At 43.3% G+C, this 72,089-nt stretch overlaps 1 protein-coding gene and 1 long non-coding RNA gene across 2 annotated transcripts; both read left to right on the top strand.

Moving 5' to 3' along the window:
• The first annotated feature begins 34,535 nt into the window (after window positions 1-34,535).
• Window positions 34,536-43,136, top strand: LOC144799569 (uncharacterized). Its single transcript, XR_013603840.1, has 3 exons — window positions 34,536-34,593; window positions 41,163-41,255; window positions 42,774-43,136. It is a non-coding gene; the product is annotated as an uncharacterized LOC144799569 (long non-coding RNA).
• A 5,199-nt stretch (window positions 43,137-48,335) lies between these two features.
• LOC144798104 (maestro heat-like repeat-containing protein family member 2A) lies at window positions 48,336-65,762 on the top strand. Its single transcript, XM_078668866.1, has 7 exons — window positions 48,336-48,845; window positions 51,184-51,291; window positions 53,128-53,248; window positions 55,353-55,393; window positions 55,708-55,872; window positions 59,958-60,065; window positions 65,664-65,762. The coding sequence occupies exons 1-7, from the start codon at window positions 48,750-48,752 to the stop codon at window positions 65,760-65,762; spliced, it is 738 nt and encodes a 245-aa protein (XP_078524992.1). The 5' UTR covers window positions 48,336-48,749.
• Window positions 65,763-72,089: the final 6,327 nt, after the last annotated feature.

The raw sequence follows: 72,089 nt of genomic DNA, 5'->3' as shown, positions 1-72,089 counted from the left end.
AATAACATACAATTAAAAGGTTTTCAGAACATATTATATAACTGTGCAAAACATGTAGAAGGACTCTTGGAGCATAAAAATAAAAATCATGCAAGATAGAAGGACGTATCAATAAATTTAGGAGCGATTTCAGTTGAGCGGTGCTATTAAAAACGAGTTCAAGTCCATAATTCAAGTCCAAAGATAATTCAGGTCCATAGAAGTGGGAAACTTGGTTACAACTTGTGACCCATTTTTTTCCTGCGGTGGCAAACAGAAAGTAAAAATCTACTAACGCTAAATGTTATCTGCTGTGAAGTGTTTGTGGTCAAAATTCTCAGAGCCTGACGGTAGGATCTCAAGCCTAATAATAGGCATATTGGTTTAATCCATCTTGTTCTTTCTTGGCCATACAGGGGACAAAAAAAAAGAATATGTTGCTCATTCTCTATTTGATTGTTATCGCAGAGTGAGCAAACTTCGTCCAATGCCTCAGAAGATGGATCACGGCTCCTTGCCCAATGAGCCAAGGTTGATTTAAATACTAGATTACCGTATCTAAACTTTAAAAACAACGTTTTGGCAAGTGGAGGCTCTATTTCGTCCATAAAGGTCTCATAGAACGGTTCATCCTTAAAGTTCAAGAATTTTGAAACCAGTGGACCGCTAGTTATGGAGTTCACAGTCATATTTGTTACATAGGACCAAAAGGCCCTTTTCAGGACTAATTTTGGGTTGGAAGGTAATAATTCAGGGTTCTCCCAAAAATGTTTCAGGCCTATGTTGTTAAACCAGGTGCTGACATGTCTAAGCCATGGGATTTTTTTCTGGGTGTCCAGCGCCATAATCTCTATAAACCCCTCTCTATAGTCTTGTAATTCAGGGACATGCCACAATCTTACCCATAGCATAAGAGGTCTAATACAAACATGGTGGTCTGTTCTTTTAAAATTAAGGTCCAATTGCAGAGGTACTAATGGGGTTCCTCTCGGTACCCTTACCAAGCTTCTCAAAAAATTATTATCTTGGACACTGAAGGTCTCCTTGGAACCCGACCCCCACAGTTCTGCACCATAGAGCACTGATGATTGGACTTTGAATTTAAAAAGTTCCATTACTGGAAACACCGCTTTACTGGTACTTAAACTTTGCTCTCTAAGTATTGGTTTAACATTCTGGGCGAATATTAATTTACTTTTTTCCAATTGAGCTTTCCAGGTGAAGTTGGAATCTAGCGTCACCCCTAAATATGAGAAGTGGGGCACTGACTCCAGCTTCACTCCTTTTAACATTAAACACCCCTTATCAGGTTTGGTTGGATTCAGGGCCATATACTTCATTTTCTTAACATTAATCTCTAGCCCCTTTTGACAGCAATATTCATTAAAAGTGTTCAATAAAGTCTGCAAACCGTTCTTTGTTTGGGAAATCAGGATTGTATCGTCAGCAAATAATAGAGATGCTACCCTTTCACCATTCAATTTGGGAGCATCATTTATACATCTTTCTAAATATGAGGGAATATCATTTACGAAAATGGAAAAAAGTGTGGGGGCCAGAACACATCCTTGGCGAACTCCTCGTTCAATCGGGATTTTCCTGGAAAGTTCGCCATTTGGACCCCATCTAATTCTCGCAAAGTTCCCTTCATGTAATTTTATGATCTGTGCAACTATATTATCTGGCATACCAGCTGCACTCAACGTTTTCCAAAGGAGGTCACGTGGCACCAAATCGAACGCTGCCCTTAAATCCTCAAAGGCAACGTACAGATGGGCCTTTTTTATCATTACGTACTTCCAGTAGAGGCAGCAGAATCTAAAGCACTGATCTATAGTGCTGACTTTCGTCCTGAATCCGGCTTGAAATTTAGTCAAGAATGAGTTTTCATCCAACCAAATACTCACTCGTGCTAAAATATGATGCGAGTAAATTTTCTGCAGGATGTCCATTAAGCTAATAGGCCGATAATTACAAGGTCCTTCCTATCTCCTTTTTTATAAATTAAAACAATTTCCGCTCCCTTCCAGCTTTCAGGGAATTCTAAGCTACATGATAATTTATTACACAGATAATTAATATAGGGTGCCCATACTTTTGGATCGTGCTTATAAAGATCCCCAGGGATTTTGTCCAAACCTGGGGCTTTCCCACTTTTAACTTGGCTTAATGCCAGCTCGGTTTCCCCTAAGTTGAAAACAAGCGGATCAGCTGGAATTACATAACTTGCTATATTAGATACTGAATTAGGATCGTCGTATTTACTATACAAGTTAGTAAAATGGGTTACCCAGGTTTGCTCGTCTAAGAAAGTGTCCTTAACCACCCTTCCTGCATTATTCCCATTTGCTATCAACCTCCAAAAAACCACAGTATTGCGTGACCTTGCGGCTGACAGCAAATCCGCCCATTTCTCTTCCTCCCACTCTCTTTTTGATATCTTTTGGACAGATTTGTAGTTGTTTCTAGCTTTGTGAACATCAAATTGTGACTTGGATTTAATCGCAATTTTCAGTTCCCTCTTCGACTCTCTACAAGATCTACCATACCAGGGTTTGCTGTGTGACAGATTCTGGGTCTTCTGCTGAGCTTTTTTCGGCATTTTAGTGACCAGTAATTTTAGTTTAGAGAAAAACTCCTGATGTATAGCCAAAAAGGAGGTTTTTACTTCCTCCTCAGGTGTTAAGCTCAAATATATAGCAAATGTCCCAGCAAAAAGTGAATATATTTCACTGAGTAAATCGCTATGGTCCAAAATAAATGGCCAATTGAGCGATCTCCTATTATTACTAATGTGAATTTCATTTCCATCACCAGCACCTTCCTCGGATGAAGAATCACTAAACAGTGCTGCATCTAAGGACAAATTTAGAGGAAAATGGTCACTTTCAGTCCTCTCCAATATGTCGAGATCTACGAGATAAGGCCAAAGAGGGATAGAAGCCATCACGAAATCCAAGTTGCTCTTATAGCTGTTTCTAGCAAAGGTTGGTTTTTTTGAGATGTCAGACGGTAACCGACCATTACAAGCCCTGATAAAGTGCTCTGTACATAGTTTAGTTAGCTGAAGAGCCAAAGTAGAGCACTTAACCGATTTAGAGTTCCCAAGCAGAGGGATCTTATTCACCTGGTCTTCTTCCTCGAAAATCTCACTTAAACCCGAAATTGGCTCATAATTACAGTTCAGATCCCCAGCCAAAATAACAAAATCCTCCCTAGGATCCAGCCCTCTCAAGAAACAATCCAGCTGGAAAACAATCGGGGATTCCTTTGAAGAGGGGGCTGGCCTATTATAGATATTTATTAAGAATAATTTATTCCCATTGGAGGTTGTTATTTTTAAGACTAGGATATCTACGGAATTCACGTCTATCTGCTCAATATTAACCTTTAAATTAATTTTTGCCCAAATCAAAAGACCCCCCGACGCTCTACCACTTCTAGAGGGTGTTGCCCCAATGCCATAAGTCTTGTAACCCACCCTATGGGGAATATCAACAGCCCATGTTTCCTGGAGTAGGCAGAAGTCAAAAGATTCTATAAAAGCAGCCCACTCGGGGTCCCTCAGGTTACTAGCAACCCCAGCTACATTCCAACAAACCAGGTTAACTGGCACCCCAGGTGCTGAGGGTGTAGATACATTAGCCCTTGACATCAGCTTAGCTGCCGGGGAAGTTTCCCCGGAAACTAAGTTCCCTGGAGGGCATAATAGTACCACCTGTTCTTCGGAAATATTTATAATGTCAGTAGCAGATCTAACTAATGGCCTTGGCACTACAATTGGCAGTGGGCTACACACTATTGCAGGGCCAGGACCCATGACTCATGTCTCTTCCCTCAACCCCCCCATTCGTTAAACTTCAATCACAGTTGTCAAGATCACTGAAAACATCAAAACGATTTGACGTTTCCAGTGGCGTGAAGGGTTTAAGATGGTCCATCCTTCTATTTTGGAAGTTTTGGTTTCTAACCGGAACATGGTTCCAACCCAGGGGGTCAGGGGCTGTCATAAGACAAGGGGGATAATACGTGCTTCCTGCACCCTGTTGAGTCAAAGGGTACTGCGCATATTGATTACTCCCGACATACCCGGCATTCTGTACGAAGGGGTAGTTAGATGGCTGAGTTTGAGTTGAGCAATGTGGGGGGGGATACTGGGATGGAAACACCACTGACCTAGGATAAAAATACGTTAAGGGTCTGGGGGTTATTGTGTTATTGGAACTGCCCATCTGCCAGTTCAATATGTAGTGTACTGCAATGGGATCCCTAAAGTTGACAACCACCACATCCCCGTCTATGTCTTTGGGTCTACCCCCCAACCATCCAAGACGGCGAACATGGACTATTTCCCCATTAATATGATTTGCCATTGGCCTATACATTCTTAGCCAATGCATAATCTTATTCTTTAATTGGAAGAAACCCTCCCTTTTGTTTGGTTCCAGGACCGGCACACCTGTTAGAACTACCACGTAGGGTACTTCCTCTGGTGGAAGTTCGGGCAGCAGAACCCTTTTTGGTTTACCCCAGTTGTGACTAGTTTCCCTAGTTTCCCTTATCGGGTTTGCCAAAACCAAATTGGAAGAATTGCTAGTGATTTTAGATGTATTGTCACTACATTTATTTGTGGTTTTGGCATTACCCTGCTGACAATCAGCACTTTTCGATTGAGAAGAACTGGGGGATGCATGATGGTGAACAATCGCTGATACTATGTTCCCCGAAGTTTTAGGGACAACTGGGATTGGGGAAGGGCTTACCACAGCATGATAGGAAGAAGATGGAGGTGGTTGGGCTATAGGTGCCAAGATTTGGGGTGCAACGTTCGATGTTTTACTAACCACATTACTAACACCTTTATGGCCTACAGAGTCTTGTTTGACCAATACATTTTCAATTTTAACCAATCTACACTCCATTTCCATCAACCTTTCTAATATGGATGCAGAATAAGATTTAATCAAGTTCTCAATATCAAATAGGGACACAGAACCCTTGTTTTCAATGTAAACATCATCAATTGCGTCAGTGACCATACTATCCTCCACATCCACAGATGTATTAGGTTGGTCTAAGGGAGTAGCTATAATATGGGGGCCCTGTAAATCAACTTGAACAACGCAGGGATTCTTGACAACCTTAGACAGTTTTTTCCCAAAGTCTGAGCAGGTCAATTTCGGTTGCAAAGGATCCCACCTTTTACGTTGTTTTTTGTTCGGTGGTGGACCATAAATTTTCCCCGCAACCGGCAATTTTTTTGCCTTGTTGTGAGCTACATACAATTGTGATGAAACATCTCCCTTTAGTGTCGATGAGCTACTCGCCGTTGGTGTTCCGGGCAAACTGATAATATCCGACCCAGATACAGTGACAGGTGGAAGAACAACTGTATTAAATTCTGGGAGCAAACTGTCCAAGATAAGGGGTGGCTCAGTCGCTATCATATCAATGGCGGTATCAAAGGATGCAGTCACATTAGTTGGGAGTAGGGAAACAGATCCCTTCTTTATACTTTCCACGGATCGGCGCCGATCAGCCCGCCGCTCCGCCAAGACAATCTCACGAGTTATATCCTGTGTTAAATCCGATGTTGGTTTGGAAAAGTAGCTATCCAGAGTCCCATTATGCAGCAACCCCTGATTGCCCTGCGTGGGTGGATCAATGTTGGTAGTCGCCATCTCTGACTGATAAGCAATCGTTGTCTAAATGAGCGATGGTCGTAGAGAGAAAGAAAAATAGGGAACAAACAGTACCTGATGTGCAAGAGGGTATGCCCGGCCCCTGGCTCCTCGTGTCTCGGAGGGTCTCAGAGGGTCCGCCCTTAGTCCGGGCTTTGTCCCGGGATTCGTTCCGCACACGCGTTCCGCTCACGCGTGCCTAGTGCCAGTTCATATGCCGGAAGGAATGTAAGGGGAGGAGACCCGGGAAGAGGCAGCAGGTGTGCTAGATCTTGTGCGCACAGCCTGTTGAGCCTCGCAGTCCCGTCCCCCTTACGATTTCACCTTCTCCCTTTTCGCTCAGCGGAGCGCCTCTTCACTTTCCAGCACAGTTCCTGGGCATTTAAAAAACGGCAGGACGACCAAGCAGCAAACACTCCTTTGCGAGCGGCACCCGCGGAGCGGGGGCCGCGAGGAGTGAAGTAGGCGGTGAGGAGGGGAGGAGACCCGGGAAGAGGCAGCAGGTGTGCTAGATCTTGTGCGCACAGCCTGTTGAGCCTCGCAGTCCCGTCCCCCTTACGATTTCACCTTCTCCCTTTTCGCTCAGCGGAGCGCCTCTTCACTTTCCAGCACAGTTCCTGGGCATTTAAAAAACGGCAGGACGACCAAGCAGCAAACACTCCTTTGCGAGCGGCTCCCGCGGAGCGGGGGCCGCGAGGAGTGAAGTAGGCGGTGAGGAGGGGAGGAGACCCGGGAAGAGGCAGCAGGTGTGCTAGATCTTGTGCGCACAGCCTGTTGAGCCTCGCAGTCCCGTCCCCCTTACGATTTCACCTTCTCCCTTTTCGCTCAGCGGAGCGCCTCTTCACTTTCCAGCACAGTTCCTGGGCATTTAAAAAACGGCAGGACGACCAAGCAGCAAACACTCCTTTGCGAGCGGCACCCGCGGAGCGGGGGCCGCGAGGAGTGAAGTAGGCGGTGAGGAGGGGAGGAGACCCGGGAAGAGGCAGCAGGTGTGCTAGATCTTGTGCGCACAGCCTGTTGAGCCTCGCAGTCCCGTCCCCCTTACGATTTCACCTTCTCCCTTTTCGCTCAGCGGAGCGCCTCTTCACTTTCCAGCACAGTTCCTGGGCATTTAAAAAACGGCAGGACGACCAAGCAGCAAACACTCCTTTGCGAGCGGCACCCGCGGAGCGGGGGCCGCGAGGAGTGAAGTAGGCGGTGAGGAGGGGAGGAGACCCGGGAAGAGGCAGCAGGTGTGCTAGATCTTGTGCGCACAGCCTGTTGAGCCTCGCAGTCCCGTCCCCCTTACGATTTCACCTTCTCCCTTTTCGCTCAGCGGAGCGCCTCTTCACTTTCCAGCACAGTTCCTGGGCATTTAAAAAATGGCAGGATGACCAAGCAGCAAACACTCCTTTGCGAGCGGCAGTTATTAGTCCCCGTACCCCCTGGAACTCAAAAGAGGGAGAGACTTGTTTCTCAAAAGTCCCTTATTACAACATGAACACATAGAGCTTGTGAAACCCATTGTATAGGGGCATTTATTTTTAAAAACTGTTCAGGGTATGGAGCTTTCCTTTCACTCCTGTCTAATGAAAGGTATAGATTTTTGTTGGTACGATTCAAGGTTAATGTTAGACCTGTCAGGCCTAGGGTGGTCTTCCCTATTTTTTTTCACCTTGGCCTCATTTTTCCCACCTACTTTTTGTTGGCCATAGGTCTCTGGGCACCTTCCCATTGTTTCCCAATGTTAAGGTGCAGGTGCTCTCTTCCCCTAAGATGGCTGCCACTGACCCCTGCTACGGCAGCGTGGTCTTTTTAGGTGCACTCTAGTAGCCAGGAGCTGACTGGAACCCTAAACAATGTACCAATGCCAGCCTTCCAGCCTGCCCATAGCTAGAATGAGGGAAGCTCCTGGAACCTTCTAGAACAGGGGAGGTGACACCAACTGCCACTGCCAACTGCCAACTGTCGCTATATAAGGAAAGGGAGGGTAACTTTCCAGTCAGAGCAGAGTAGAGAGTTGGGGCATCACTGACCTGGGGGACCCACGCAGGAGATTTAGCACTGGGAGTGACAGGGCTTAGGTGCTGCCTTCCAAGTAGAGTGAGGAACCCTGACCTAGCCCACTGATCTGGCCCGGCAAGAGGGGAACCCAGGGACCACCTGAAGTGACCTGCTGTAAAGCCTTCAACTCTACCCCCCTCAAGAAACCAAGGAACTACAAACAAAGGGCGTCAGAACCAACACGCGCCAAGAAGAAGCTTTCCCGCGCTAATCAGGAATCTTGGGGATCAACCAGGTACTGATCTGCCTGCCAAGCGCTCTCCCCTCTCTGCGCCAACCCCCCCTGACTGAACTGCGAGCCTAAACCTGAAGTGACTTGGGCCACCTGAGAAGCGCTCTTCCCCCCCCCCCCTCAGCGCTAGAATGCTGACCTGCCTGATAGCTGCAACGGCTATTTTGCATGTATTATCTATCCAGCGCTCGTCAACTGTGCCCCCACTGGGAAGCGCTGTGAGGCCAGAGCCCCTGTCTTTCACGAAGCGCTGTGAGTCCAGAGCCCCTTTATTTCACGAAGCACTGTGAGGCCAGAGCCCCTTTCTGTCACGAAGCGCTAGAGTTGAGACTGCCCCCTCAGCGCTGCGGAACTCACCGTCGCAGCCTGGCACTCCCTGGGCCGGTGCTGCCTTCATCACCCCCTCAGTGGCCCCCGGGACCAGGAGAGGGCCGCCGCCACATTCCACAAGGCCGCTCCGGGCCCGAAGCCATTGCCTCCCCTGTCACATGGTGAGGGGACGCCTGCCGCGTCACCAGCCGCGCCCCCTCCACCACTTCCTGCTGTCGAGCGTGAGGCCTACACGCCCCCGCAGGCTGCTCTGCAACCGGCATCTGCGGGCGCGCCTCCTCCCTGTCTCCTACGATTGGTCCTGGGCCCAGTGAGACTCGGTAGGTCTGGGACCCGGGGCAGATCCCGCAGCAGCGCTCGACGAGAGCAAGAGATCCTCTCCTGCTTGCTGCACCCGCGGGGCCTCGTGAAGCCCGGCTGCACCTCGCGACTGCCCCTCACAGTGCCAGACCACCGGAGAGCTCCCGAAGGAGCCCGAGCCCTCCTACACCAGTTGACCCGCCGCAAGGGCCCCGGAGGGCCTAAGATAGAATGTCACCCCCAGGGGAGGAGGGCGGAATTCGCCCCTCCCCCGGGGAACATCGTGGTTGGGCCCTGTTGGCCTTAGATGACTCTGGGTGGTGGAGAAGTTCTTGCGAGACTGCCAGGTCTCTGAACTGGGCCAAGACATTGGTTAACCCCTGCCTGGGGTCCAGACGAATGCCAGCTGGTGTAGGCCCTGATGCTTGGGTAATGGTGGTATAAGGAAGTGCTTTTGCTGAATACAGGGGTATCTGTGCCTTAATGAATGCCCAGTTCTCTCACCTAATGAGCTGATGCCCAATCTTCACTGTGATGTCCATTAATACAGAATGAAATGTTTTACTCCTACTTAATGGACGGTTTACTCTTGCCTAAGGCAAAGTTTCCTGGATGCTTTTAGTCACTAAATGAGATGGTTGCTTACATGAAGAAATGATTATTGATGCTTGATGCAATGTTATTTGAATGTCTTTATAAAGGTTGCCTTGCAGGTGCTGATTAGGAACAAGGTTGTTGCCAAGCCCACGGTTATCTAATATTTAATATTTATTCATTTAAGTATTTATTGCTGAGTGATGAGACACATGTGCTTTTAAGGGAAACTAATAAGTTATTGCTACTGTGAATTTTTGATTGCCCTGATTCTAATCTTATATAAAAGCTTAAACATTTGAATCAAACGTAACTGGTGTAGCCTATGTCCTTGCCTGCACTTATTGTCTCAGTGGATGCGTGTGCTGTGTAGTCACTTAACACCTGAGCTTTCAGGTGCCTAGCTGCTCATGCCAGGCTACCCCCGGGGAACTGGTGACCTCAGTTCCTACATTTGGTGGCGAGCGGTGGGATCCAGGACCTGTGACTATACAGCACCCTCCAGTGGGACAGAGTGCGCTGCAATTAGACTGGACACCTATCGTGCCTACAACCTTTCTCAATTACCCCCCCCACTGTCTAGCCTGTAGAGTGCGTAGAGACCTGTGTTGACCCAGTATTGTACCCACGTCCTAATATCTTTCCTTGATTTTATCTGGGTCCCCACCTGGCAAAATGGAGTTCCAGCTAGCCGATCTGGAGGAGTACACAGTGGTGCAGCTTAGGGAATTTTGTCAGGGGATGGGGGTGCCGGTTGGGTGGAGAGTCGCAAAGGAAGAACTCCGTACCGCCTTGAGGGCATGGGTAAGGGTCCACCCAGAGGAGAGAGGGGATGGGGAACAGGAGGGACAGGTCACTCAAGGGGAGGCGGGCACTCCAGAAGACCCAGGCCTGCTCAACATTGATATGTCTGACAATGTGTTGCCAAGAAGACGTTCCGGGGCAGGGAGTATCTGGGGGGAGTGCGTCATCCCAGGAGTATGAGGACAGGAGGGAGGAGAGGCGATTGAAGTGGGAGCTTGCCAAACTAGAGCACGAGAGGGAAAGAGAAAGGGAAGATAAGAAGCTTGCTTTGGAGGAAAGAAAGATAGCTATGGAAGAAAGGAAGTTGGCGCACAAGCTCCAGCTTAAAGAAATGGAGCTGCGAGCATTGCAATTGGGTGCACCAGGAAGTCCCAATGGTGGCAGCGTACAAGGGGTTCAACAGGAGCCCAGATGTTGGTTACCCAAGGAGGTGATCGCGAGCTACACACAGGGGGATGACATTGCTAGGTGGTTGGAGGCGTATGAAGTGGCCTTGATCGCCCATGGGGTGCCTGAGAAACACTGGGGAGGTGGCCTGTATTGTTATATACCTCCCAACATCAGGGACACCCTCCTGTACTTGGATAAGGCAGACCAGTTCAGGTATTCCCCCATGAAGGAGGCGCTCATTAAAAAGTTTGGCCTCAACCCTGAAAGGTATTTCCAAAAGTTCCGTGGCAGCCATAAGCTGTCCACTGAGAATTGGGTGGATTTCTTTGACTATGCCCCTAAGGCTCTGGATTGTTGGGTGCGTGGCAGCGAGGTGCATAATTATGAGGGCCTGTACAATCTTTTTTTGAGAGAGAACCTCTTGGATAAATGTTTTCCGGAGCTGTGCCAAAATCTGGTGGACCGCAAGCTGACTGATCCCCGTGAGCTTGCGGAGGAGGCAGATACTTGGGTCAGCACCCGGGTGTCACACAAGGCCCCCGGGGAGATGGCCCAAAAGGCGGACAGGGCGGCCCCCAGAAGAAAGAGGGGGGAGATAAAAAGAAGGAGTTCTCACGAGGCCCACAAACTAGACAGTTTGGGAGAGGAGTAGGTGCCCCACCTCAGTCCAGTTCCCCAAAGCCCACTTACCTTGACAAGAGTCAGCAGCCAAAAGTTGTCCGGTGCTATGAATGCGGGTATGTTGGACACTACAAGGGAGATGCCCAGTGTCACAAACGACCACCAGCCCCCACAGGTGGCAAGAGTCCTGGGGTGGCTAGTTTAGCGCTTGGGATGGAGCTGCCCCTAGATAGGGAGGGGGAGTAGACAGGCCTGACCCTGGTTTCACTTGGGGATAGAGAGATGGTCCCAGTGACGCCCTTACCATGGAATACTGCTAAGTACCAGCAGAGGGTGAAGGTCAATGGGAAGGAGGTGGACGCTCTGAGGGACACAGGTGCCAGCATGACCACCGTAGTGAGGCGGCTGGTGTCCCCTGAGCAAGTACTACCTGATGTGTTCCATCCAGCTGTGTTGGCTGACGGCAGTCTGAGCTACTATCCCGTGGCTCAGGTTCCCTTTGAGTGGGGAGGAGTTCAAGGCCCGTTGAGAGTTGCGATAAGCCCTGCCTTGCCTGTGGACTGTCTGCTAGGAAACGACCTGGAACATACCGCCTGGAAGGAAGTGGAGTTTAAGGCCCACACTGAGATGCTGGGGTCACCAGAGTGGACTTGTGTGGTCCCGCGGTCCATGGTTGCCCATCAAGAAACTCAACTCGGGTTGGAGCCTGAGACAATGGCCCAACCCAATGCTGGTCCTGAAGGGGAGAATGGAGTGGAGAACACACCCCGTGTGATAGATGGGGAGCCTGTGGAGGTACCCCCGGAGTCCGTGGAGGTGGATGTTGTTCCCGTGGGGGACTAGCCGACCCTTGCCGAGTGGCATGTGGAAGGAGGGCCTACCCGGGAGGAATTCTGTTGGGCGCAAAAGGAGTGCCCCACGCTTGAAGGCATGCGGCGACAGGCCGAAGCCCAAGTGATTCAACAGGAGACCGGCAGTTTTCACGTGTACTGGGAGAATGGCCTCCTTTACAGTGAGCCTAAGGTTCCGGTGCATGGATCCTCGAGGGCCTTAGTGGTCCCCCAATGCTACCGGGCCTTCTTATTGGAATTGGCGCATGAGATTCCTTTAGCTGGACACCTGGGCCAGAACAAGACCTTTGCGAGGCTAGTCCCACATTTTAATTGGCCCAGGATGAGAGTTGTCTCTGACACCTACTACAAGACCTGCAAGACTTGCCAGGCAAGTGGCAAGATGGGGACCAAAATGAAGGCCCCTTTGGAACCGCTCCCGGTGGTCGGGACCCCTTTTGAGCGGGCCGGTATCGACATCGTTGGGCCGATAGACCCTCCGACCTCTGCGGGACACCGGTTCATCTTGGTGTTAGTGGACCACGCCACTCGGTACCCAGAGGCTATTCCTCTGAGGACCATCACTGCACCTGTGGTGGCGCGGGCCCTGATGGGGATATTTACCAGAGTGGGATTCCCCAAGGTCGTGGTGTCAGACAGGGGCACAAACTTCATGTTGGCCTACATGCAGGCCATGTGGAAGGAGTGCGGAGTGACCTATCGGTTCTCCACTCCTTACCACCCCCAGACTAACGGGCTCGTAGAGCGCTTCAACAAGACCTTGAAGGGTATGATCCGGAGCCGGCCAGAGGAATTGAGGTGAAATGGGACATCCTCCTCCCTCCTTGCCTGCTGTTTTCATACCGCGAGGTACCACAGAAGGGAGTCGGGTTCAGCCCCTTCGAACTGCTCTATGGCCATCCCGTTCGGGGGCCCCTCAGCCTTGTTAAGGAGGGGTGGGAGAAGACTTCGAAGAAGCTTCTCCGTGATGTCGTCAGCTACATGCTGGCATTCCGCAGCCAGATGGCCAAGCTGTGGAAGGAAGCATCAGACAACTTGGAGGCTAGCCAAGCCGTCATGAAGGAGTGGTATGACCGCAACACTCGGACGGTGGAGTTGGACGCTGGACAGAAGGTGTGGGTCATGGAGCCTGGGGAGCTTAGTGCCCTCCAGGACCGGTGGACTGGTCCGTACGAGATTGTTGAGCGTCGAGGCCAGACCACCTACGCCGTGGATTTGAAGACCCCCGTCAGCCCCATCGGGTGCTCCACGTCAACCGCCTGAAGCATCACCATGAGCGATCAGAGCATGCTCTCCTCATGGTGACGGATGGGAGCGAGGAGGAGGAGAGTGAGCCTCTTCCTGACCTTCTGGCGGCCCAGGAGAAGGATGGTTCAGTGGAGGGAGTTGTCCTCTCCCCATCCTTGACCCCAGAGCAACAGAGGGACTGCCGCCTGGTATTGGCGCAGCACGCCTCGTTGTTCTCCCTCATTTACACATCTGTGTACCCATGATGTGGACACAGGGGATAGTCCGCCAGTAAAAACCAAGTCTTACCGGCTGTCCGAGAAAGTGAAGAACAGCATCCAGGGTGAGGTGGCCCAAATGCTGGAGCTGGGGGTGATCGAACCCTCCAGCAGCCCGTGGGCTAGTCCGGTTGTGTTGGTGCCGAAAGCGGCCCCACCGGGCACCACACCAGTACTTCGGTTCTGTGTGGACTATCGGGGATTGAACTTTGTCACCAAGACAGATGCTCACCCGATCCCACGGGCGGATGAGCTGATTGACCGGCTGGGAGCAGCTAAGTACCTCAGCACCATCGACTTGACATCAGGGTACTGGCAGATTGCCATGGCCGATGGAGCGAAGGAGAAGACAGCGTTCTCCACCCCCGAGGGCCACTTCCAATTCAGAGTGATGCCCTTCGGGCTCAAGAATGCTCCGGCCACCTTCCAGCGGTTGGTGAACCAGGTGGTGTCTGGCTTGGAGTCCTTCTCAGCGGCGTACCTGGATGACATAGCTGTCTACAGTAGCACCTGGGAAGACCATCTGCAGCATCTCCAGGAGGTGCTGCAGGCTCTGTAACGCGCTGGCCTCACCATCAAGGCTAGCAAGTGCCAGATTGGACAGGGATCTGTCGTGTACCTGGGACACCTGGTGGGCGGGGGTAAGGTGCAACCCCTCCAGGCCAAAATTGAGACCTCATGGCCTGGGAGCCCCCCAAAACCCAAACTGAGGTCCGAGCTTTCCTCGGCATCACGGGATACTACCGCAGGTTCGTCAAGGGATATGGTACCATCGTAGCCCCCTTGACTGAGCTAAAGTCCAAGAAGCAGCCCCGCAAGGTGATCTGGACGGCTGCTTGCCAGGAGGCATTCGAAACACTGAAGCGCGCGATGTGCACAGCTCCGGTGCTGGCCACTCCTGACTTCCAGAAAGAATTCATCGTGCAGATGGATGCCTCAGAGCATCTGTGGCCAAATAAAAAAAAAAATAAACAAGTACAGTCTCCTGTGCTTGTTTTCTTTAATTCCCTGGGCGGGTAAGGTCCCATGTTTTTGTTTTTTTTACAGAGTTTTATATAGCGCGAACTTGACCCGAATCGGGTATCAAAGCGCTTTACATAGCACCAGTTGTATTACTTGAGGGCACATTAATTTTTGTATATGCATATAGGTCAGAGGTGTACGTGGCCCACTTCCCAAGGATGAGCCAACCCTGATGTCCCCATTTCCCGGGGACCAGCTTTATAAAATATTGAGAGGGCAGCTCATAGGCCCCTTACCGTTTTCAGCCTTGGACTCCATCTTCTGGGGTACAGATAAAGGTAAGAAGGGTGAGGGGGCACGCAGACCCCCTCCCCGGGCTGATTCAAGCCCTAGGGACCCCGTTCCCAATGGTCTGGCACTGTTACTAATGGGGAGTAACTATACCTTGTGCCCTAAGGCAACTATAACTCACAAGGTCACCATGCACCTCACATTTTACTTCACTCGTGACATCTTCTCTGATATTATTAATAATATCAGTGCAACTTTTGCTGTCAAATTGTTCATGAGATAACAGTTCATGGCGGGGTTGAGTTATAATTACCTTAGGCACAAGTTATAGTTACTTGAGATAACTCTAGCTATAACTGCTGAATTTCTATGGTTTTGAGTGTGGAAAATCTGAACCTAACTGTAACCTCCCTATAACCTTTGGTTTTTAATGAATATATATACCCTAACTACCTTTACCTAAAGCTCTCCCATTTAGTAATAACTATTACCTGTTTTCCAGCCACTCACTCCCATCCCTCCCACGGGTAGTACAACATTATAGTTGTATGTGTAGGGCAAAGATCTCGTAGTAAAGATAAGAGAGGTGGAGGCAGAGGTCTTCAGACAAAGGTTTTGGGATAAGCATTTTGCAGTATGTTGCAGTTTGTGAATAAGTTCCCGATTGACTCTGTTAATCACATGTATGAAATGTACTTTTTCTTCCAGTTAACACTCATGCAGGAACTAGCCATTGTACATTCTATGTATACTACCATCACTCAAAGGGAGGTGACAATGAGCAACATGTTGGTGACTGCTGACACTCTGGATAGCATCTTGACGGACTCGGTAAGTAACAGGTTCTCACCGACAGATGGTGATCATTCATTCAGTCTTGGAAAACCTCAGAACCTTCAGGGCAAAGCAGAATTACTTCTGATCCTTCAGTCAGAACTTTGGTATTCCAGATAGTTCCATCATGGTCTGCAGCCGGTATGGAAACTAGCAGTGTTGCGATTGAATGGTTAACAGGGTTATACAGATGGCTCTCTCAAAGTATCTGAAAAATTTTGCACAGGATGATTAACTTGTCGCCACAATGGATGTGAGTAGAGAGCCTGGCAGAAGTAGTGCATGGGAGACGCAATGGGGCACAAAAAAACCAAGATAATACTGACATGAAAAAGTCTAATCAGTTACCCAAAGGAAATAGAAGGGATTTTGTTGGAATTGGGGATATCATGGGAATTACAAGAAATATAGCAGCTCTTATAATGAGAACACTGTCTTAGTTTTACAGTGGGTGGGAATGTAGAAATCAACAGAACTATATATCAGAATATTACATATAGAATATCATTTGACAGAGGCAAGATGGCGGCCCCCAGCTCAGTCCTGTGAGCTGGTAGCTCCTGTCCTCCTACACCCGTGAAGAAGATGTACTGTAGATAGTGAGAGGATGAGAGGGTGAAAGTGGGTCTGAGCACTTCCCGAGGTGTGCGAAGCTCAGTCCTGGTACTATTGGCATGTTCAGGTTATCTCAGCAAAATCCGATTTAGATACATTGTAGCCACAAGGGGCCGGGCGTAGACGCCGAGCCGAGAAGCAGCAACTGTTGCAGGCAAAACTACTGGAGAGTCGAGAACAGGATATCGCAGAACACCGATAATGCCGCCTAAAGGAGCTAGAGGGAAAGCCCACGCCCTGGCTGATGGTGCTACTGCTGCTGCTACAGTGGCAGCTGTTGGACCTGTCTCCGGAACGGTAGGAAAAACCGCGGAGCCGCTGAGCCGTAAGAAAGCCTCTAATCTCAATGGTAAAACAAATAAAGGCGAGAGCTGTGCCCGTGGTAACTCTACGGGCATGGTCAGTCCCGCAAAATGCACTATCCCGCAAATTTTCTCACAAGGCAAAGGTGGGAAGAGTGGGAAAACGGGGATCCAGGGTGTTCCGACTCCCCAAACAGACAAGCTCCTAGGAACATTGAGTGTTGAAGCTGTTGTTGGTTCCCCCGGTCATCATGAAGGAGAGTTCAGGTGCTCAGCACATTTCTCTGTATGACGCTGTTGCCTTGGACAATTTAATATCTGGCAGCAATATGGATCTGGCTAATGGCGCTGGTAAAAAGGATGGGCGCAATCCTGCAGGAGTGAACAACAGTGGGGTGAACCCCTGGAACTGGGTTGCCAAGATACTGAACCAGTTGTACCACAGAAGCTTTGTAATGATAATAACATTGTGGTTAGAAGTGAAAATGGCTCGGTTGGCTTGGCTGGGGCTCTTAATAGGACAGAGTCACTCAGTCTAGATTCACTAACGAAGGAGGCGGAGTTGGCGGATATTGTGGATAAGTTCTTGTCATTATCAGATCATTCGGATATATCCAATGAGGAGATGATGAGAAATGGGAAAACGCATATGGCTCAACATTGGGATGAACTGAGTGAGCATAGTACTACACCCCCTGAGGATACGGAAAGGGATTGATCGGAGGGGAGCCCCCAGACAATGCAGAATAAAAGGGCTTTGACAGAGGAGTCTTGCTACTTTGCCAATTCCTCTTTACCGGTGCAAAAGGCAATGTTTAGAACCCCGGATAAATCTGACCCCTCTGTGGTGCGAAGAACACTAGAGCCATCAGAAGAGGTATCCTTGAGTCTTATATATCGAACAGTGATTACTCACAGGGAGGAAACGCGATTAGAAAGCCAAAGGACACAGAATCTCTGTCGTAAATTACAAAATTCAGTACGGCGTATCGCCAAGACTTGCTCAGAGTTTACTGCAAGAATAACCGAGGCAGAAGCCTGTATTTCGTATTTGGAGGATAAACTAGCTTCACAAAAGACGATGAATGAGACTTTACGTGCAGTGAAGGATGATATGCTATGGAAACTTATTGATTTGGAGAACAGAGCTCGGCGGAACAATCTGCGAGTCTTTCAAATTCCTGAGGGGGTTGAAGGACAGGATCCTTGTAAATTTATTATTGAATTGTTTACTGAGGCGTTTCCAGAATGAACTCAATGGGACTGGCAGACAGAGGATTCAGAGGGCTCACCGTTTTCCCTTTTCTGTCCGGGCCCGGCCAGGTCAGTCGGCAGAAGTGGCTAAACCAAGGGCCATACTGATTTAATTTAACAACTTTTTTGGCATGAGAAGCAGTTTCCGATCTGGCCTGTCCCGATAGGAAAAGAGTTGGCAAGGGGGTTGAATTTTTTGTTAGGCCAGATTACGGCCATCAGACGGTAGAGAAACGCTGACAATTACCTCAGTTTATTCTACCATTTCAAACTAAGGGGACCCAAGCTTTCTTACTACAGCCAGCCAAACTTAAAATCATCCATAAAGGGAATACTAGGTTTTTCACCTCTGAAATTTTGGCGAAAGAGTTTCTGCAAACCCTCAAAGAAGGATAAGGAGGGATTAGGCTTATAAAATTATTATCAGATTTGCAGCTTCCTTTTGTGCTCTTATGCCTAATTATTTGCATAACTCTTGTTTATGAAGTTGTATACCCCCCAGCTGTTGATCTGTAGGTTAATGTTTTTTTTGTTAGGTTCAATTGTTGGGGGACTTCACGGGTGTGGGAGGGACTTTTAGGTATAGGGAGCATGTCACCGCTAGGACTAACAGTCCTAAAGCCTCAAGGTAGTGGGGCTGTGGGGTGTGCTGTAGGGGTGGTGTTGGGGGGAGGGTGGTGGAGAGGGTAAAGAGGAGGGCAAAAGTAAAAGAAAAAGGAAGATTCAAAGCAGCAAAGAAAAGTACAGAGGGTTAAAAAGATTTGCGTATCGGCCTGTAGGTATGGCAACCTTGAATTTATGGCAAATTTAGGCCTTCGAATATGGACACTGAATGTGTGAGGGTTAAATAATTATAATAAAAGGCAGAGGGTCTCCAGAGAGCTTCGGGTGATTCAGCCCGATGTGGTGTATCCACATCGGGATGATTTTGGGCCATTGTGGAATGTAGGACAGGGGGGGGTATATTTACCCTCTGTACAATATACGGTTCTAACCTTGATGAAGCCCCAATATTGGAATATTTGAATGGGGAGCTTGCTACATGGCCCATTCTGTTATTCTTGTGTGGGGATCTTAATATAAATTTGACCTCTGACGCTTTTCAAAATTGGAGGCGAAACTATAAAGGTAGGAAACCCCGGATCATCAAGGCTCTATTTCAATTACTAACTGATCATGGGCTATTGGATGTGTTGAACAGCTTGCATAGGCAAGACCCAGGATATACATTTTATTCACAGCCCCACAACAGGCTTGTACATCTTGATTATTGTTTTGTACCTACATCAGTGTTTACTGGGCTGAAAATCTGTGTATACCCAAGGGTGACCTTGGACCATGCACTTGTGGTAGTTGAAATCCCGGCACTTGCTCGGTGTGTAGCCCCGAGAACGTTTACATTTGACAGGAAGCATTTGATGGATAAAAAATGTATTGACCACATGACGGTGTGGATAAAGGAATTTTTGCAAATTAATAGACACTCCGCGTCCTGAGGGACTGTATGGGATACATACAAAGCTGGATTTAGAGGGGAAACACAGAGCCTTGGGTATTTAAAATGTAAATTAGTGAAACAGGCATTGCAGGTTTTTATGATGAGCTTAAGATTGTCGAAGAGGAATTAGTTAACGGGTTAGCTGCAGGATATAACACCACACCACTTCAGAATAATCTAGCGAGATGTAAGGCCAAAATTAATCTAGAATGGAGCAAGGAGAGCACCATAAAATATCAAACATATAGAAAAGAGTGTCACGAGTATGGCGAGGCCACGGGCCGATGTTTAGCCTAGAAATTGCAAATATAAGAGGACGAATAAAGAATGGATGGGGTTATTGTGTCTGATCCCTAGGAAATTCTTATAGTGTTTCATGATTTTTATACAGAATTATATACAGAGAACGATACTGGGGGCCTTTCTCTGACAGATATGGGACTTCCAGCCACTTTATGGGGCCAATTGGCTCAAACGGATGTTGAACCTATTAGGATGGGGGAATTAGAGCAGGCCATAAATTCTCTTGCAGTAGGGAAAGCTGCGGGACCAGACAGACTCCCCTTGGAAGTATTTAAGATCTTTTTTCAGGAGATAAAAAATGATATGCTTAAAGTTTATCAAACTTCACAAAAAGGGGAGATTCCACGAACCTGGTCCGAGGCCAATATTTGTGTGTTGAAGAAAAAGTGGAAACCATCTGAATTACCGGGGTCTTATCATCCAATCTCTCTTCTTAATGCCGACGGTAAAATCTATGCAAAAATCTTGGCCACCAGGTTGGCAAAAATTATACCATCAATAGTATTGTTAAAACAACACAGCTTTATACCTGGGAGAGGGACCGTAGACCATGTGCGTAGAGTAATTACTCTCCAAGATATCGTACAGGTAGAATCTCGAGAACTTGGCCTGATTTTACTCAATGCCGAAAAGGCGCTTGACCGGGTTTTGTGGCATTTCCTCTCATGGGGACTGCAACACATGGGTTTCAGGCAGGGCTGTATACGTGCTTTAAATGCCCTTTATCATCTCCCCTCAGTGAAAATTTGCTCAATGGGATATTACTCAGAGACCATCGCGATTTCTAGAGGCACACGACAAGGCTGTCCTTGTTCACCACTTTTATCTGCGCTGTATATTAACCCTTTTATTCTTAGGCTAGAACAAAGTAGAAAGATTTTGCCCTGTAAAGTACAACAAGAACAGTATTCTGTAATGGTTTATGCCAATGATATAGCGATTGTTACTTGTAATCCCTGTCTCGCTATACCTGAAATAGAATCCCTGGCGCAGACTTTTGGGGCACTTTCTGGGTATAAACTTAATACTGCTAAAACACAAATTTTATGTACAAGTCAAGCAATGGATGGGGATGCTATGTGTGTTAAGGAAGCTATCTATCTGGGTATTAAGATCCGTACCTCTGTTAAAGAGATCATTGAGGTTAATTGGGGCGATATTATTTGGGGAGTAAAATGCTCACTTGAAAGGTAGGAGAATCTCCATCTGTCATTTTAGTGGCAGAGCTAACGTTCTGAAAATGAATGTCTTACCGCAAGTTATGTATTTTTTTAGGGCTGTGCCCCTGGAGGTATCCTATAAGCAAATTCAATATTTACATATTTACAATCTCTCTGTACTAAGTTTATGTGGGCCCCTTGGAAACCTCGTAGGGCTGCTTGATATATGACTCCTTCTTGAGAAAGAGGAGGATGGCCTATCCCTGACTTTGCTTTGTATTACTATTCCTGTATTTTGGTTAATGCACGTATTTTACGTACTGGAGAAGAGATTAGTAATCTGGCCAAAGCCCCCTCAATTTATCAGATGATTCTAGGGTCAAAGGTCAAGCATTGCCTATTCAAAAGAGTGGACAGCAGTTATTTTAAAAGAACGCACTTCAAGGTATTAAATGCTGTGTTTAAAGTCTGGAAGACTGTACGGAAAAGCTTCGAGATTCCAGTACTTTCCATGTATACCCCCACTAATGCCACAGGAGTGCTGCCCCCGATCTTCTGGGACCAGGTGGCCTTAGGCTTGGGAAGGAAGGGGATTACTTGACTTGGCGACTTATATCATGATGATGGGAGATTACACTTATTTGCGGAGTTGGCGGATAAATTCCATCTACCCACAACTCAATTTTTTAAATACTTACAAGTAAGGGACTTTCTAGGAAAACACCCTATTTGCATTATGAAGTTTAAAATTGTAGAATCTATTAGACAGCAGGGAAACATCGAGCTAATTTATAAAACACTGTTAGAGGGCAGAACGGATGATCTAGAAAAATATAATATGAGATGGAGAACATGGTTGGGGAACCCTGAAATCTCATTGGAAAAATCCATTGATTTGACAGGGAGGATCTTTCCTGCAGCCAGCCTTAAAAGTCATCATTATAAAATGTTATTAAATTTGTATCATACCCCTCTTAAAATGATGAAGTGGGGGGGGGGTCAGCATGGTGGGAAGTGTTGCCTCTGTGGAAAGGATAGTGCAGACATTGTGCACGTGTTTTTTGCATGTGCGGTATTGGACACTCTGAAAGAATCTATAGAGAGGTTTTTGTCAGAAATAACCGGGGACTGTGTTAAAATTTCTCAGTCTATGATGTTGCTTGGTATTGGGGAAGATTTCCGCCAGGGGCAGCTACTATATGAACACCGTTATCCTATTTTTATGGCCACGGTGGTTGCTCAGTTGGCAATTGCCTCACTTTAGCTACAGCAAGAGGCTCCGCCCTTTGAGATGTGGCGGTCCAAGTTTCTCAATGAGTACCACATGGAATACAGTTGATATCCTGTTAAAGGATATAGAAAAAGGAGATTAGGGTTAATGATTTGGGGGGTGGTGAGGGAGGGGGAACATGCTTTACGACACGGATGTTACCCCGCAGTACCGTTACAACGCGTATTTCAGAACGCAAGTCGTAACCACGACTTGCGCTGGAGGGCGCTAAAGGACAAGGAATAGCAGATTTACTAGTCCAACACCTTCCCTACTGTACATAGGCTGGTGTTGGAATAGTAAATTAAACTATTCCTAAGTCCGCACCCCTACAGCGAAAGTCGTGGTAACGACTTGCGTTGTAAAAGACGCGTTGTAACGGTACGCGTGGTAATACCACACGTCGTAACACATACATCCGTGAGGGAGTATATGACGGGGTAATTAAGTCTATTATCTATCATATAGTTTGTACCTCATGTTAACTTGATGTCGAGGGCATTGGTTAGGATTGGGGCTTAAAATGGGCAATGGTGGAAGTCTTGATGTGTGTGTTCAGTTATGTATTATTTACTTTGCTGCTATGGAATTCTAATAAAATTTAAAAATAGTCGATCATTTGACATAAAAATCATGTCCTAAATGTGGCAATAATGTTTATGAACAATGTTTAGTACAGAGTATTATGTCAGTCAATATTCTGACCATGCTATTCAGGTACAACACCTTCAATAGAATTTGACAAAGGATGACAGATTTAATAAATTAAGGGCTGTCAGCTGCAACTGTGTCATAACATTATGTCAGATGGACCTATATGATAGATTAGGTGCTAGTTCAGCTGTGTCTGCAGCAAGAAGTTATATTTGATTTCACAGAGTTTGAAATTCAGCCATAGTATTTCTATTTCAATTAAACTGCAAACACTTAACGTAACACTGTATCCATACACATTATTTTTACAATGGTCTTATTAACTAAGTAAGTTTAAGTAAGTCCGTTTTATTTGTAAAGTGCATAGTTAATTAAAACCATTGTACAGATAAAAAAGTAATTAACTATAAAATATGGCATGTTAAAACAGTTTTGTTATGTACACACCGGTTTCTCATGTATTATCATTAAGAATTCTTTAGGAAGGAGTAAAATGCAATGTGCTGATCTTTTTAACTACCATCTCTGATACTATTTTGGGTGCAATATTCAATTATTCCCTTTTAAAAGTTTTAGTAAGGAGTTTCTCTGCTGTTAGCACTCAAAAGACAACTGTTAATATTTTGTTATCTAGTGTTTGAATGTTATGTTTTTTATCATTCCAGGTCCTTTAGTTTGGTGTAGTAGTACTTTAGAGTTGATAGTGATGAATTATTATATTGATATTAGGGTGTGTCCTGAGGAAGAAAGAAATAGTGTGCCTTAAATGGTCTGCCTGTAGAAAATGAGTGTACTGAACATCATTATGCAATGCACATTAGGGTAAGCATGACACTCTCATACTTTTGTAGGGAAATCTGACACCACCAGCTAAACTATAACCTGCATCTACACTGCACTTCCATACCACACCTTCACTACCTACATCGTACATGAAACCTACATCCCAATGTTTGCTGTTCTACACTCCTGCATCACAAAAGACATAAGTTTCAACTAGCTAGCATATACTTCTTTCCCTATCACATGCAGCCTAGAGGTCAATTACACTCTTTAAATCAGGAGACTCAAACCTTCCCTGAGCTACTGTCTAATATAGGAATTTTATAAATGCACACAGAGACCAAATAACTTAAACACTGCCCCTAGAGTACCCTTAAGTTCTTCATTCCAGATACAGGGAGCATAAAGTATTAATAGAACAGGAGCTGTAATGCAAAGGTTTACAATTGGGGTCCCTGAGGATCAGTGTTGTCCCTTTGCTCTTGAAACACCTAAATAGAGAGAATGAGAGATGAGTATAAAAGAGGAAGATAAATAAAACAAGAAGAAAGAATGACAAAATAAAGAAAGAAATCAGGAAAGAAAAACAGAAAGAAAGGAAGAAAGAAAGAAAGAAAGAAAGAAAGAAAGAAAGAAAGAAAGAAAGAAAGAAAGAAAGAAAGAAAGAAAGAAAGAGAAATATAGGAAAACAAATAACAAAATAAAGGAAAAAAACAACGAGGACAAAATACCCAGAGAAAAGAGTCAAATGCAGGAAATGAAGGAAGAAAGCAATTAAGAAGACATGAAAGACGAAGAAACAAACTAGGAAAGGAATGAATGAAAATACAGGAAGAAAGAAGGCATGGTAAAAAAGAAGTACGCGAAAGAATGAAGAGCACAACAGAGAAAGAATAAAGGAAGAAGGTGAGAGAAAGAAAAAGACAGCGAGAAAACAATGGAAGGAAAGAAAGAAAAAAAATAAGAGAAAAAAGTAGAAGAAAAAAGAAGGGAGAAGATCAGGTCAGAGGTGGAATTAAGAAAAGATCCTTGTGGATGAAGAAAGGAGCAAAAGAAAGAAACAGAACAATAAGTAATAACACCAAAAGGAGAAATACAGAAAAAGAATAACAGAGGAGGGAAGATGAAGGCAGAGAAAACAGATAAGACTGAAAAAAAGAAGGGAGAGAAGGAAACAACGAGAAAGAAAAACATTTAGAAAGATGGAGATAGGACAAAAGAAAAGAAGGAGAGGGAGGAAAATTAAGTAAGAGTAGAAGAAAGAATAATAAACGAAGAAAAGAGAAAAACAGAAATTGGAGAAAAAAGAAAAAATGAAAGAAGAAAGGAAAGAATTACTGAGAGACACAAGATTGAAAAAGAGAAGAAAGAAATAGTAAGAAAGATACAAAGAACTGGAAAATGGAGGAAAAATTGAAAAAAAGGTAAAATGAGAAAAAAAGAAAGAAAAATATCAATTAGAATATTAAGCCAAAAAAGAAAAAAAGAAAGAGAACTGAAAAAGAATGCACAACAAAGGAGGGAAGGAAAGAGATAGTGTAAACAAATAGGGGGGAAGCGGGAAAGAGGGAAAAATAACGAAAGAGGACAGCAAGAAAGAGAGAGTAAAATACATTGAGAAATGAAAGAGAGACATGAAAGCAAGGAAAACAGAAAGACATGTAAAAAGAGGCTAGAAAGAAGTAGAAAAAGAAGAAATTATTTTCAGAAAAGGGTAGTCTGCATCCTCAAGCACTGTCAGCGTTTGAGTAAATCATAGGAACGGGAGCTGTGTTTTAAATAGCTGTGTTATCAGGTGGGCACCTGTATATTCTCAAGCTTGTTGACAGGCAATTATCATATGTGAGCTACTCAATGGCAGAGTGCGAGCTACTAGTAACATGTGATTGATTAGTTAGAGACCATTGCTTTTAATCCACCAATAGGAAACACGCCACTTCCTACTCTTTAAGTCTCTCTTACTTCTGTACCTACATTCCTCCTCCTTCGGTGCCCTACATTAACACCTGCACCAGACATCCTATAAGTTTTTTATTTTTTTTGAAAACATATTTTATTAGGTTTTCATGCAATGCACAAACAATTCACCGATACATGCAACTTCATTACCTTAGTCTCGCAACACTTGACCAATAATTGTGTCCCCATCCAGATTTTGCCTCGCCCCGCCAAGTCTGTGTTAGTCCATCCATTTGTTCCACATATAGAGTGAGGCCTTTCTAATAGCAAGAGTTATATCCCAGTGAACCCGAGACACAGTTCTACAGGGCTAAATTGTGTTGCTCTTAGCCTATTCAGGCACTTTCAGCCTCCATGTTTCATCATGTATAAAAACAAACAAAATCCCCCCTTCAACTCAAACTCCCCGCCCTCTACCCCCCCGAACCCTACCACCTACCTCCCCTCAGACATGTCGCTTTCCCTAGCCGCGCATGTAATGCTCATAATGTGTTCTGCATACTCCACCCTAGTCCTATGTCAGTAGCCCACATCTCCGCCGGAGGGACACTCCCACTTCCACGCTCGGTCCTCCCATTCTCTCAACTCACTACCTGTTGTTGCAGTCTCATATAATAAAGAGGGCACCAATAGCCGGCGAGGTCAGTCATCATCCTCAGTTGGATTCTTTTGCAAATCCACCAACGCCACACAGGCTCTCGCCGACTCCCAGAATTTGTTGTTGTCAGTCCTCCGAGCTAATTGGAGGCGGAGCGTCCCCTCGCAATCCTCCCACTTAGTAAAGTCACTTAGCCAGCGCGCAACGCTAGGGGCCGTGGACGCCTTCCAATGGCTAGTGATTTCACGCTTGGCTAGAACTAACCCCAGGTCTAGGAACTTACTGGTGGTTTTGTTGCGGGAAGTGTAGGGAAACCAGTGCAACAGGCACACCCCTAGAGTATTCTGCAGGTCCCTCTCCGTCACCTCCGTCAGTTTGGCCAGTACCTCTCCCCAGAATCCACGAAGCAGCGGACAATCCCAGAACATGTGTATGCATACCGCACCCTCCAGTCTGCATCGTGGGCAGGTAGCGTGGGAGCCAAAAAACTCATTAATTTTGTGAGGTGTAAGATATGCCCGATGAAACACATAAAATTGAATAAGTTGGAATCTCGCGTTTCGGGAACATTTCCAGGCCCGTTCCATTAACAATTCACAAGGTTTCTCCTCTATAGGCGTTCCCAGGTCAGTTTCCCACTTAATACGCAGTCCCTCCAGAGGTGTCTTCAAGCCCTGCGTCAACCTCCGATACAAGCACGTCACCGCCTTGATCCTACCTACAGAGGTGACCACATATTGGCAGGGAAGTAAGACCCGTGGTTTCTCTAACCCTTTTTTCCAGTGCTTGCGCAGAGCAGCGGTTAATCCCGCGTGCAAGAGAAAGTCCTGAGCAGAAAGTTCGTGCCTCTGCATGAGGTCTTGAAATGGTAAAAGTGCACCATCTTTATACAGATCTCCAATGGAGGAGATCCCCGATTCCTCCCAGTCATGTAGCCGCTGTCAATCTCCTCCATGGGTGAGCTCCTCACAGAACCACACCGGGATCTCAGGGGTATATGCCGGGCTCCCTTTATTGCGTCATATAGCCCTATACCAACATTGCCTCAGGACCCATAGATCCCTGGATACCTCGCGTTCCCGCATCGGGAACGGTAGCAAAATCCGACTCAAGTGACGAAGCTCTAGGTCCCTTCTTCTCTGGTTTGTCTCCATTCCCAGCTTCCCTGCCAGCCGTTGTGTGAGCCATTGGAACTGGGCTGCATTGTAGTAACCCGCAAATCCGGCACTGCAAAGCCTCCCTCCCAACGCGGGAGCATCATGGTCGGCAGAGACACTCTTCTCCGTCCCGTTCCCCACAGGAAGCTCGAAACCATGGAGTTGAATTGGGCAAAGCACTTTCCAGGTATCCAAATCGGCAGGGTAACAAAGTAATAGAGTAAACGGGGGAGGGTTATAATTTTTAATAATGCCACACGCCCCGCAACCGACAAAGGCATGGAGGCCCAGAAGTCAAGGTTACTCCTGGTTGAGCGCAGAGCCCTCCCTACGTTACCCTCAAATAAATCAACTGCCTTGTTGTAAATTCTAACCCCCAGACCATACATCCTCTAATTTATACCTACATACTGACCAACAACTCCTGCACCACCACTGTCACTCTCAATACCCGCCAAATCATAAGTCTCACAAACTTTACTCTATACAGCTTATCTCAAACATAAACACAACATCCCACACCGATACCCATAAAAAATGCAACAATAAAACTGTTCTGCTTTATCTCTGATTCTATTGCAAAATAATGGTATACTTGGTTGTGATTTTTGTAACTATTAAATACATTTTTTGCATATTGTGTTCAGAGGTTTTGAATTACGAATACATCTAACACACCTTAAACAATAGAAAAACATTAATCTGGTCAAATGGAAAAAGTCATAACATCTCAAATGTTATCCACTCTATTTTTTCTGCACATTGACAGTAAAAGAAAGAGAGGTTTATTTTACAACTAACGACAACAGAAAGCTGTAAATACATAGATCAATTAAAAAGTAAATGAGCATTCATCAAAGTAAATATTTCTTTGTAACAATATGATGCTCAATATATATCTAGGAGAGAAACCGGTGGATTTCAACGCAGGTCTATGATTGTTTCACCTCTTTATATATTTTGCAGAGCCTTTAATAAGACTATAACAAACATTAGGCCCCTGATTTAGAGGTTGGCGTACAGGTTATACCGTTGCAAATATGACGGAGTACCCTGCCCTCCAAGCTTTTGTCCACCTGCCTTATTTACAGGTGGGCAGACTACAACTTTCCAATCAGTGGATTTCTTGATGGCTCAGTCGACCAAAGCCTAGAATCATTTTCTTTTGCCAATCACTGCAAAAAAACTTGTCTGTGAGGGACAGGAAAAAAACAATAATGATCTCCACACCTTGGGAGAAAACTCCCAGAGTGTGGAAGTCATGAATCTTTTGTTTTTCAGAAACTGCCGCTTCATGGGTTTCTGAAAAAAAAAAGTTAAATAGTTGGTGAACTGCTGTCAAACCGAGGATGGCCATCCACCAAACCTTTTGTACCTTGATGGAAACAGCTGTGACAGTGGTTCCTTTCAAAGTACAGAGATGATCGCTGGGCAAGAGGTCAGCTTGAAACATAACAACTCAAATACCATTGGGGTGGCGGACGCAATGTCCTCTGACACCCTGGAGGACACTGCTTTGCCTGTAAAATACAAAATCAGGCCCCAAATTCCATATTTTCACTCCTAAAGAACTTCTGAAATATCTTAGCAAAGGTAGCAATATTGTAACACCGAGAATCAGATTCTTCTTTACATTCCACAGGTAGGCAAGGGCTGAGAACACAAAATAGAGTCAATCCGTATATAACAAACTAATAGATTCAAAGGTAAAGCTCTCTCATAGATCTTGATTTGTATTTTGTAGAATGAATTGCCTATTTTAGTACCAGATTTGCACACAGAAATGTGTGTGCAAGTCTGTACTGGTTTGTGTGTGTAGTTGTTTATGTGTGTGAGAAACTGAAAGAAGAGAGAGTAAGAAAGGGGATGAGAGTTCGGGGCTGCACTCATTTAAAATCATGGACTACATTGGCAAAAACCACAGGAGGTAGGTGGTGTTTGTTTTGCAGCAGATTCTGCCAAGGCATGTGCTAGGCCTTTTGTAACAAGCATTGTACTTGCACCCATTTCACCCCCCACACTGTGTCAAGACGCATTACACCATTTGCTAGGAGGCTAGGGCCCATACAAATGAGGGAACACTTTTGTCCAGGTCTTTCTGTCAAATTACTAAGCACTGGCAAAGGCAAACTGGATCGCAGAAGATGTCTAACTCTAAGGGAAGCGGTGGAAAGGTAGCACGCCTACCGAGGCACACTTTGGGAGGTGCTATGGAGAGTCTCAGAAACCCAGTCATCCCCATGAAAATGAAGTTAAGTAATATACCCACCTCCAAATGTGTTTAGATATGCTGGCAGTACAAAACAGAACAGCAGCTTGGAAGTGCCACACATCTTTCACTGTTGCACCCTCTCTGGCCTCTGAGACTTCAGGACTTCACTAGCAAGGTCATGTTTTTATCAAGATACACAAGGAGATGAAACAACTGTAGACCTATTTCGTAACACACCACATTGTTATTAGCATGTAGTTAATGTATTATACCATTACAGTACTGTTGATTTATTGACATTGTGCTTTATCATGTATTTCCATGTATTTTTATCTAAGACAGTCCATCCTAATAAGAGTGTTTAAAATACATTTGTGTTAGACTTAAAATAGGTAAAATATTTGTAAATATAATCATTCAGTGTTTTTAAAGCCAGTTTACCTTTTGTTCCGCTCAAAAAGATATTGCAGTCTCTAAGGCCAGTATTGTGTTGAAAAGAGGTTAAATATTTCACAAACTCATACCACTAGTACAGATATTTTATAAGTATAAAACACTAAGGTAATCCAGGTCTAGAGAATAGCCAAATAGAATTAATTATTTCTGATGATATATGCCCCATGCCAATACAGAAAGCGACTGGGTTGAATAGCTCGCACCTCTCAGCCTGTACCAAGCAATACACTTGGTGCACATCCTAAATGGTATCAGTCACTTTTGGATACCTCTGCAGTGCAGAAAGACATTCATTTATAAAAAAAGAAAAGCCTTTTTGATGTGAAATTAAGAAAAGACAAGAATTTCTGATATTTTGATGGACTTATTTATTCATTCATTGGGGGTACCAATATATTTAAAATTTTATTATGACCCATTTTTATCCTGTAAACTTTCTTGCTGCTAGGGGTCAAGAAATCTCAGACTACAGCCTTATTTTCAATCTGTTTTGGTAACTGCTGGTTCTACTTGGTCTATTTCAAGGAGTGATTACATTGTTGTTATTTGCTCCGCTTCTATCTTATTGATAATTGAGTCTTAGGGCCTGATTAGGAGTTTGGAGGACAGGTTTACTCCATAACAAACGTGAGGGCTATCCCGACCTCCGTATTACAATTCCATTATATCCTATAGTTGGAACATGTAATATGGCCGACGGGATATCCGTCACGTTTGTGACGGCGTATCCCATCCACCAAACTCATAATCAAGCCGTTATTGATTTGTTCAAGCATCTCCTGTATTCACAATGTTCACTCTATACCTGATCCATGGTACTTAATACTTGTTTTGGATTTGTTTTTCTCCTCTTGTTCGTCACAAATGTTTCAAATTACCAATATTTCCTATTTCTGCATATTTAGGAGAATTCGCCTGAAGTTGAAAGGATGGCTTTAATGTGTCAAATTTCTCTTACCAAGTGGATACCACAGTCAATATCTTCTAAGATTGTAAATCTGTTTACGGTGCCTTCTATTCCAGAGGAGATTGTTTTTTGGGCCATTCATCAAATGACAATTCAATACGGTAATTTGAAAAAATGCTATGTTGTTATCAAACACTGTGCTCTGTGGCAGTCTACCGGATTCTACATTCATTTTAGGTCTGTCTGCAAATAGTTTTATCTGTCTATGGCTCATGTCATCACAACACTCAAATACACAGAGTGGGCTCTGAAGCATGTGGCAACATGTTCTTTCAGTTCCCTTACTCCATTGTTCTTTCAGTTCCCTTACTCCATTGCTTGTTTAAAGTATTTCTACATTTTGTACAAAACCCATAACAGTATGGTGAATTTATGCATTTTACAGTGGTGATTGAGAATGGATCAATCACTATCATTGCATATACAATGCAAATTGAAAGTGGAAAGAAGCCACAGGGTATATTTAAATTATTTTCTACATATATTTCAAACTGATTGTGGCATTCAGAATAGAGTCCCATGCCCATGCCTTTGCTATTTCAGCCCGCATAGTTAAAACAATTAATTTTTTAAGGAAGTGACAATTAATTGGAAGGAAATACAACAGCACCACTATGTGTTGCAACCCCATGTCATAATGGTAATTCAAATAAGCTCCAAAACGATTACTTTCTGTACAGTGCTAATTAAAGAAACAAGCATCTCTGTGCTAATGCCATCAGAAGGCTTCAAAATATGGAACTCCAGCAAGAGGCCTTAGAAGTGAATGGTTGCATCTTAAATACAGGTCCACTGACAGCCACTTTTGAAAGATGCAAATGTATTGCTGCTATTTTGGTTATTATGTTCAAATGATACATATTGTTTTAGATTTGTTGAAATTTAGTAATTTCACATTTTAGATTCACATTTTAGCACCACATACCAGTACCAGATGTCCCTTACAGGTTTTGTTTCATTATGTCTCTTGAGGAAAAACTGTTAAAAACAGAAACAGCTCTACACCAACCAGCTACTTAACTATTAAGCCTTTATTTGTACAAGGATTTAGAATTTCTGTAAATGCAGCAACTCTGCTATAATGCCGAACTCCTTCATCACCGTCATAAAAAGGTGCAAATGAATCCTGGGAAAAGACAATTTGAAACGTTCTTTTCCGCTTATTGCATTACGTTTTATGTTCTGCTGGGTGGAAAATATACAAAGCCATGCATCAAGATTTTTTTACAATATGTTTCATGACCAACACCACCTTTGCAGCACACTCATCATCTTAAGTTGGTATTGGTGTTTAGTTTAATTAATATTGTTTATCCTATTTTCTCTTACAGGACCGGAAATGGAACCATCTCTAGATCTGATTCTCAGAACGCTCTTTCCTGTAATGAAGACTGCTTCTACAATCAACCAGAAATATTGGTTTAGTCTTGGTGTGCACCTGCGCTGGTGGAGGGGTCGCGTTCGGTTTGATGGTTGGGAGAGTGTTGGGAGAGGACACCTTTATTAAGTTCACTTTTGTAACATTTCCTGAGAGCACCCTTCATGCAAAGAGATGCAATTTCTTATGTCTGATTGGTGCAGAGAATAACAGTCCCTATTCATCCCATTGTTTTCAACAACTGATTACTTATCTGCACTAAACTTTCATTTGTGGCACAAATCAGAACTCAACTGCAACAATGGTCTGCATAATGTGTAACTCCACTACTTTCTAGTACATTTGCCAATTGAACTGGCATGCTGAGCTGCTGTGTCAAGTTTGCCATGTAATGACTGGAACACATCTCTAGTCTGTATAGTGCACCTCCGGGAAAAACCCTATTCTTTTCAGTAATAAAAAACGAAGGGCTTGATTTAGAGTTTGGTGGACAAGTTGTATCCTATTGTATGTGTAATAAGAGGGCCGGGCTATCCCATCACGTTTGTGATGGGATACCCATCTGCCACAGCCTGAATCAGGCCTTATGTTGTGAACTTACCTCCCTAGGAAGTGAAGCATTAAAACCTGTAGAAATTGTACATCATTTCCCAGAGGTAATTGGTCACTTCAATGGCACAGACATCTTGTTGCAACCTAGAGCTCGCACAATTGCAAACTAGTCCCCGTGTTAAGTAAAGATTTAGACTGGTGCAAATCATGGAGTAAACATATTTTTACCATTTTTGCCTCTTGAAAAATAAAGAATGCAGGAAGAAAGATTTGCTCCCAACTAAACATTTTCAATATTAGGACAGAAAAAGGGGCAATGTGATTTCACACGTTTTGCTATGCTTAATATAGGAAATTGAATGAATCAGTGTTTATTTAGATGTGAGATTAAAACCAGTGTAGTGTCTTCCTGCCTGATTAGCAGAATAGTGCAAAATCATTACAGCACTTTTTACTCTGGTGATATCTGAACCAGCACTTCTTTGTTAACCACATGAAATGATTCACAAAATTACTGATAAGGAATGCTCGGATGCATCATCTTTTATATTTTTACATACTTTTTTTTATTTTGCCAAGAGGGCAAATATCGTCATACAGTAATAAGTTGTGCAAAATCCGATTTCTCCACTCTTATTTCATAAACAACAAAACTGTACAAACTAAATTGCTTTGTTGCTAATTGAATGTAAAAAGTACTCTGGTGACACATATTCTGCCTTTCCTTCATTTTAGTTCAATACAATGAGATGCAGTAATGTGGAATTATTACCATATATTGTCTAGAATGCTTCAAAAGTGCAATAGGATGCATGATCGAAATGGATACCATTACAGTATCTATGAGAGTCAGAGAATACCTATGTGAATTGAGTCTAATACCTGCTAGAAAATAATTTCCTATCAGCAGAAACATTGCACTGTTTTTCCTCAGTATGTCCTATGCACTACCAGACAAGGTGGTACATGTGTAGATTAATGCAACACTTAAGCCTTTGAACTTAACTGTAATTTTTTTATTTTTGTGCAGTCATTGAGATGTTATCAGGCCAGTTTGCTTCCAGTGTAGACACTCCTCTAGTCACACTTTTCTTTGAAGCCTACTCAACCTGTAAGGTATTTCTTCTTGAAACCATCCCCAGTCTGCAGAAGGTGAGTTGGTAAAGTGGGGAAGGAACAGAGTGCAGTGGATGAAGGTTTAGAGCTGTTACGTTTTGTGAGATAACTGATGCATACACATTGACTACCCCTTCCTCTGCCTTAGCATATATACTTCATTTGATGAAATACAAAACAATATGAAATTCATTCTCTTGACCCAGACTTGTGATCTCTATTTATGTAGCTGAATAAAATGTGTAAAAACCTTTATTGTACCCGACCAAGTATCAAATTCCTATCAGGTCAGATATATAAAACAAAATCAAAGCTAAACCATGCTATAATACTTAAGTATTAGGGAACAGTAAGTGTAATAAGTATTTTTGAAAAAGAAAGTGACAGAATTAGATTCTAGGGCAATTTAATAAAATCGCAGCTGCAGTAGTGTATTTTCTATGTCTACCACAACCTGTCCATATATAGGAGGCAGGGGAAATATATTTTTTTTAAAGAGCTGGGCAGAGGGAGAAAATAGAGAGAGTGGGTGGGGAACCCTCATCCAAATAAGACAAGAGCGAAACAAATTCATGGATAACATTTCTATTTTAGAGAATCAGTTTTGTCTATTGGAATATTCTGCCAGTGAAACAAACCACTGCCTTTGCATGACAGAATCACTTCCTAGTGAACAGATGTCAAGTGCAGCTGCCTCTCCGGGGAACCCTCTACTTCCACATGTGGCTCATCTTTTCTTAGTAGTTAATGTCTAGTGTGTGGAACTGAAAACCTGGTGTAATTTATCTTAACAGGTCTGGGCGCAGGTCATCACCACTCTGGGAAATTTGGCCTCTGTTCTGCCAGAGGAGCAACTAGATAAGGAGCTTCCTTGGTTGGTCAGTGAAGTTGAAAGGCTCCAGCCCCAGCTGCCTGCTGATATGGCATTTCGTTTGCTCACGGTGAGTGTGACCTTTATTTGCTGTCCATGCTTGCCACTTCAACCAATCCCAAATGATCCACTCATAAGGAACACTGTATCCCATAATGAGAGATTAGCTGCAATGAAACACTACATTATTGAGAAATGAGGGTTGAATACAGAACTACAGGATTCCATTGTTGAGTTAGTTACACCACAGGGGGAGTTGTGAGATGGTTCAGGCCTCCATCATGTGTACATTGGGCCAACATATTGGCATTCCACTCCCAACAGTACCAATGTTGTGGGTATCAGAAATTTTGGGATGTAGGAAAAATTTATGATTCCAAGTTTGCCCCTTAGATACCCCTGGGAAATAGAACCACCACACCAATTTGGACAGTAATTCCCCACTATTTGACACATTCACGCCTGGTAATTATTTCAGTTTTGAGCTGGTGTATTGTGTTGGATTACAGGGACTATAGTATTCCAACATTAATTCCAAATACTGAACCAGCTCAATTGTGATTAGTACACAATCCATGAAGGCAGCCCGAGAAGCAAAATGCACATTTGTATTTGTTACATATGAAATCGGGATTAATAAAGGAGAAATGTGTACCGAAGCAATTGTGCTAGAATTTAAATAAACATCAACAGTGCTGAAATGTGCTTCACCTGTTGTTGTGATACTGGGTAAGTAAAATTGGTTATAGAAGTGAAATTGAGCATACTGTTGCTCTATCTTGATGTGTTAATCATAACAAAACAGCAGATCGTCAGTCACTAGAGCCCTGACATAGGTCCCAAGCAGTAATTGGGCTTACTAAACCCCTAGTGACCTCTTATAACAAACAGTGTGCCATTGCATTTTCTCTAGTCTGAGAGGCTGCTTACACCCTGTGAAATACAAGTAAATTTACAAATGACCTTCACTAAGGAGCCCAATGACTTTGCATTGCACTCCTGGTGACCGAACATACAGGTAAAACAGTGAAGTCTTGAGAGGAGCACTGGAAATTTATCATGTTGGTAATCAATAATGTGTTGGAATTATAGAATACTACTTTTAGTTGCTATGAAAACAAATATTAGCAAAGGAAAGAGTCCGTAGTTAGAGACGTGCGAACTGTATTAGCTGAAAAGGCAAGAGTGACGTAGACCTTGGTGGACACACTATTAGAATCATTACGTCTCCAATCTGCCAATTTTCATTTCCACAGAACTATTATTTTTAAGGCTTGAGAATTGTAGATTAATGTTGAGGCCCAAAGTGGAACAGTTTCTGCTAGGTCTGAGCACTTACAGTTAAAAGGACAGGATGTTCAAATTTCCTTACAAGTCCTTCTTTTGACAGTCTCCACTTGTAATAAAAATTTGAATACCAGCTACAAACATAAAAACATGACCGAATTTTGTTGTATGGCATATTGAACATATACATCATTTGAGGTTGTTCCCCCAATGAGTCTTACAAGCCTTAATTGCAGGTGATCCTTCTCCTCATTAGCATCTGTGTAGCTAAATGTGTTCCTAAAACTGCTTTTAGTCGTCACCCATCTTCTGTGTTGCAGCTCCTGCCTCCACGTTGCCTTTGATTCTCATAAGCAAACACTATCCTTTTAGGCTCCTCTGTACTCCCATGGTTCACAGTGTGCAGGGGTGCAAGAGGGACATTGAGCAATCCTGGTCCACAACTGTTAATAGTGAAACAGATGTAGCGGCGCATACATGGATCCAGGTTTTAGAGGAGCACCCCAATTATGTCTGTATTTTACTATCTAACAGGAAAAAAGGGGAAAATGTATTTCCAATAGTGTTCATCCACCCATGCTACATCTAAGTGTGCCCTTTGGCTTGAGGGTGTATTTTGCTGACTTTGGATGAGACTACATTAGTGGAGTGTGGATCACTTGGAGAAGCAGGAAGATAACTAGAGGACCTGTAGGATGAACAGGGAGAAACAGGAGGGTGAAAGGGAGGTCAAACAGAAGAGGAGGACAAGGGAACAAGACTCTCCAAAAAGTTCAGTACAACTGAATGGAGGAGCAGGAGGAGGACCAAGATCACTAGCAGGATTAGGAACACAAGGAACTGGATTTCCAAGATAATGACGAGAAAGCAATAGCAGGAGGACCATGGGAAAAACCTGGAGGATCAGGCAGCCAAAAACCACAGTCGACCAGGATGACTGAGACCCCAAGGACATAAGGCCCAGCATGCCCAAGACAAAGAGGAGGATCAGTAAAACCAGGAGAATAAGTAGAATGAAGTAGACCAGAAGGACCAGAACCAGGAGGCCAAAGAGGAGAAGATGTACAAGTAGCCACTTTATTAAGCGCCATAGAAGCCAGAAACTAGCTGACTCCAAACCCTTTCGGTGATATAACAATGAATTTATGCAAGCAAGAATTGCCCTTGGCAATGCTATCAGGGTTGGGGAAATGGGTACTGTCCGTACTGCAAGATATGAATACATAAAAGCTATCCATAAAGCCAAGTGCCTATGGGATGAGCTTAGATGGCAGGACCTAAAAGAATCTAGTTTGCAAAATAATACCAAATTATTCTGGAATATCATTAAGTGAGGCAGAGGGGGTCAACCTGATCATCCCCTAAGTCATGTCTCTCATGAAGGATGGGTTAATTACTTTAGGCCCCAATATGCGCGTAACCCTTTAGATGATCAAATGGAAGAAGTTAGTTATGTTTTTTATACTGATGAGGCTATTAATGACAAAGAAGTTTTAGCAGCTCTTAGTGCAGTTGCTGGAGGTAGAGCGCCAGGACCCGATGGTGTCCCTGCGGATGTGTTCCTCTACGACAAAATACGATGGGGTAGATACATCTTGTTGATGGCAAATGCAACAGCCCAGGGTGCCCGATCCCGGTTTCCTGGAAAGGGGCCGTGATAATTCCAGTATATACAAAAGGAGATAAAACTCAACCGGGGAATTACAGACCTATCAGCTTGATAGATACGATTCAGAAGGTAGTTGGGAGGTTGATCCTGAACAATATCTTAGACTGGATTGAAGAGAATTGTATATTGTCCCCTTTCCAAGAGGGTTTCCGTAAATACACTAGCACCATTGATCAAGTCATTCATTTTATTCTTTTATAGTGGAAGACTGTGACATTGGGCAAGGGCAGCCTTTACGCTTCCTTTGTTGATCTACGTTCAGCTTTTGACCTTGTCCCCCGTTCCCGGTTATGGGTGACGTTGAGGGAATTAGGACTTTCGGACAACATCCTAACCTTCGTAATGAGGCTACACGTGAGCAATCATGCTAGAATCCGCTGGGGTGGGCAGGGTAGGGTCACCACCAAGTTCTGGTTGAACGAGGGGTACGGCAAGGCTGTGCCATGGCACCAACGTTATTCTCTTTGTATATTAATGGAATAGTGAACCGTTTGTTGCCAGTGAATACAGATGCCCCTTCTCTAGCAGGTGTAAAAATTCCGACTTTAATGTTTGCAGATGACACATTAATTATTTCCAAGACTCCTAATGGCCTCCAGCGAGCTCTATCAATTTTTGAAGATTTTTGTGCTGCTCGAGGCCTGGAAGTGAATGTGTCAAAAATGAAATTAATGGCTTTTAATCCGCATCGAAGTTTTAAGGGGAGGGTTTTTATGAATAAACAAACACTTGAACTGGTCAGGGCTTTTACCTATTTGGGTATACAGTTAAAGAAGAACCTTAAGTGGGACTGCCATATAGATAGCAGCCCTGAAACATCGACAAGTTACGGGAGCTTTAAGTCTGGAGCATAAAAGGTCTCTAACAAAACCAATTAGACCAGTCCTCCAAGTTAATGAATCTAAAGCTGTTAGCTCCGCGCTTTATGGTGCCAAATTATGGGGGTTTGAGAAAGCAGCTCCTTTAACTCTTTCTGAAAATAAGTTCCTCCGTAGCATTACCAATCTCCCACAAAGCACCCCTCTTAAGCCACTTAGATATGATTTTTGTAGGAAAGCTATTATTGATGTCCCCAAGTTGCGTCCGATTTTATATTGGTGCAGGTTGTGAACGACATCTGAACTCTCATCATAAATCTGATGCCTTCCACAAAATCGGTTGGTTAAGAGGTGTTAGGAATAGCCTGATTGGCCTGGCAATGAGAATGCTATGGGAGAACCCATTAGAGGCTTCTTTTCCCTCTGAAAACATCCTAAAAGAAAAGCATTGGGAGTGGGCTGCTTTTAATGCTTGGAGTAACTCTGACTCATCTTCTATGGTGGGAATCTTCTTAGAAACAAAACTCACACCCAGATTAGAATCCTATTGGGATAATATCACCAGGCCGAGAGATAGGAAGCTTTACTTCCAACTCAGGGCAGGCTCCTTACCTTTAAAGTCCCATATGTCCAGGTGGACTCCCACAAGTGATAACATCTGTCCTGACTGTGGGAGTCATAGCGAAACAGTTGCCCACGTGCTTTTTGCCTGTCCCGCCTATGCACTCCCTAGGCGAGTTTGGCTGGCTCCAGTGTGCAACCTACTTTGCACATTTAGGAGTGCCGAAGCGTAAAGGCTTATGCGCACCAACACTTTACCATTTATCACAATAGCGGTAGCCAAATACCTAGGATGGGCGTGGGCTATAAGGCTGAAACCTAAATCTGGGTAATTCTTTAGTGAGCATTAATTTGAACTTCCCTAGCCTGGCCACTGCATGTGATTGATTATTTTAACTGGGTGTAACTTTTATCTCGTCCATTTGCTCTGAGATCTAAGTTTTATCAAACATTTTTAACTATCCAGCCAAGGCATTTTTAACTGTATCTAAATGTTGTTTGTTTTGTGCTTTTATGAGTATACTTCGAATAAAGCTACTTTGGAATGGAATGGAATGGAGAAGAAGGATGTGCAAGTGGAAAGGGAGGGTCATCAGGAGGACCAGTACCACCAGAACAAGAAGGAAGAAGATGGGCAGGTCAACATGGAGAACCTACACCACTGTGAAGACCCTACACAGAATGAGGAGGAGGAAGATGGCCATGAGGATGAGTAGAAGGGGAGGTGAGGGTCCAGGACAGCCAAGAAGTTTAGAAACTCCAGGACCACCAGAGGATTTCGAAAACTTAAACCAACAGGGGACCAATACCATGTCCAAGAACTAGGAAAACCAAGAGGATCAAGACCAGGAAGAATAGGAAAAGGATTTCTAAGAGGACTAGGAAAATAAGGAGGAAAACCAGGAGGAGGGAGACCAGTAAGAGGAAGAAGACCATGAAGAGAAAGCGGAGGCTAGGAGGTCCAGAACAGCAGCCACCACCATGACCACCATGAAAAACCTGAAGGCCAACACCAGGATTGCTAGGAGTAACAGCACCAGAGGATCCAGAGGACCTTGGAAGAGGATGATCAAGATTAGCTGGACCATGAACATAAGGACAATGAAGATCATGAGGACCAGCAGGACTGGGACCAGAAGAATGAAAAGATTGGAGAACACCAGGGCAAGAGCACCAGAAGAACAACTAGGAGGGACACAGCAATAAGCACCATGGTAAAGATAATCCTTTTAACAGAAGTAGGATCTCAGGAGGATAAGGGCTACTTATGGCCAATGACCAATACCTAGAGACCAGGACCAAGAATATGTAGATGAAGCCTAGTAGGATGATTTTGAGGAAAATATGAGTTGACAGAAGGGAAAGAAGAATAAGAGGATGATCAGGAGGAAGAGACCTAGAAAAAGGAGAACATGAAAATCAATACGAAGATTAGGAGAACTATGAAAAGGAAGACCTTTTAAACCAGGAGCATGAAGAGGAAAACCTATAGGTGGAAGACCAGGAAGAGGAGAATGACCAAGAGGAGTAGAGGGACCAGGGCAACCAGGAAGATCAGGAACACTAGGATTACCAAGTCCACCAAGAGGATACAACTATCAAGGGAATCACAACGGGACACGCATCAGGAGAACTAGGGACAGGAAAAGCAAATGCAGAATGATGATTTGAAAAGGAAAGAGAGATCAACAAAACTGATGGGTACCATTAAGACCAAGACCAGCAGGAAGACCAGGAGCAGGAAGACCAAGGCCATGAAGGAAGGGACTAAGATTGCCAAGAGGATCTAGACAGTGCCATAAGAAGAAGGAATAGCAGACAACCAAGAGAACTAGAACCACCAAGAGAACGAGGACAACCATGGCAAGGGCCATCATCAACAGTGGCTAAGAACACAGGGCCTACGATGGCAAGTGAGTCTAGGCTATATGTGTTAGGTCATGCCCCTGTTAAATGCTGAACATGTTCTCTTCTGGTTCCTTGATGGACTAAAATCCAACATCTGACTCCAACAGATAACCTCTACAGAAATCACTACGTGAATCTGAGAGATCTTAAGGCACTGTGAGTCAAGAAAACAGAACAACCAGGAAAGAAAAAATTAGACATAAGCACGGTCATCTGTCAAAATCTACTTGTGGTCATATGTATTTAGAATTAGTACACAAAAGAGCTCATTCGCACACCAACCCACTCTTGCATTCAGACAGAATTTACACTTTGAAGTTTGTAATTCACCACTGACCATCATCATTTGCACAAACTGCCCTTTGGCCTCATCTCAATTTTCTTATCTCCTTGCAGACCCTTGAGTTATGCATCAAGGCAGCTGTTACTAAGAGTTGCAGAGCGCTGAATGGAACTGTGCCAACCGTGCTTGCCGTCTTGCATCACCTGGTAAGTATATACATGAGGACAAACAAAGTATTTCAGTGGGAGGCGACAGATATTTCCTGTGTAACATATTGTAACAAATAAAGTTTCTACCTTAATCCAATTTATAGTAGGAGTGTTTTTAAAGGGCAACATTTGGGAACTCTCTTGCATAAAATATTAAATTATAATCCATAAAAATCCTATATGAACCAATTTGCTTCTAGGATGCAAAGAAAGAAGACAATGGATATAAATCTGTCAGTGTTGAGAGTTCCTCTGCAAGAACCACCCATAAGTCTGCCTCTCGGCAGCTCTGGCTCTGATAATAGGTAACAGAGGAACAGAGTGACAGGGAAAGGGAAGGGATGGGACCCAGGGGGAACACCAAGGATGGAGACCTGAAAGAAAAAAGCTGTACCCAATAACAATGGTTTACAACAGAGACATAATACTAACAAAGCTTATCTCGGAGGTTCAATTGTCCAGTTAGACTTTACCATATAACATATACTGGACTCTTCATGAGTTTCCCAACAACAGTACACCCAATCTTAAATCTATATATTTAATAATAATATGTCTATATCATATACATTTGATTAATGCCATGAATCAAAGGAAAATCAGTATTTTCCCGCTAAGGTTCCTAAAGTCAATATGTGCAGAAACTACCCCACAATTTAGTTCAAATAATCCAAATACACAACATTTCTGGAATATCCTTACAATCCAAACTTGAAGCATTCAAGACTCCAGTCCACAAATAAGAAGGCCCTCTGAAAACAGGTGCACAACTTGACGGCCATAAGCATGAAATTCCAAATAGCAATGCTGGCACGTGGAATCTGGAATGAATGGGAAACAAGCATCTCTGATGAGGACCAAAGTATGAGAACTGAATGCCGGTAAAGAAAAAAAATGAATTGGTACAGCAGAAACAGCAAGTGGCGGTGAGAACAGAAAAAGGCCCTAATGAAGCCACCGACAGAAACACTCGCTCCCCACTCTGCTGACTAGAGACCTGGGACGTAAAATGGGCAAAAAGTGAAGCAAAAAAGGCCTGCTCTGAAAAGCATGCAACCCACTATGCTGGCCAGACACCGTAGGACGCAAAAGGGGAACAGCTTTACCGTCCCCAGAGATAAACCAAGATGAAGTGTAACAACAGCCTTCGTCTTGATTACGTTGAATAGCCGCCACTAGTGCCAGCTTTGTTAAAAGCATTAAGTACCACTACCTTCGGCAATCTCGCCAGACTTCTGAGTCTACAAACTATCCAAAAACCATAGGAAACTAAGGCATCCATCTTAGAGTGGTAACTGAGAATTTGCACTTCCACCAATATCGGGCACCCTGAATATGCTGTATTCCACACAATTAATTTTTCTGTAGCGTGGTATGGATCATGGTCCCACAAGTCCTGACAAACTCCTATGCTGTCATTCCCCAACTGGAAGTTATTTGCTGTCTGGATGTATGGGATTGGCTTTCAGATAGCCTAGCTTCTATTATTATTTATTATGGCTTTGTTATTGGCAGATCTGCACACCCTCAAGTGGGGTTTCCGATGAAACAGAAGAGCCACTCAAGTTGTCCACGGCTATTATCCTGTCACTGGGTGAGTTGGTCATAAATGTATGTATGTATATATTTGTGATAATGCAAGTATATATTGGCCTTTACTAGGGATCAGGTCCTCTGTAACATTAATTTCTGTACACTGCCCTGCACGTAACTTGATCGTCTTAAAAGCTACTATTGCTTCAGTATTTATCTCCCCCCCAGTACATTGGTTGGCGTGCTACTGGAATATGGTGCCCAGTTTACTATATACAGCTATAGTAGTCACATGAGTACCATGTGCTCGTAAGATCATCATTAAATGTTGCAGACCATTGATAACATACCTCCTGGACATGCGTTGAAGAATGGCCTTGATGGGCTGCTCCCCAGCGTTGAGTTCCTTCTTGCATAATTTTATGTTGTGTAATTTTTCAATTTGAATTTGAATTTAAAATTATTTATTCAGCGCTCGCATACCACGCGGTTTCATGGCGCTAGTGTTGATCAGTGGACAGACGGCAAATGAGAATTAGGTCAGATATGCTTGTGTAAACAAAAAAGTTTTTAACTCTTTACGAAACAATGGATAAGAAAGTGAGGTGCGAAGTGTGACAGGGAGGGAATTCCAGAAGGTTGGAGCCAGAACTGCGAACCTCGCTCCGCCAGCCCTTTGCTTTTTAAAGCGAGGGATGGTAAGAAGGGCCAAATGGGCTGAGCGAAGTTCTCTGCCTGGGCAATATGGCTTGATAAGGGAGCAGATGAACTGAGGAGCAGTGCCCGATCTAGCCTGGTATACAAGACAGCCAAGTTTGAATAAGGCACGCTCTCTGACCGGAAGCCAGTGCAGCGATTTAAGTAACGGTGTGACTCGGTGGTATCTAGGTAGGCCATGGATCAGGCGGGCCGCCTGGTTCTGCACCAGTTGTAGACGGTGAGTCAGGTATGCAGGGGCTCCGTTATAGACTATGTTTCCATAGTCTATACGGGATAGTACCATGGCTAACATGATGATTTTAAGAGCTGAGGGGGTGAAAAAACGAGAAACCTTCCTAATTACCCTAAGAGAAAAAAAACAAGAAGAAACCACCGAGTTAACTTGTGGATGAAGAGTAAGTTGGGGATTAAGATAAATTCCCAGGGTTTTTACTTTGGCCACCGGGAGTGGGGGTGTACCAAGGGAAGAGGGCCAGAAGGAAGGGGTCCATGGACTGCAGCCACCTCCGGTCAAGATCAGTTCGGTCTTGTCCGGATTGAGTTTGAGGTGGCTGCAGTTCATCCAATCTTGAATAAGGATCATGATAGTTTGGACATTTAGGGCAGATGAAGGTGAATGGGATAGATTGAAGATTAACTGGAGGTCATCCGCGTAATTAAACACGGTGACCTCCAGTTGCTGTAACATAAAAATGAGGGGAGAAATATAGAGGTTAAACAAAAGGGGGGAAAGTGATGAACCCTGGGGAACCCCGCATTCTACTTACCGAGAGGCCGCCTTGAAGTCAGCCAGCCGGACTGCCTGGGACCTCCCAGCCAGGAAGGACTCCAGCCAGGAGAAGGCTAAGCCTTCTATGCCCGCCGCCCAGACACGGTTAAGGAGGATGGTGTGGTCCACCGTGTCAAAGGCGGCGGATAGATCTAGCAAAATCAAGGCTTGCGGGAGGTTGATGTCAATACCTTCCCGCAGCTTGTCCATGACTGAGACGACCACTTTTTCTGTAGAATGCAGGGGACGAAAACCAGCTTGACAGGGGGAGAGGCAATGATTTGCTTCAACGTGTGAGCTAAGTGTGGTGCTAATGTGAGTTTCAAGCACTTTCGCAAGGTAGGGAAGGAGTGAAATGGGGCGATAGTTAGCGGGCAGAGAGGGATCGACATCTGGTTTTTTGAGGATAGGGATAACAACTGCTGATTTGTGCAGGGTAGGGACGTGACCAAGAGTGAGTGAAGCATTGAGGAGGGTTAAGGGAGGGGAAGGACAGGCCAAGTAAACTTCCTTAAGAATACTGGCGGGGGCAAAGTCTAGAGGGGAACCGGATTTAACTCGGTGGAGTAGAGGAAGGAGAGTAGCGGTAGTAAGCAATGGGATGTTGGTCAGTTTAAGAGTGGTAGGGGGGATGTGAGGGTCAACAAAAGAGGCGGAAGGCGGGGGAATGTTTTGTTTAATTTTGACTACCTTATCAATAAAAAACTCATTGAGCGAGTCACAGAGGGGTTGGGATGGGGGGATAGCAGCAGTGGCTCTAGAAGGATCACTGAAAGAATATCGACGGACAGAATATCGACCATCAAAAATATCGTTGAGAAAATATCGACAGTCAAAATATCGAGTTTCTATCTCCAAACAGGTAAGTACAAAAATATCGAGTTAAAAATATCGTTTACAAAAATATAGTTGTAAAAAATATCGTATTTACTAAAAACAGTGTTAAATTAAATTAATATTAATAATTAATTACTAAAATATACTTAAAATTACTTAAATTAACTCATAATAATTAAATAATTAATGAAAGTTAAATAAATATTTTTTTATTTCATATGTATTAAACATATATATATAGTAATAAAATATAATAAAATAATACCCAAAAACTGAAAACTGACCCTGAACCCTAAAAATACCCCTTTACCCAAAAACTGTAAACTGACCCTGAACCCTAAAAATACCCCTGTACCCAAAAACTGAAAACTGACCCTGAACCCTAAAAATACCCCTTTGCCCAAAAACTGAAAACTGACCCTGAACCCTAAAAATACCCCTTTGCCCAAAAACTGAAAACTGACCCTGAACCCTAAAAATACCCCTTTACCCAAAAACCCAAAACTGACCCTGAACCCTAAAAATACCCCTTTACCCAAAAACCCAAAACTGACCCTGAACCCTAAAAATAAAAACGATATTACTTCACTTACCTTAAAAACGATATTATTTCACTTACCTTAAAAACGATATTTTGGCTGTCGATATTCTGTCCTGTCGATATTTTCTCCAAACGATATTTTGGAGTCGATATTATGTCCAAACGATATTTTGGAGTCGATATTATGTCTGTGTACCGCTCTAGAAGATGAAGCAAGCTCATGAACGGTGGAGAAGATTTCCTTCGACTGTGATTCCGCGACCATTATCCTGTTAGTGTAGTATTCTGTTTTTGCTTCCAGGATGCTTTTTTTATAGGTCTGCAGAATGGCCAAGTAAGTTGTTTTTTTGGCAGGGTCGTAGGTTCTTCTCCAAGCACGTTCGGCCCTTCTGGCAGCTAGTTTTGTTATGCTAATTATGTCTATTTTTTCTTTTCACTTTACTCTTTCAGCCCATTCTCACTCTAGTGAGGTCCATAAATATTTTGAAAGTAGCTTGATGCAGATAGGTGCAGAGTCCCGTGCCACAACATTACAGCTGCTCTGCAAGCCTCTTTCGGAAACTGGTAAGACTGTCAGTGGGTGGGTGGCAGTGTGTAATTTAGGCAGGGAAAATAGTTACAGGGATATAATGCTTGTCATAGAATCCGGAGCCCTAAGTTGTATTCCCAACTTACTCCCTTACTTGTCCAACATGGTGCAGCTATAAGCAAAATACTTCAATTTTATATTCTTCAGCTACATTAACTGCCAACTTTTCCTGGTAGAGCACTGCAATTTATGAATAAAGCCTTGCTTACATCAACTTCAATTATGTGAATCATGGTGAATAAATAAAGGAGTGCCACTGTTTTCTTTTCGGTTAATTGTTCCCATTGTGAGCCATTAATGGGACAGGGACACTGTGAAAACCGATCCTGACATAGACACTGGACAGGAACAAAAAGGGAAATAAAATATGGAGCAGGTCGACACAGACACGCTCAGTGGTACATGATGACACAGACATGCACGGCAAAACAGGAAGGCATTGATAGCCCCATGTGGCTCACAGTAAGAGACTCACAAACCAAAACTGAAAGATAAGACCCTCAGGGTGGTAATCACAGTTGATAGTGGAAACTTTACTACTTATGTATTAATCTTGATCTTACTAGACAAAGTCAATATATATGTGTTATGAACATTTGGTGTATGGCTTTATTTAATAGATTCAGAAGGAGACTTTTATCTGGATGCTGTCCGTCATGTACTTGAGGATGACAATCGCAAGGTACCATCAAGCTATTATATGTGTGTTAAAGCACTTTCATAATTAGCAACTCAATCTAATTAAGTTATGCAGTTTTTGCATAGTGCAGTAGTCCTACTTACATGGACTCAGAGCTGTGGTTTGCACACCACAATCTGTTGACTTTCTCCAAGGCAAGTCTTCAGTGGAGGTGTTGGGTCATGCAACCTCCAGCCATTTCTGTCAGTTCAGTGTGTCTTGTGTTCCATTGTCTCCCTGTCCAAGTGGACATATCCCAGTTTTCCTGCCCTAGTCTGTGTCAATGCATTATTTTCAGACCCAATCCCAGAGGTTGCTGATCCCTAATTGTTTAATAAGTGTGTGTTAAAAGAAAGTTTGTGTATGCTGTTAACATATTTAGTCTGTATTTCACATTGAGTTGATCTGTAATACCCCTCACTGAGGAGGAGAATGTTGATGATCAAATAAGGGGTTTTGAAGTTCAGAATATTAATATCTCCTCAAATCTTTAACAACCGTGGTGTAGGGTATTTGAAATGTCTCTACCAAGAATAATATTTGGGCTATGTCTCAGCGAAATCTCACCAAACGTGGATCGATAATACAGGATAATATTCAATGTGCACGTTTGAAAAGTCTGATTGTGTTATAAAAGATGTATTTTATGTAGAAATTGGAATATATGTGACTTTCTTGATGCCATGTATGTCCACAATGTGCCTGACTTCAGTGCCATGGAGAAAGCAAGTAACTCCGTATCAGAATCACCATGTTAGCAAGCACAGGACATAGGCACAAAGGAAAATCAACAAAGCTGTTTTCTTTTGATAACGAACAAAAGGCTGTATTGCCATAACTTTGTCTCTAATGGATTCTCTTTGAGAGGTGTATTGGGTTTGTCATTTTTAACCTCAGGGCACGATATAAACCAAGTTATCCTTAGATATTTTTCAGATTATACCAGGAACATCAGAGACAGGACTCTGCTAGGAATGTTAGAATCACAGAAATCAAGCATGGATGTATCCTTTGGCAGTTGAAGCCATTGTGGCCAGATTGTGCAAATATACCGCGTGCAGAACCATGTTAGGGATGTGAATTTTAACTACTATAGCTGGATACAGGAGACTGTGACTATTTACGGTCTTGAGCCAAAACGACTTCTTGAAAGTGATATGGATCAACCAAACAACAAGGTGTGGGACAATGAACTCTAAGTACTGCAACCCATATGTTATCTGCTGTCCATGTTGTGATGTCTGCTCAATCTTACAGGTGGAGTTAGACAGCGGCCATCATTCTTCCCACAGATGACTCTAGTTTTTTTTTAATTCCCTCAGCAGTGGGATCCACAGCCTATTGAATTCTCATTTGCATTTGTGTAATCAATATCAGGTCCTGAGAGCTTTTTTTGTTGGATGTAACCTACCTAGGCATATTTTGCAATGTTTTTTTTAATCTTTTATCAGATCTCAGGCACCTATAGAAGGTGTAGCCCACCTGGAATATTTGAATATTCCCTCAATCACACTTCAGTCAGACACTCTGTAAAAACAGTTTAATTAAATTGACTCTAGTTTCATTCTCAGAGTGTCATAATAGCCCTTTTTGCAACATACTTTAAAAGGTTGTATCCAGGTACTGGCTTTCCACACATAACAATGTATATCTGTCTATTCTGTGGACAAAAGGAAGGAGAGAATGCATGTTTTTCTCACACTCCCTTGCTACTTTCTCACTAGAATGTGTGATTTTCTCCTATTCATACACCTAAAGGGTTTCTCACTAACCATGCTTACCTTTTTTCTCAATTACAGGTTATTCTTGCCACTTTAAGTTTAATGTCCAGTTTAACAGCCAAAGGTTTTTATGATGTGAATGGAAGAGCTGTGATGGATTATGTGCTTAAAAAAACCAGCCTCCTTATCAAAGAGCAGGTAAGTGGCAGATGTACATATTTGGGTAGTTGAATGTGTTAGGGAACAGCAACAGTAGTCAGCACACAAGAAATAAGTGGACCTTTTAGCCCCCTTGTGCCCCAATGTAGTTACTTTGCCATATAATATACATCGGCAGTGTCACATATTTGCCCCTGGTGGTGGAATATAGACCTCATGTCCCTCTCATTAGTTCCCATAGTCTCACCTTGACATTCTATGTTCTTCATTTGAGCTTGATGTTCCCTACTTGCACTCCAGTGCGTCTTTCTCCCTCCGTTACTTTTACAGGTGTCCCTTATCCATTTGTCTGCTTACATTTGCACCTGAAATTCAGCAGCTGCCCATCAGTGCCAACACTGTACATGCCTTTTCTTCATGTCTTGTTATTCCAGGGTGCCTATGATGTGAACCAAACCACTCAAGTGAATTTACTTATAGCTTTCACTTCAAGAGTCATTCTTCCAGTACACCCAATCTATGGTTTTTCCATTATTGTGAAAAGTTTAACCTAGTGTACCCTTACTATTGTGGGGTCTGAGTTAGTGATGTCAAATGCAAGTGGAGTCGTTGTCCCGAAGTTTAACTATTGCAGCTGGTTTGATTCAGACTGTGGCACTTCTGGCAATTTTATAACTTTTATCCTGCTCTTATGTTGTGCAAAATCATCCACTGTTGTGAACAACGAGTTTCAGAAAGTGGTCTGATAATATCCTTCAGTTATTCTCTTTCTCCTTCATTGCCCTCCTCTTCCACAGGCCTCATGTATGATTTTGTATTGGGCACTTCTTCTATTTCTTCGCTTTTCTTGGACCATCTCAAGTCCTTTGGGCACTTACAATTTGATCCTATCTCTAGTAGCTGGAGGAAACACCTGTCATCTGACTAGGGGCCAGGAATGGGTGTTGGATAAGTGCTCTTCACTGGTGCTTGTGGGGCTGCAGGTGATATGTGGCAGCATGGGCAATGGCAGGTGGCATGGTGTCTGAAAACTGCAGTATTCTTGGCTTTGTCAGTGTCTCTGGGAGAGTAGGCCACAGTGGTTTATGGTCTCACCAATTCCTCCATAACAGCAGGGGTGCCATGACCTTCTTGATCACTGTGAACCAGGTAGGACTTCCTCATGCTTGGCCAATGCATCCATGTTACAGAGTAGTTGTACCAAGATGCACAACTCAAGTCCATGCTCAGTAATATGTGTGAGGATTTGGCACCACTGATGACGTCTGGTATCCATCTCCTTGGGGCCTGACCATAATCCAGAGTGTCAGCAGTCCATGCTTAGTCTTACTCTTGGGTTCCCATTAAGCTCAACTAATAGATGAGCCAGACACTGTCCATAGTTTTTTTTACCACAGGCCAGAGGCCTGTCCTTATGTTGCATCGCATTGTAACAATGGTGCTTGAATACCTAGATCCCATCTTAGTAACCAGATGCACATGTTGACTGGCATGAGTGCAAAGAAATAAGATGCTCAGACACTGTGAGAATGGGACTCGCTCCATACACGTCTCAACAGCAGTGCTCCCATGCAGTACATAGGCCTACCACACAATCCAGCCTATGTGAGACAACTGGCCTTTAGACATTGCCGGGGCTAACTGGGAAATTTCTTGGGTGATTGGGCAACAAGGCACATGGGCATTCAGCGAATGCACTGATAAGCTGTGTTTTTCACTGATAACACATTATCAAGTGGGCTCCTTTCTGTTACATACCCCGCTTTATCGTTGAAATGCCTAACAGGGCAAACTACCAAATCCTACACAAAGTGGCACAAACATACTTCAAATCAGTATTTCATATCAACACTGCCTCCCAAAAATGCAGTTCCTGGTTTTGTCTTATTGAGTGTAAGAAGTACCATAATGTAGCACATACTTCCCCATCAAGCAGCAAGGGGAGGGCTCATGGGGCATCACAATCTTTGTAGTGAGCAAGAGAGACTACCTTGTGGTGCCAGAGGTGCAATGTATCAGATGTAGTGCCCAGTGCATCAGAACCTTACATATTATAAGTGAGTCCACCGGAATTTTGACTGTATATGAATGCTATACACTTCTCCGCCAAATGACCATATACGTTTATTCTCTGTGGAGCGGAGCATGGGTGCATAACCTCATTTATACATTTTTATTTACATGTTTGTGGCTAGTGGTTTTAATTTCACATTTGAATTTAAGCCAAGAGGTTCTCGCTGTGCCTACAACCTTGATTTGAAAATTGTGATGTTTTCACTCTCAAATCTCTTGAACCTCCATGAGGAGAGAAAACACAGTGAAAATGATGTGAAAATATATGTTACTTTACTTCTCTTGCTTTTCCACATTTTCACAGGGCACTAGTCACATGGATCCTGAATCTGGTGTTGAAGAAGAGACCATCCACATCCAAATCTCTCAGCTCCTCAAGAAAATTGCATTACGCTATAAAAATACTGACGAGGTAAGTGAGAAGGATGTGAAATAAGGTGGGTCAATAAACCAGAAGTGTACAAAATATAAATTGCAGAATGTCCAAAGACTCCTCAATTCCCAGGTTATCTTCATTATCCTCTATCCTCTAACTCACATAATAGCATGTTTTAGTAAAGCTCTCTCTGCTGCATGTTTGTATGTGGGAAATATGCACATAGTAATCTGAACCATTAATTCATGTTTAAAATGCATTCCTTTTCCACCCAAGTCGTTACCATGATTTGCCTTCGGGAAAGCACTGGAATTTGGAATAGTATTTACTATTCCAACTCCAGTCTGAGCAACTGTAGGGAAAGAGTTGGACTTAAAGTACAACATTAGTCCAACAACGCTTTCCTTCTGGGAAGTGGTTGTATTGGCTTGCTTGATAAAGGAATGCATTGAAAAGACACATTAGGGCACGTACAGCAACTACGAGTCTTGCAGGGCAATGTGTTGGGATCTTAAATACCTTAAAAACATCTTGTCTTCCTGCCAGAAGCTGCCAGAAAGACAGTGGTCAAGTCTTTAATCATGTAGAGAACGTATTACTGCATTGTTCTGTATCTCGGAGTGTCACAGACATGATGAAGAAGACGACAGTGGGTGCAGAATATGGCAGCTTGGCTGTTATTTCATCTGCCTAGACACTCACCATCAGCCCCAGCTCTACCAATGGTGCTCTGGCTTCCGTTAAGGCATTGGGTATATTTCAAAGCCATGTGCTATTGTCGCAAGATTCTCAATCATAAAGGCCCGAAATATCTTCACCTCTGATCACACCTTATCTTCTTAAAAGAAATCTGAGATCAGCTGATGCCTCTCTTGCATCTATCCCCAGAATCAAAAGTGCTCACATTGGAGGCCATTTCTTCAACTACTGGCAGGCAAGATGTGGAACTCCCTACCACTTTGGCTTAGGCAAGAAAAATCTGAAATACGATATCGCAAGAATTTAAAAACATGTTTTTTCACGCTAACTTAGATTAGGGGAATTCATATTCTTACTCTGTATAATAGGACTGATACCCCAGTGCTGGGACACGCATCTGACGCAGCTATGTGCTTTATAAATCTCATTATTATTATCATTATTAGTGGTTTGGACCAAGTTGTTAAGGCACAGCGTGATTTGAGACGCGATGTAAAGTCTGTTTCCTCTGCTGCAGGGATAGAGGTCTGCTGTCCCATGCAGTCCTCATTCCCAGCATTTCCAGCATTCATAGAAGATTGTCGAATCCTACCTCATTTTTTTTAATGAGGCAGGAGGTTTTCCGAATTATTCTAAATAGCCACTTTGAAACGAGATTGAATGGCACATCAGTCACATTGCAAAACATAGCTACTCAATCTGCATCTCCTATTTGCTACTTGCCCGATTATAAATCAAGAACCAATATTTCATATCAACAGGGTCGTTCATTCCCAGCCATAGCTTTACACACTCTGACACATTTATAAAGATAGTTCTCTTTTGTGATTGTTATGAGGATAACAGCAGATAATGAGATAATTTACAAAGCAGCTCACTCACAGGGTTTTTGGAGAATAAATGTTGCACTCATTCTCTGCAAATAATTGCTCGGATATAGAATCACGGATTGTAGCATTGAACAGGGTTGGTGCTACATCAGTGTAATACCAGCAATCTGTCTTGGACCCCATCAGCAAGGAATGGTATCAGGAAGGGAATAATTCAAATATAGCCCCATCGCCAGAAGACCCACCAGAAACCCTCCCACCGGCTAGGACTGTTTATCTGTGGGAATGCAGCCTTATTAAATGCTAATGATACTAATAACACATTCGCTGCTCTTTCTTGCAGGGATTTTGGAAAGAGATTTTGAGCTACATGCTGGAAGATGACTATACTTCATCTGTGCCAGCACTGTGCCAGATGCTACTTGTTGTAGATAAGAAAGCAAGCATCAACTTTCATGAATGTGGTGAGTCTTAAGCATCCTACTCATTGACACAGTGGGATCTACCATTGAAGGTGGTTAATGCTTCCTCCTCCACTCCCCAGATCCCCTCTTACTTTGTCATGATCAGGCATGAGTTTAAGAACCAGTCCATTAGCTCAGGATGTGATGGTTGACTTACTATAGAACGTGGGTGTCAATATTTCAAATAACATTTATTGCTCTCCTTTTAGAGATATATGTGTCTGTGCTGATGTTGCTGCTCGCTGTGAGCCTTATTCATAAGGAATTAACTAATTGCTGTGCCTCAAGCCATTTGGCTGTGCCACGCTGCGTTAATTCCGAAGCACTGGGATGCTTCATATCTACAAGGATATAATGGATCCCTTTGCTCTCCCAGTGCTGGTGCCTAATTAGCTGCCATGCACCTATGAAGGTACCCTTGTACCATGGTGCAAGGGTGGCTGCATCACAGGGATGGTTGTTTTTGTGAAGTAAGGCATATCTTTATTTTTATGCAGTTAGGCATACCTTTGTGCACAAAAACAATCACAATAGGTAATTTCCTCTTCCTAAATGTGCTGCAGTATGCAGTATGCGTAGAAAGAGGTAAACAACGAGGCGAAATAAAAATATTTGTTCTTGTTGCACCTCCCTATACCTCCCCCTGGGGAGGTGTAGCATTCTGACACATTTCCAGGTGTACTATTTCTTGTAAATCTGGAAATGCGGCAGAAGCCTTGGGTGTTGCGCAGGAAATCTCACAGCAAAACCCATGGCACAACTGTTCCACACAAAGTGTTGAGTGTAAAGGGGCCATATTTACAAGGGCAATAAAAGCCACGCAGGGTGGCTTTACCTGTCCTTGTAAATATGGAGCAGCAGGTTGCACTGCTGGTGTGTCTCAAAAAGTGATGCACAGGTGGCACAAGGGGCTTGTAAATAGTCCCTATATACTTTTTGTAGTTTGCCAGACATAAAGTGGCTTTCCTGTTTGTTTCAGCTCTTAGTCTGGTTAATGCAATGTACTAACTGTCCCAGGTTTCCACACACCATGAGGCTACTCAGGGCTCTAATGCTCCTCTTTAATCCTTGGAGTATTCTTGCTCTGCATGATGTTACTTCAGTCTAGTATGGTGATCATGCCCTGCTGGGCATGGTACCTATTTATGTGTTGTTACTTTTGCCGACCGCAACAGGGATGTATTTTATTTCTCCATGGAGTTACTTTTAGTTATGATATTTGTCTCTGCAATGTTTCTGGTTCAACATTTTGGACTTCAACTCCATACTAAAATGCTAGTTATTGGCCCTCACTTGTAAGCAGGGATGCATGCTCAATGATGGTAAGTGAAAATAAATATTTTGACTGACTCCAAGGTTACGAAGGAGATTCGCATCTGGTGGTGAATACCTGTAATTGCTGTAATTCCAGGGAACCAATTAGCTCTCCCCACTCAACTTTCCAGTGGATGTGTTGATAAAGTGCAAGTGACCTGGTCAGATGGTATCATAGTCTATTTATTTGTCACTCATGTTAGGAGTCCTGAGCAGAATCGAACAGGCAAAATATGTGCTCGTTCTTGCTTGCCCCAGGTCGTTAACCTTATTAGAAAATAGATATGCAAGAACATGTTCTGGAGTCGTCTTTTCTTCTGGGGTATCCGCTGTCAGAAAATGGCTCCCATTTTTCCATGGTCCTTCAGGATGTAAAGCACGTCCACGGCTCATGACGCATCCTCTCTTATCCCACTGGAGTCTTCTATCCCTCAATGAAAGCTGTAGCAGGAATCTGTGCATGGCAGCTTAGGTAGCTCCTCCTCCAGCTTTCATTCCTTGACAGCAACCACTAAGGGAGGGAGTAGGAGAATTGCAGCATAGGCTGTCAAGGTACTGTACACCCCTGGGCACTCCTTAGTGGTAAGGGTGCCTTTGCCAGTATTTGCAGGAATTTCAAAGAATCCTCATGACCACTAGAGGCTCATTGAAATGCCACCCATCATCTTGTTTACAGGTACTACTGGGTGTCTTAAGTGTGTGTGTCAGCCATATGTCTTCCTTTGGCAAGTATTGCTCAGTAATTTATGGATTGAGTATGACATGTCTTCATTCTTTTGTACCTAAACAGCTAAAGAAATTCCAATACACAGACTCTTCATAAGATTGCTGGTGAGTATCACATTCTACCCCCATCATATTCCACCAGATCCCTCTTCCCAAGTTGTTTGCTGCCATTTCTATGCAACCTACTAATAGAGATCTTAAATTCAACTCAGCTTTTATCCTTTTGAATTTGATGGTTTTATTTCCAGTAAATTGGTTATCAGTACCACATGCTACTAACATTGTACAGAAACAGCCAAAATGTGGTTGGTACTAAGTACTGCATAGAGAACAAGGTAGCATTTCCAGAAGTTTCAAAGGCTAGAGAATAGGAACTCATGAAAGAATCACTTTCTGAATTCTTTGTTGTGGGTTTTCAGGTAATTTCTTCATATCCTCGCTGGGATGTCGAAAGGGGAACTTCAGTCTTGGCTCTTCTCAAGCACCTGATTCCTGCAAATTACCCTTTTTTAGCAAAACTCCTCAGAAGGAAGATCCCCCCGCTGATAACATATTTAGAAGGTGAGACTCCAAAGCATGAACCAGTGAGCACACAATTTAACAAGTATTAATGGCATTTCAAACAACCATTGACCAATGACAAAGCCATTAAGTCTGGTGTTGGCTGCTAGCTTTTAGACCTTGTCCACTCATGTTTTTTTCACGATTTTTATAAACTTGTATTGTGGGAGGTGATGCCAGGTACATACCAAGGTAAAAAATACTGTTTTGGTCTCAAAAGGTCACATTCTTATTGTTGTCCCTGGAACTAAATGAAAATAATTTGTGTGTGGATGTGCTCCTTGTGAAAAAGCAGAACGCCATTGTTCACAGTAAAGTTAGCCAAAGTCAGAATTGGCCCATGATGTATGCTGTGGAGGACAGAAGAGAATGTGAATGATAGGACACGTTAGACCTGCAGATGAGGAGGTCTGGCTGAAGACTTGTATAAGTAAGCAAAAAAAGAAATAGTCACAGTCTTTCTTTGTAGCTGGCCGATGCCGTACTCCAAACCGAATGAGGCAATAACAGAAACGGAGTCAGGTATCTTCTTGCAAGTTCTGGGTTACTTCCGCGTATAACAGAAAGGCAGTTGACACATTGGTTTGCCGAAAAAATCAGTTTAATGCAAAGCTTCTGCCATGAAGCGCTTCATCTGTCAGACTCAGCCTTGATCACATAAGAATGCGGCATCTTGATTCAGTTTTTTAAAGTACATATGTGCCAAAAAATTCCATAAACATAGAAAAAAATATTTCTTCAGTATATCCAAGGTCAACATTATTTTAGAGCACTACCTGTTTTGGCACCTTTTCTTTTATTTCAATTGTGACTTATTGTAACAACTCAGTAGCACCAACTCTTCTAATGACTAAACTTGAAACAAATATCCCTGTTGGCCTCAATATAGAAGAGATTTTGCACACACATTTATAAACACCAAACGCTCTCTCTGCGTTTGTATTAGAAGTAGGTATTAGTCAGGGTATATGGTAGGTTAGATTAGTCTACACGGGCATAACATTGTTTGTGTGATGACTAAGGATGAACAGGGTATTTCACAGCAATTAATATGAAAGAAAATGTTAGAACTCTGGTTCAGCCATATGTTGCAGTTAAAAGTAATGTTTAAAATGTTGCATAATTGAATCCTACTATGTGAGAAGTTCACATGGAGGAACATTTAGAAAAGTTGGTGATATTATGTTGTTAATAAATTGATTGATACATATTTCTGTAAGGTTAGACACCCTTGTTTTCTGAAAAACAAGATTTGTATTTCAGCCTGTGTAGCAGATATCATGCGGAAGTGTTTTATTGTGTTTTTAAGGTAGAATTAATTGCAAATTATAATGTCACTTATGTGAATTAGTCGGGTAGTTCCTACAAATCTATAAAGGATCTCTACGTTTTAGACAACATAAACTAAGGGATTGGTGTCCAGACTGATTCCAGACACCCCCAAAGGATATGTTAGTATGTAGACCAGCTAGCTCACAGTGCCACTAAAAGCCCCACAACCTTACCAAGGAGAGAATAGTTTCTGGCAACTATCGAACATGAGAACCCTGACCCTCAGGGATCATGGAAACAGTACAATACTTTTTTCTTGGTCACTTGTGCTCACTTTATCTCAGAGAGATACACAGACTAAATGGTGGGGGCGTTTTCAATAAGTATTTATTGAACCAGAGTCATTCTATCATAAAATACATGTGCTGCAACAACCACGAGACAGAAACAGATATAGACGATTACAAGCACCAATAGAGTAAATAAAAAGTAGAAATCTACCATGGTGCTAAAATAGTGAATATATGCAGACACATAAATACATGAAGTTAATAGTGCGTACTCCTACGATGCATACCCTAACTAGATGTACCTAAGTGTACCTAGCATGTATGTTGGTGTATAGCCAAGAACCTCCTAGGAAAGAGCAAACCCCAATACCTGATGTGAGAAAGCAAAGAACCCCATCTTGGTCTTGAGTGGACAACCCACAAGTAATGTCAGACGACTGCTAACTGGAGTGTCTGCATGCAGGGACTTCAGCGTCTCGTGTCAGCATGTCAGCATAGAATCTTTTTCTCCTCCGGCTTGCCCAGCAAAGATGTTCTACTTATATACCTGAAAGGTACCATCAGGCGTTCTACCTAGATGTGCCATGGTACTGTGGGCATGTCAGCCAAGGATGACGATAGTGGTGACCCTTATACAGAGTTATTATGCACAAGATTGTAATCCTGCTGTGATACTAAGAATCCTCATGCATAATAAATTAGGCCAGTTTTTTTAAAAAACTACACAACATTTATGCAGCACCTAACTAGGTAAATGGTCAGGGCCAGAACTGTTATGTAGAGCAAGGTAGGACAAATGTCGGTAAAAGCTTGTGCGACTACCTAGGACTATATTGGGGTACATTTGGGTATTATAGCAAATTAAGAAGTGTTGTAAAATATTTTGGTCTTTGATATAATAAAGGAATATTTTTCTATGTGTATGTAATTTTAGAGCGCATGTGCTCTTTTTTACTCTGAACCACAACGGCGATCCCCTATGTGATCAAGGCTTCATCTGACGGCTGAAATGCTTATTGGCAGTAGCTCTGTAATGAACTGTTTTTCTGCAAACAAGTGGTGTGGTGACCTTTCTGTTATATAAGAAAGGAAACCAGAATATATAAACCTAAAATTACAACCAGATATAAGGAGCTAAGAGTGACATCAAGGGTACATGAACAACTAATGACCTTGAACTCAATTCCCAGGACAGGCTGAGCCAGCAAACACATTTTGCACACTTTGAATTGTGTGAATCTACTTCTGCTAGTGCTTGGTATGTAAGCACATTGCCTTTGAAATGTTGCTTGCTATTCACTTTTACTTACATATATTTCTTTTTTACCAACTACTATTTCAGCTTCCACGGAAAGAAACTTTGACTTGGCAAAGTGGAAATGCACGCTTGTTTCAGTAAGGATGAATTGCTAATGAATGTCACACATGACGCTTGTCTCTTTGTTTTCCAAAGCCACTCATTCAGCGTGAATATATACAGATATTAAATTCACCCCATCATAGTGCTGTTCTGCTATGAGGTTGCAATATTCTCACCATATCCCTATTATTTCTATGGATTATGATCGTTACTATGATGTTGATTATGATTGGGCACAGAGGGGGAGCAGCTGTACTCGGTACATAACATTTCCCTAATATGCAATATTTACCAGAAGCATTAAAAACCTTATGGGCCCAAGTTGACATTCATAAAACTGGAAATTGCATGCTTACGACACCTAGTCCTACATGTATCAGAGTTTATCTGCATGTTTTACCCAGGTAAATTACAGGCTCTACAGTGATCATTGCATTACTCATAAATCTGACTGTTGTTGCACAGGGCTACAAACGTAGCCCCTTACTGGTAATTGTTTCCTCGGACTCTTTTTTATCCCCCAGGATAGTCCCAATAGCACAACGTTCTTCTTTCCCTGGACTGTCACACTATCACTCTTCCCACTGCATTCCACATTATCAGTAAATTCATATTCTGCAATCGGACTGGCACATGATCCATGCTCCCTATCTTCATTTGAATTGTCACTCTGTCACTGTATGTTTTGCCAGGCCATCACACTCCACTGAGCTTCTATTGTGCTCCTGAGATGCAATTGTATGTTCCTTGTGTTCAGTCTTCACCCTTGTTAACACGAAATTTACAGTCTGCCCCCTTGCTGGATACCCAAAATGTTTTTGCATTCTGCTTCTAAGTATGTGATATTGTTGCATAGTCCCAATGTGTTTTCTGTCTGGATGGCTGCACTGTTGCTCTTTTCACAATAATTTGTGGGCAGCATGGTTTTGTTGCATGTGTTTCTGTGTAAATCACGGCCACTGTCAAGGCCTCCTGTTTCTTCTGAGCACTGATATCACACCACACTATTTAAGCATTGCTATATGTGTTCTCTGGTTCTCTGTCCAAATATAATTTTGTCATTACAGAGGTTGTTAGCTGAAGTTTGTATACCCTTATCTTCTCAAAATCACTGCAGACGTCACCCGTGGATACTGCATTTACGTTTCTATTACTGCATTAAAGTCTCTCACTGTTTTCCTTGCAGTTCCTGGGGACTATCCTAAAACAAGCCCCATACAGAGAATGGCATGTCTCTTTCATGGAAGAACTCACCGAACAGATTGACAGTTTTGCCCATCATGTGAATGAGGAGGTTAGTGCTCTCAAGGGTCAGTGTTGAACCATTGGGGAAGTCAATTTAACACAAAGTCGGAGAAGGGTAGAACTGTGTATCCTATTAGTAAAGGTAATTTTTATAATATGGGTACACAGCATTGGGCTTAGCCTGTTGGGAAAATCAGGTGTGGTTCTCCCACTCCCTGGAAGGACTGACCTACTAAGAAGCAGATGGAGATGAACTCCCTGAGGTAATCCTCTCCACTTGAATCAATAAAAGCCACAACATTTCAGGGCTATACTCATTTCCCTAATGGATCTCCTTTAGCCAATAGGTAGTCTTCATGTTAGAGCCAATCCCCATTCAGGGGATGTGAGGCCATATTCATGCAAAAAGCAGTGGAGATATTGTTCCCATCAAAAAAGCAAAGAAGAAAGGAAGGCGGGCAAAGAAGGGGGAGTCTTAAGGATTATTTCTTGGTGCCCTCACACAACACTGAGGATGTAATGCTTCATAGTGGGCTTGCTTCTCATAGGTCCAGCGCTATAATGCCCTACGGGCCCCACGAAGGGTCACTTTAGGGGAAATCTTTTTATTTTTGCTGTCTGATGAGAAGTGCTTCTGTAAGGGCATTTTGAATGTGAGGGGTGGAGTAAATGTGTACAGTGAAGTAAAGGGATACTAAAACTATCTAAGAGATACCGAACTGAACTGTAATGTGATGGTTCCCTTGGTAGGATTGAAAAATATAATTTGGTGAGGCTAAAACAGGGGCGTGATGTACCCAAGTAGACTAAATCTGTGAGTGTGGTCAGGTTTCGATGGCCTAAAAAGGTTCCAAAATGATTCGTCAGGACCAAAAATATGGGCGATAGTCCAACCCCACACCTAAGACATGATATGCTGCTAAGGTATTCCTGTAGAAGAAAATACATGGTTCAAAATGTTTAGAATTGATCATCTAACCTAGAAAATAAATGAAAAAATAAAGAATACACTCAGTAAACAAATGTTTTGTATGTTTGGTTCAATGTGTCACCAGAATCGATTTTCTAACTCACTGTATCATAGTGTCTCTAAAGGTAGACATGCACATGCTATTTTTGGCGCTGACCAGTCACCACAAGTGGAAGAAGTGAAAAACACACAATTACATATAATATAACAGAATAAGCAAGTGAACATACATGGAACAGACAAAATAAACCAATCTGTGTTTGTGTTACTCAGCGTATCATAACTGATTGGTTGTCCTCCATTGTGAGTGACGGGTCTTACCCTTTGGATCAATTAATTATGCCCTATAGGTCAAAAGCAGAGGGTAGTGCTCAGCTGCTGACAGTGGAAAGAGCTATGATGGTCAGTAAAAAGAAACAGTAAATCAAGGGGACCCAAATGACTTAGTGTTAAAAGAAAAAGAAAAAGTTTTCAAGAGAAGCAACCATACTCACATGGTTTCTGCACGGAGAGCACAAGAGACCTACCCTCCTTTGCTCGCCTGGCTCGAGACTGAGCAGAGGAGAAGACCTGTCATTGAAGGTACGGGCAATTGGTGCGATTGTCCTCAGGTGTGGTGTGGGCAGAAGCTGGAAGGAGTGATGACCTAGTGGACAATGAGGAGAGGAGAGGAGGGGAGGGGCGAGCTTGAGCCAAAAGGAGTGAGCTTCTCACGTGCTGATGTAACAGAGGTATCATGCCTCAGTGGCGCCTACCTCAGAGTGTGCAGTGGTTAAAAGCTGGGCATCCCGAAGTCATCCATGGTTTTTTTAAGGTGGCCTCTAAGTAGTAAACTAAGACAGTTGAATGTTTTGTTAATCAAGGGTAATGGTAAGAGAAAAGTATAGTAAACCTAAGTACTCTTGCATTGAGTGATGTGCCTCACCAGATTCTGCCACACAGTCGAGGGGATGCCTCGATCTCACCAAACTGATGTGGCGGAGATGCACTGTCCGATGCATTAATCTCTAGAGGCAAAGTGCTGGTTCAAATGTGATGTGGCAATTAAACTCCAGCAACAGTGTTGATCGCCGGTTCTATTACACACAGACAGGAGATGAGCCAAATTCCATGTTGCAAGTATCTGGGCCACTTCCAGTAAGCTTCAAACAACAAAAGAGTGTAAATCAACAAATGTATAGAAGCACAAAAGGAGAGAAGATGAGTATGCAAGTCTTATTAGATTTGTATAGGAAGCCCTCACTCACCACCCTGGTTGGTGACATGCTTCATCATCGGGCCCACCGGGAGAAGCCGAATGCCTCCCCGGTGTGTTACAACGCCAGGATTACTGTGGAGCTTGTTAGTTGTGAAGATTATGTAAATGTGAAAAGGGTTTAAAAATGTCCAGATTGTGTCTCACATAAAAACTTTATTCTGTGGCCAATCTGACATATTAAAAGCAATGGGTTTAGGAAACTACCAAGTTAATTGTTTGGCTATTTCCACTTAAAGTGGGGTCAACATGTTTCTGCCCTTGATGTGTGATTTACTGGGCATTCGTCAGGACCATGGGGAGTATGGGCACGCTAAGGCCCACCCTGACCAGAGGACGTGAAAGTTAAAAATCAGTGCAAAATGAACAAACCAACAAGTTGTGGGAAAATTACCTCATAATCAGAGGAACCTGTATAGTTTGAAAAATAAAAGATCCACTCCCCATAGGTCTCGGGAGGGTGGTGGAGGCGAAAATGGCACACTGCCCGCAACGCTTGGCACCCGTTCGATACCTGCGTGTAGCCTCTAACCGGACCACTTCCAGTAAGTTCAGGCACAGGAGCAGGGGTAAGGACTTTGATATCCCTGAGTCTCAAGCAACAGGAGGCAAGCCACAAGCACCTGGAGATCACTTGGCGGTAAGGCAGAGTCAAGCTCTCCTTCAGCAGAGTCCGAGAGCAGCAGACAGCAGGGCAACGCTAGATAGAAGCAGGCCTTTCAAGCTTGTAGTCTAAAAATGAGTCATTTGAGCACCACAACATTCCTCCTGATAGATTCAGATCAAGATCTATAAGTGCCTGATTTTCGGGGTGGGGGTTAAAGACCCAGTACTTATACCCAAAAGTGCCTTTGATGTGAGGGTGTGACTTCAAATCAGCCCTCTGAAGTGCATAGGTTCTCCTTTCAACTCAGTCCTGTCCATCAGGGATAATCTGTCCTTTTTGTGAGGACAGGACACTGCCTATTCAAGTGGCGTGTTAGACCCTCCCTTCCACCCCGCCCAAGCAAGGCCATCAGAATGCAGATATATTTAGATGGGTACACAGATCCATCTATACTTTATGTGTTGTGGTGGTCTTGCTTGAATGCACAAAGTGTAGCTATCACCCACCCCAGACGTATATTAGAGACGGGCTGTCACGCACAAAAAGCAGTAAGTGCAATGTCTACTTTCTAATAGTGCTGTAAATAAATAGAGCCTAAAAAGGGCCTGTTTGACTAGGGCCTGTGCAATGGGTCTTGCATGAGACGTTGTTTGTGATCTAACTCAACCCTAAAGTACCCAACTTTTCCCCCAACAACCCTCTAATCAACACTTCTAAAGAGGAAGCATCTGCCGCCCCAAAAACAAGAATAGGAACAACATACAATACAACATAGTATAGTAAAATAAAGTAATCACCATGGTCTTGTGTAGCAGGGAGTGATTTGCCCCAAGACAGACCCTCTTTACAGATGCAATGTGTCTCTTCTTTGTCTGTGAATGAAGAAGAAAGGAAGGAAAGGGGCCAAACTCTATACCACTGAATAACATCTCATCATCCACTGGTAGCGTCCCCTCCCCCATGATCACCAGAGCTCTCTGAGGAGGATGCCCTATGTCTGTCCTCCAGTTGTGACCACAGTTGGCCTCCTATCAGTCTGCTGAGTTTCCTCCTAGAGTGGGATGGTTGACCCCCTTCGGCCTCCCAAATTGTCATTGGTTCCTTAGTTGATATGGGCAGTTATTTCCTCTCTGCCGCTCAGTCCCAGAGCTCTTCCGGACTCTTAAACAAAATGGTTCTCCACTGATACATTACTTTCAGTTTGGCAGGGTACATCAGCATGTATTGAATGTCCTTAGCCCTAACTTTTCACTTAACCTCTAAGAAAGATGTAAGAAGGGGCTGCACTTTACCTGCATAATCGGGGGAGAGCATAACCATAGAGTTGGTGCAATGGACGTTGTTGTGCCTGCCGCAGGATATAGTCTGTCCATAAGGTACAGTATACTGATGGTAATGCCTCTAGGCGGTCTCCCTGGCTGTGGCCTTAGGGCCAATGCCCTGTGCACCCTTTCCAGAATGAAGTAGGAGGATAGCTCACAATCCATGATGCTGGTTCTGAAGTATTCTGTGGGGAATTTCTCTCATGTTGCCCACCCCCTCTTTTCTACTCTGGGCCACCAAATCAGCTCGGCAGTCACAAGCCCATGAGCGGGCTTAAAATGAAAGGTGGTCCCTACCACTCCCCTCCCATGTGGCTGTATCCTCTCCCTAGCGAGTCAAGAGTCAATGCAGAGGTAGAGGTAAGTCGCTGCAGTGAGATTGCAGCTCCAGGTGGTGTCTGTTGGCGCTATGTCCATCTCCCGGCAGGTCGTTGTTTGCCTAATAAGTTTCTCTCATCCCCGACTCCCTACATGGGCTTAGGTTGGCCAAAGGGGACAAGTGTAGTGGGCACTACATGGATGTATGCATCCAAGAAAAGGTGGCCCTATAGTTGGCTCAACCAGGCTGCAGTTTCAGTTCTAGCCACGTGTGGTGACCAGTCCATCTCCTCCACTCTAAGGTGCCCGTTACATTGTTACAGGCCACCACCTGGAAGTGAAAGCAGCAATGTGCCACACCTCAGCCACGCGCCTGTCTTCTCTCCCTCTCACGCTCCTGGAGTCGATGCAGAGAGGGTTTGCCACTGTGGGTTCACAGCTCCAGGTGGTGTTTGCCTCTGGCAGGCCCATCTACAGGTAGGCCGTATGCACACCCAGGCCGTCGATTGCAGAAATTGGCTCTCTCATCCAGGGCTCCCTGGATAGGTTCGGGTGGGCCAAAGGGGGTGATTATAGGGCCACTGCACTGGTGCCTGCAACTGAAAATAGGTCACCTGAAGTTCGGATTCAGCAAGGTTCTAGGAGCTGGCATGTAGCTCGCTCAAAATGCGGCTACCATCTTAGGCTGCTTGGCCGCGTCCCCCAGTAATTTCTTTCTTGATTTCTTTACAATGTAGTGGAGGTGAGTGATCTGTCAATGGTAGGTGAGCCCTTTGGGAGCCAGGATGGTATTTATCAGATAAGGTAGAAACTGTATTGTTTAGAAAGAGCCATACAAGATTTCATAGGTAAAGAGCAGAGTGAGCACTTATGGTAGCAGCACACGTATACACTGCTAAATCACTATTATTCACTGTTACTGCATCTTTGATCCATTACTCACAAAAGCAATATTTCACTCACACATTTGTTCTGCTTTTAGGTGATGAGTACAAGGTGCTAAGCATGTGAAATGCCAAAATAGGAGTGAACATAGTATGCTGTTTCTTGTACATATGTTTTTTATTTGCTTGAGGTGTGCAGCCTTTCATGACTTTCATCTTCAAGACTCATGACAGTCTACATTTGTTTACAACGGTCTTGGTAATGCTGATCTTTTTTTATTATATTTTCAGGATCCAGACAATCTGCTTGAAGAAGTACCACCACCAGAATACAGGGATGACTTCCACATCCCCAACTTTTCACCTGAGAAACATGTGAGTTTTCTTTAAAATACAATACCATCATGTTCATGTGCCTTCTCTCTCAAATTCTGTTTCTTCCATACCATCTTCACAAACAAAGTACATCCACATGATATCACACAAATAACTTCCCATGGAAACTATACTCCATTTTCAGAAACACAAGGAATTCTTTACGTTATTAACAAGGAGTGAATGGTGTAGCAACTCAATCCGTCTCTCATCCACTGGTTCCCTTAGAGAGCTAGAGCTGATTTCTTAACTTCAAAGCTGGTTTTAGTGTACAGTGTAAATGTACAGAGGTGGAATTTATCTCCTGAAGGAAAAAGAGATTATTTAAAACAATGACCCTTCTGACTACTAGACTAACCTCTTCTGTGAAACAAAATACACTGGGGTTGATCCAATTTGTGGGCGAGCAAGGATCTATGGGCTAAAAATTCCCTTTCACAATAGGAGCAAATTTAGCTTTTTCTATCCTCACTTCTAGACTAGACAAAGAATTGGCTGGCCTTGGCTTTAATCAATGGAGAAAAAAGCTCCTATTCCTTGGGGTCAACCACTTACTGGCAATGCCCACAATATGCGTTTTTTGAGAAAAATAAGTCAATTGTTATACATGTTGTCATGTCTAAATAGCCTTCTTGTTTCCATTCTCTCTATCTACCAGCTTGAGGACATGATCAAAATGATGAAAAGCACTCTCAGGTTGTGCGAGTTCATACTTTCTAAGTAGGCTGAGGTAAGATTTTGATGCTGTTTTCCTGTCAATGTGAGTGAGAGTGTGAGTACTATCAGACTAAAAGGATCACACAACAAACCATCACTTATCGATGGGGGTCACTGGAATGTAATGTAAATGTAGGGTGGATTTGTAGAGAGCTGCTTGTCACCCGTGAGGGTCTCCAGGCACTTATTCCATACAATAATGGGTTTACTATACTTGCCAAACATTCCACCCTATGCTACATAGTTTACAGTTTTTTTTACAAATAAATGTTTTGCTAGTTTAGAAGAATCAAAAATTACACATGTTGTTGCTCTGTGGCAAACGTTAACTACTCACCTGAATTTATCACCCATGTGGTATACTGGTACTAGAGAGGCAAAACATTTTGCGAGAACAGCATTAATATTTTATAAAACAGCAAAATAGTATTGTCACAGAATGTACTACATTATGCTGCATAATTTGCACTGTGTTCCATAATTTGGCCTTCCTATGTGTCTCATGAATAACAATATTGTGGGACACTAATGTCATTGATAAAGAAATCAAGAGACAAAATATCAAAAGGTAAGTATGTAAAGATTTTCTGTACCTAATTCAACATATGTGTACCAAAATACATATACATATATCTTTATTTATTTGGAGTTAAGAATGGCAAATGTATATGTCCCTTTGTGCATTTACCCTTTAATATTTTGTCCCTCGATATTTTGTCCACAGTATTACTGTGCCACGATATTCTTGTACTAGACGTTCAAGAGTTCAATCGGCCCTTCTTAGTCTCATAATTCCAGAGCCACTTATAATATAAGGCCTTTGGTTACTGTTTTAAATTACATTACAGTTATGAGGGTTGAAAAGGAACGAAATACATAGGTTTTCAAGAGCCTAGTGAAATATGTAACCAACAATGGAACTAGCGAGACTGAGCGATCACATCCCATTGGTGCTGAAGGAGGAGAGATTTTGGGGTAGAGTTGTCCAAAGCACTCATCATCATAAAAGAAACACCTCTATTTTTGGGAAGATTGGGTGTAAAACCTTTTAGAAGAGAACTACTTTACCAATTCAGAGATTCATCATGTGAGAATAGAGCAACCAAGAGCTTGGCTGTAATTCCTCTATGGATGCTTTGTGATTGCACAGAAGAGCAAAATAATTCTGCAAATTTGGTACAGATGCGAAAGGGGGGGGGCCCATGAGTAAGGATCGTTATCTGCCCCCTTGAGTCCGCCCAACACTGTCATGGAAACATGGACCAACTGACCTCTAGTTGGCAGTCCCGACCGCCTAATTATGATGCAACCACACATGGTACGGTCACATACTTACATTTCCCTATGGGAGCATGTGTTATGGCTATAAATCAGCTGTATCACAAGCTCCCATAGAGAAATGGGAGGCTGTGTTCCTCCCTGCACCACGTGGCAGGCACCTCAAGGTACCTGCCACACAGTGCTGGGATCAACGTGCCCCATTGGACCCCAACCGGAGGCCACAACAGAAGGGGCCCTACTTGAGGCCCCCAAACACGCTTTCCAACAGGCTTTCCATGTCGGAAGCCGGCCAGGAAAGTCTGCCCCGGAAACCGTGCATTATAATTAGGTCTAACGGTTTTATGGTATTTATTATTTGAACATTTCCATCTGTATTTGTCCATATTTCTTTTTTGGCCAGCTTATTGGTATTTATTCATATTTAATTTGTGTTGTTTAAATAGATGAGGTGATAACTCGTGTATTTCTGCATTTAATTAACAGATAAATGTGGACTCATACTTAAATGCCTGTCAGGTTTTAGCACATTACACAGTAAAAAATATAAACATAATAAACCCACATTAAAGAAATAGTGTAATAACACATATACATGTTGAGATATGCAGTAATTTAAGGACATATCATTGAGTTTTGTAGCTCCCCTTGCTGTCATTATGTACAGCTACTGGCCTGAAAGTGATTAATCTCAGCATGATGAATCACTCAAAAGAAGCTAAATTTTCTGTATTTTTCCACTTTCAAAAATAAATACAGACAGGGGAGACAGTGTTTTCTGTCTGTGTTTATCTGCAAAAATCAGACAAAGCGGAAATCAGGGAACCCTAATAATAATATGGACGGTATAAAAATGCGTCCATATGAATTACGGGCCAGACTCCGACAGGCCGACGGGCTCCTTGAGCTTGTTGGAAGCCAGCTGGAATGACTGGCCAGTTTCATTTCCGACAACCGAAATTGTATTAGGGGGTCAATAGTGAAACCAACCATCTCGGTCGGAAAGCTTCCGTTTCGACCGAGATCGTAATCGACCCCTAGGATTGACATTTATCTGGCCTGTTTCACATTGTTAAAAATAATCTGTATGATTCCAAAACAACAGGGTGTGACACTGGAGAAGACAAGAGGCACCTGCTGGAGTACAATATTGTATGGCAGCACATTTTCATAAACTGCCTTACCTCTTGTCGTATTTGAAGAGTCATAATCTCTTCAGTGCTGACTCCCCCGTCACCTTGGTTAACGTTATTCAAATTATTTGCAAGCCAAAGTTGAACACAGAGCAAAATATATTTTATGGTCTACTGGTGCCTCCATTGCTTGCTGGACTGTGAGGATGGGCAATTGCTTACTTGACCTATCTGACCTTGTACTTTTCAACTTTCAGGTTTCAACCTACTTACCATTTCTTTGGCCTTTGATTCGACCACTGCGACTGATACCACTGACAAAATGTATTGAGGATCCCTAACCATCTCCCTTTCTCATAAACATTCATTGCTGAAACACAATATCCCACCAGAGGACATCCAGAGAACCATTAGAAATCCTTGAACAGTAAAGCTACACCAGCCATAGAGAAACATGAAGATTTGACTTTTGTGATTTGGCGAAGGACGACAACCGCATCTCAGGAGTATGGCTGAGGATCACTTCGAATGATAACGAAGGACTACTTCCCCGTGGTCTGATGCTCCTACATCAAATCATTCACCAATATCATCCATGACATGTTAGTTCATAATAACTTGAGCAATATTAAGCAGTTGTTCAATAGTCACTGTACAGCCATGGTGAATTTTAAATTGCTTACTATTTGTAATGTAAATCTTACTGTTTAACATGTTTGTATTGCAAATGCTCTTGTGCAAACTCTCGGAATGTGAACATTGTACATTATTTTATGTAATTTAATTTAATTTAAGGGCCCTTGGCAGTAAACAAAAATGTTTTAAAAATTAAATCACTCTTGTCTTTAATGATGACTCTCATACATTCTTGGCTACATGACTGGCATAATCCTTCAAGACAGAGTTTCAAAACTAAGAAGGTGTGGGGCATGTTGCATCACAATGCGTCACTCTTGAAAAATCACTCTCAGCAATGTTTTTCTATGCAGAATTTAGGATTTGGATGGAACATGCTTCTTCAATCACATTCAAAAGTTTGAAACAAAGAAACCCACTGGTCTTTGTCTATTAGTTCGCTTGGCTCAGATCTGTGCAAGGGAAGCAATATGAAAAAAACAATTCTGTTCATTAGACTAATTTGTAGGCCTGGGCGGTAAACTCTGCTACCCTTGAGGAGTTTGTGGAATTTTTCTAACTCTGCACTCCGCATGGACCGCAGAGCTTCTAAAAACTCCGCATATTGGTGTGCAGCAGATTCTTTCCTCTCTCATGGCTCGCCAATATTGAGTTAGCAAGAGCGAGCTAGGAAAATCCAATGCTAGACTATCTCCTGGCGAGATTTCTCATTGCGAAGGGTCGCGGTAGGTCATTACTGCTCATGTTGAGAAACATGCCACTTGGATTGAGGAAGCTGCCACTTGAGTAGAACATCTCAAGTGGCAGAAGGATGCACCCTTTTGAGCTATAAATCAGCAGTGCAACTTACCTCACTCCATCGCTTGCGGAACTCCATGGAGAGTTTTTTGGTCACTCCGCAAACTCTGGCCAGGCCTCCTACTTTGTCCCTTGTTTACGAAAACGCTTATGCCAGCCATTAAGAATCTAGGAAACCGCATTTACACAAACCACTATAAAAATAAATTCCATGTTGATCACATTTAGGAATCTTCTTTGACTATTCTCAACGATCATCGTAATTTGGGGTGTTCAACGGACAAATACAATCTTACTGTTTAAACATACATCTTTCTTAAAGAAATAAATAAAGGACAAAACTAAAAAAAGTGAATCTGTGCACAAGCCCCTAACTTGCATGTGAACTTTACCCCAAATTATTTTTTCTACTCCTGACTCATTCTAAGAAGGAAGATATATATACCTCAGGGTCACATGACTTCTCTGTCACAGGTCAGAGACGAGATAATTAGAAAACAAACCCCTGCCACTGTGTGTCTCAAAATGTCCTTTGTGAGAGAGAATTTGCTTGTTGTTTAGCAAAAGTAGGAGGGATGGGATCAGATAAGCAGGATGAGGGTTTGGTGTTTTTTATGGCAGGCTTAATACTGCAATCTCTGGAGGGATTTCTTTCCTCATGATGCCCCTTATTACTTTGTCTTTACTTGATACATGAAAACTCATGTCATATGGTATAGTGCCTCACCAAAGGCGTTTACTAACTGACTCTTGGGGTACAAGTCTTGAAGGCCTAAGGAGATTTGATTGTGTGAAAATTGTCATAACAATATGATAGTGCTACGTTTATTCACTTAATCTCCCTGTGCATTAAAAAATGAATGTGTCCCTCTGTAATGCAACTGGTGTTCATGTGAGGAGCTCTGATACCTTTGGGTCAAGTGTGCCCTATATAAAACTGAAAAGAAAGTGCTTCACCCAACAACAGGTTGCCAGGCTCACTCACCAAACAATGGGTTTTCATGCTGTTCAAATAGGAAACAGCCATAACCGGGCGAAAGTACAATATAACGCTTTCTCTCCTAAGGAGAGGGAGAAAGGCTTTCTAGAGAACTGGGAGCAGTACTTGTTCAAAGGACATCCCATCTGATGAGGTAGAGGCCATTCTTGGGTCATAAAAAGGAGTGCAGGTGGTTTTACATAGCTTTGCTGATCTGACAACAATGGTAGGCTTGAATTCACTAACAAAATATAATATTTAGTATTTTTATTCTTTTATCCCAAATTTATTGTGACATTGTTAGTACTGATCTTGTTGAGATGACTGTTGTAATACTTAGATAATACTAGAGGATAGGATTTAATAAAAAAACATTATATTAATTATCTATTGCCTGTATAATGAATTGAGTAGACACAATTGGGGTAGGCACATCATGGTTCCCTCAACTACTCTGTTAGGTGTGCTCACAAATGGGCTTTCTTCTAATGTGTATGGTCCTCGGGGACGGGTATGAGATGACTGTGTGCTTTCCCTTACCTGCAGTAACGCACACATATTCCTACAGCTCTGGGAACTAGCAAAACCTAGCCAGGTGTGCCTTTAGAAAGGAGTGATATGAACCAGTTGGACCCTATACTGGCCAGTTCACTGGTTGCTACAAATTAAAAATCTGAGTGACATACTAATGTGTTTGGAAGACCCATGTGTACTTATAAATCTTCCATAGAATCAAGTCCCCTTATCCCTTAGGGCTTTTTAAGTGTAACAGATACAAAAGAAACCTGAGATAAGAACCAG

The sequence above is a fragment of the Lissotriton helveticus genome, chromosome 12 (genome assembly GCF_964261635.1).
Source record: "Lissotriton helveticus chromosome 12, aLisHel1.1, whole genome shotgun sequence".
Lineage (NCBI taxonomy): Eukaryota > Metazoa > Chordata > Amphibia > Caudata > Salamandridae > Lissotriton > Lissotriton helveticus.
Note: the sequence above shows the minus strand (reverse complement) of the source record. Positions and strands in the feature narration are given on the sequence as shown.

Excerpts from the sequence above, each read along its gene's own strand:
- LOC144798104 (XM_078668866.1), top strand. The coding sequence starts at position 48,750 with ATGTCCAGTTTAACAGCCAAAGGTTTTTATGATGTGAATGGAAGAGCT. Across the intron at positions 48,846-51,183 it reads GCCTCCTTATCAAAGAGCAG|GGCACTAGTCACATGGATCC; the intron begins GTAAGTGGCAGA and ends ACATTTTCACAG. Across the intron at positions 55,394-55,707 it reads GACTCTTCATAAGATTGCTG|GTAATTTCTTCATATCCTCG; the intron begins GTGAGTATCACA and ends GTGGGTTTTCAG.